The following is a 71,787-nucleotide window of genomic DNA, read 5'->3' as shown; positions in this document are numbered from 1 at the left end:
GCATGCCGGGGGCTCTGTGCAGGCTGCCGGGGCTCTGTGCGAGCTGCTGGGGCTCTTTGCGAGCTGCCGGGGGTCTGTGCGAGTTGCCGGGGGTCTGTGTGTGACTGCCGGGGGCTCTGTGCGGGCTGCCGGGGCTCTGTGTGGGTTGCCGGGGCTCTGTGCGGGCAGTCAGGGGGTCTGTGCGGACCTGCCGGGGGCTCTGTGTGGGCTGCTGGGGGTCTGTGCGTGCCTGCCGGGGCTCTGTGCGGGCTGCCGGGGGTCTGTGCGCACCTGCCAGGGGCTCTGTGTGGGCTGCAGGGGCTCTGTGCGGGCTGCTGGGGCTCTGTGTGGGCTGCCGGGTGTCTGTGTGTGCCTGCCAGGGCTCTGTGCGAGCTGCCAGAGCTCTGTGCAGGATGCCGGGGGTCTGTGCGGGATGCCGGGGCTCTGTGCGGGCTGCCTGGGCTCTGTGCGGACTGCGGGGCTCTATGCAGGCTGCCGGGGGCTCTTTGTGGCCTGCCGGGGCTCTCTGTGGGTTGCCAGGGCTCTGTGCGAGCTGCTGGGGGTCTGTGCGTGCCTGCCGGGGGCAGCCCGCACAGAGCCCCGGCAGCCCGCCCAGAGCCCCCGCAGCCCGCACAGAGCCCCTGCAGCCCACACAGAGCCACTGGCAGTAACACACAGAACCCCGGCAGCTCGCACAGAGCCCCAGCAGGCCCGCACAGAGCCCCGGCAGCCCGCACAGAGCCCCGGCAGCCCGCACAGAGCCCTCGGCAGGCACACACAGACCCCCGGCAGCCCGCACAGAGCCCCGGCAGCCCGCACAGAGCCCCTGGCAGGCATGCACAGACCCCCGGCAGCCCGCACAGAGCCCCGGCAGCCCACACAGTGTCCCGGCAGCCCGCACAGAGCCCCCAGCAGGCACGCACAGACCCCTGGCAGCATGCACAGACCCCCGGAAGCCAGCACAGACCCCCAGCAGCCCACACAGAGCCCCGGCAGCCCACACAGAGCCACGGCAGCCCGCACAGAGCCCCGGCAGCCCGCACAGAGCCCCGGCAGCCCATAGAGAGCCCTGGCAGCCTGCACAGACTCCTGGCAGCTCGCACAGAGCCGCGGCAGGCCCGCACAGACCCCCGGCAGCCTGCACAGAGCCCCGGCAGCTCGCACAGACCGCCAGCAGCCCACACAGAGCCCCAACAGCCCGCACAGAGCCCCTGGCAGGCATGCACAGACCCCCGGCAGCCCGCACAGAGCCCCGGCAGCCCACACAGTGTATCGGCAGCCCGCACAGAGCCCCCGGCAGGCACGCACAGACCCCCGGCAGCATGCACAGACCCCCAACAGCACGCACAGACCCCCGGCAGCCCGCACAGAGCCCCGGCAGCCCACAGAGAGCCCTTGCAGCTCGAACAGAGCCCCGGCAGCCCACACAGAGCCCCAGCAGCCCCAACAGAGCTCCTGCCAGGCATGCACAGACCCCCGGCAGCACGCACAGACCTCCGGCAGCACGCACAGACCCCCGGCAGCCCGCACAGAGCCCCGGCAGCCCGCACAGACCCCTGGCAGCTCACACAGAGCCCCGGCAGGCCCGCACAGATTCCCGGCAGCCCGCACAGAGCCCCGGCAGCTTGCACAGACCCCCGGCAGCCCGCACAGAGCCCCGGCAGCCCGCACAGAGCCCCTGGCAGGCATGCACAAACCCCCGGCAGCACGCACAGAGCCCCGGCAGCCCAAACAGTGTCGGGCAGCCCGCCCAGAGGCCCCGTCAGGCACGCACAGACCCACGGCAGCACACACAGAACCCCGGCAGCCCGCACAGAGCCCCAGCAGCCCACAGAGAGCCCTGGCAGCTCAAACAGAGCCCCGGCAGGCACGCACAGACCCCCGGTGCTCGCACAGAGCCCCAGTAGCCCGCACAGACCCTCGGCAGCTGGCACAGAGCCCCTGGAAGGCATGCACAGACCCCCGGCAGCACGCACAGACCCCTGTTATGATACGGTGGTCTAGGAGCAACATGGAACGAGCTCTAAAGGACATGGTAACTGTACTGACCGCAGTCCCTAAGCTCAACACAACACTAGAAGTAGCCGTGGAATGCTCCTAACTCTCCCTAGGCATCTTGTCACAGCCTAAGAGCTAACTACCCCTAAAGAAAGAAGCAGGAAAACTATCTTGCCTCAGAGAAAATCCCCAAAGGATAGATTAGCCCCCCACAAATAATGACTGTGAGTGGAGAGGGAAAAGACATACACAGAATGAAACCAGGATGAGCACAGGAGGCCAGTCTAGCTAAATAGATAGGACAGGATGGAATACTGTGCGGTCAGTATAAAACACTGCAAAAATCCACGCAGAGTTTACAAAAAAAAACTCCACACCTGACTAAAGGTGTGGAGGGCAAATCTGCCTCCCAGAGCTTCCAGCAAGACAGAATTAATTCACACTGATAAGCTGGACAAACATAGAAAGCACAGAACGGACAAGTCCACAATCTATGGACAGAAAAGAGCAAGCAAAAACTTAGCTTAGCTGAATTGGTCAGGATAGCAGGGAACTCCAAAGAGATGTGAATCCAACCAGGAACCATTTACAAGTGGCACTGGCTGAAGACAGAGCCAGACCTAAATAGCCGAGCAGAAGAGAAGATAAGTGGAGGCACCTGATGACAGCTAACTCCAAGGAGCAGCCATACCACTAGAAACCACAAGAGGGAGCCCAAGAGCAGAACTCACAAAAGTGCCACTTACAACCACCGGAGGGAGCCCAAGAGCGGAATTCACAACAGACCCCCAGCAGCCCGCACAGAGCCCTGGCAGCCCACAGAGAGCCCTGGCAGCCCGCACAGACCCCTGGCAGATCGCACAGAGCCCCACAGGCCCGCACAGATTCCCGGCAGCCTGCACAGAGCCCCGGCAGCTCGCACAGACCGCCAGCAGCCCACACAGAGCCCCAACAGCCCGCACAGAGCCCCTGGCAGGCATGCACAGACCCCCGGCAGCCCGCACAGAGCCCCGGCAGCCCACACAGTGTATCGGCAGCCCGCACAGAGCCCCCGGCAGGCACGCACAGACCCCCGGCAGCATGCACAGACCCCCAACAGCACGCACAGACCCCCGGCAGCCCGCACAGAGCCCCGGCAGCCCACAGAGAGCCCTTGCAGCTCGAACAGAGCCCCGGCAGCCCACACAGAGCCCCAGCAGCCCCAACAGAGCTCCTGCCAGGCATGCACAGACCCCCGGCAGCACGCACAGACCTCCGGCAGCACGCACAGACCCCCGGCAGCCCGCACAGACCCCTGGCAGCTCACACAGAGCCCCGGCAGGCCCGCACAGATTCCCGGCAGCCCGCACAGAGCCCCGGCAGCTTGCACAGACCCCCGGCAGCCCGCACAGAGCCCCGGCAGCCCGCACAGAGCCCCTGGCAGGCATGCACAAACCCCCGGCAGCACGCACAGAGCCCCGGCAGCCCAAACAGTGTCGGGCAGCCCGCCCAGAGGCCCCGTCAGGCACGCACAGACCCACGGCAGCACACACAGAACCCCGGCAGCCCGCACAGAGCCCCAGCAGCCCACAGAGAGCCCTGGCAGCTCAAACAGAGCCCCGGCAGGCACGCACAGACCCCCGGTGCTCGCACAGAGCCCCAGTAGCCCGCACAGACCCTCGGCAGCTGGCACAGAGCCCCTGGAAGGCATGCACAGACCCCCGGCAGCACGCACAGACCCCTGTTATGATACGGTGGTCTAGGAGCAACATGGAACGAGCTCTAAAGGACATGGTAACTGTACTGACCGCAGTCCCTAAGCTCAACACAACACTAGAAGTAGCCGTGGAATGCTCCTAACTCTCCCTAGGCATCTTGTCACAGCCTAAGAGCTAACTACCCCTAAAGAAAGAAGCAGGAAAACTATCTTGCCTCAGAGAAAATCCCCAAAGGATAGATTAGCCCCCCACAAATAATGACTGTGAGTGGAGAGGGAAAAGACATACACAGAATGAAACCAGGATGAGCACAGGAGGCCAGTCTAGCTAAATAGATAGGACAGGATGGAATACTGTGCGGTCAGTATAAAACACTGCAAAAATCCACGCAGAGTTTACAAAAAAAAACTCCACACCTGACTAAAGGTGTGGAGGGCAAATCTGCCTCCCAGAGCTTCCAGCAAGACAGAATTAATTCACACTGATAAGCTGGACAAACATAGAAAGCACAGAACGGACAAGTCCACAATCTATGGACAGAAAAGAGCAAGCAAAAACTTAGCTTAGCTGAATTGGTCAGGATAGCAGGGAACTCCAAAGAGATGTGAATCCAACCAGGAACCATTTACAAGTGGCACTGGCTGAAGACAGAGCCAGACCTAAATAGCCGAGCAGAAGAGAAGATAAGTGGAGGCACCTGATGACAGCTAACTCCAAGGAGCAGCCATACCACTAGAAACCACAAGAGGGAGCCCAAGAGCAGAACTCACAAAAGTGCCACTTACAACCACCGGAGGGAGCCCAAGAGCGGAATTCACAACAGACCCCCAGCAGCCCGCACAGAGCCCTGGCAGCCCACAGAGAGCCCTGGCAGCCCGCACAGACCCCTGGCAGATCGCACAGAGCCCCACAGGCCCGCACAGATTCCCGGCAGCCCACACAGAGCCCCGGCAGCTCGTACAGACCCCTGGCAGCCCGCACAGAGCCCCGGCAGCCCGCACAGAGCCCTGGCAGGCATGCACAGATCCCCGGCAGCCCGCACAGAGCCCCGGTAGCCCGCACAGAGCCCCGGCAGCTCGCACAGACCCCCGGCAGCCTGCACAGAGCTTCGGCAGCCTGCACAGGGCCCCTGGCAGGCACGCACAGACCCCGGCAGCCCGGACACAGCCCCGGCAGCCCGCATAAAGCCTGGGTAGCCCACACAGACCCCCTGGCAGTCACGCACAGAGCCCCGGCAGTCACGCACAGAGCCCCCGGCAGGCACGCACAGACCCCTGGCAGCCCGCACAGAGCCCCGGCAGCTCGCACAGAGCCCCAGCAGCCCACACAGACCCCAGGCAGCCCGCACAGAGCCCCGGCAGGCACACACAGACCCCCGGCAGCCCGCACAGAGCCCCGGCAGCTCGCACAGACCCCCAGCAGCCCGCACAGAGCCTCGGCAGCCCGTACAGAGCCCCCGCAGCCCGCACAGTGCCTCAGCAGCCCGCACAGAGCCCCGGCAGCTCGCACAGACCCCTGTCAGCTCGTACAGAGCCCCGGAAGCCCGCACAGACCCCCGGAGCTCACACAAAGCCCCGACAGCCCACACAGTGTCCCGGCAGCTTGCACAGAGCACCGGCAGACCGCAGAGCCCCCGTCAGGCACGCACAGACCCCCAGCAGCAGGCAGACCCCTGGCAGCATGTGCAGGCCCCCGGCAGCCCGCACAGAGGCCTGGCAGCCCACAGAGAGCCCTGGCAGCCCGCACAGACCCCCGGCAGTTCCCACAGAGCCCCAGCAGGCCCGCACAGACCCCCGGCAGCCCGCACAGAGCCCCGGCAGCTCGCCCAGACCCCCGGCAGCTCGCACAGAGCCCCGGCAGGCCCACACAGACCCCCGACAGCCCACACAGAGCCCCGGCAGCCCGCACAGAGCCCCGGTAGCCCGCACAGAGCCCCTGGCAGTCGCGCACATACCCCCGGCAGGTCGCACAGAGCCTCGGCAGCCCGCATAGAGCCCCGGCAGCCTGCACAGAGCCCCGGCAGCCTGCACAGAGCCCCTGGCAAGCACGCACAGACCCCCAACAGCCCGTACAAAGCTCCAGCAGCTCGCATAGAGCCCCGGCAGCCCGCTCAGAGCACCCGGCAGGCACGCACAGACCCCCAGCAGCCCGCACAGACCCCCGGCAGCCCGCACAGAGCCCTGGCAGCCCGCACAGAGCCCAGGCAGCCCGCACAGAACCCCGGCAGGCCGCCCAGAGCCCCCGGCAGTCACGCACAGACCCCCGGCAGCTCGCACAGAGCCCCAGCAGGCCTGCACAGAGCCCCGGCAGCCCGCACAGAGCCCCGGCAGCCCGCACAGAACCCTGGCAGGCCGCCCAGAGCCCCAGCAGCCCACACAGAGCCCCCGGCAGTCACGCACAGACCCCCGGCAGCTCGCACAGAGGCCCAGCAGGCCTGCACAGAGCCCCGGCAGCCCGCACAGAGCCCCAGCAGGCCTGCACAGAGCCCCGGCAGCCCGCACAGAGCCCCCGACAGGCACGCACAGACCCCCGGCAGGCCCACATAGAGCCCCAGCAGGCTCGCACAGAGCCCCGGCAGCCAGCACAGAGCACCAGCAGCCCGCACAGAGCCCCGGCAGCCCGCACAGAGCCCCGGCAGCCCGCACAGAGCCCCGGCAGCCCACACAGAGCCCCTGGCAGGCAAGCACAGACCCCTGGCAGCCCGCACAGAGCCCCAGCAGCCCGCACAGAGCCTCACAGCCCGCACAGAGGCCCCAGCAGTCACGCACAGACCCCGGCAGCCCGCACAGACCCCCCGTCAGCCCCTGGCAGTCACGCACATACCCCCGGCAGGTCGCACAGAGCCTCGGCATGGAGCATAGAGCACTGGCAGGCCCCAGAGCCCCAGCAGGCCTGCACAGAGCCCCAGCAGCCTGCAGAGAGCCCCCGCAGCCCACCCAGAGCCCACGGCAGTCATGCACAGACCCCGCCCGCACACACAGACACTTACAGTGTCCACCCACGCACTGCCCACACTCTTCCCCCCTCCGGAACAGGATGTAGAAGGACAGAAATGGCTTATTTACATTGCGATATTTGTTTCCCATTGACTTGCATTGGTATTGGGTATCAGTATCAGCGATATCCGATATTTTTTGGATATTGGCTGATCCAATCCGATACTTCTGGATATAGGAAGGTATCGCTCAACACTAGAAATGACTGACAGTCTACTCTCCTGGTCTCACTGCAGTGCTGAGCGTGATTACAACTAACACTTTTTCACAGGAAGTCAGTGTGGGGGGAAGGACAGTACAGCAAAGCTGTTTCTCATTACAAACAAATCTGTAAATCTCTTCTCAAAGTTATGTCAGCTTCAGAGCTGTGCCTGATTACATCTAATACTTCTTCATCTCATAGGTGGGTAACGTCAAAAAAAGGGATAGTGTTGTGAATTCTGTTGTCGGGCTCCCTCCTGTGGTCGTGAATGGTACTTCGGCGAGTTCTGTCTATGGGCTCCCTCTGGTGGCTATGAGTGAAGCTGCTGCTTCTGGAGGTTCCTTACACAGGTGACGTGGTTTATCCTTTGGTTGGCTGCTCTATTTAACTCCTCTCAGATCGTTACTCCATGCCAGCTGTCAATGTTTTTGCATTTGTTCAGTTCGCTCCTGGATCTCTCTGGTGACCTGCCTTCTCCTGCAGAAGCTAAGTTCCTGATAGTCATTATTTGTTCACTGTTTTCTTGTCCAGCTGGTTATCATGATTTTGTCTTGCTAGCTGGAAGCTCTGGGATGCAGAGTGGCCCCTTCGCACCGTGAGTCAGTGCGGAGGTCTTTTTTGCACACTCTGCGTGGTCTTTTGTAGGTTTTTGTGCTGATCGCAAAGTTACCTTTCCTATCCTCTGTCTATTTAGTAAGTCTGGCCTCCCTTTGCTGAAACCTGTTTCATTTCTGCGTTTGTGACTTTCATCTTGACTCATAGTCAATATATGTGGGGAGCTTCCTTTACCTTTGGGGAATTTCTCTGAGGCAAGGTAGGCTTTATTTTCCATCTCTAGGGCTAGATAGCTCTTAGGCTGTGACGAGGCGCCTAGGGTCTGGTCAGGAGCGCTCCACGGCTATTTCTAGTGTGTGTGATAGGATTAGGGCTTGCGGTCAGCAGAGTTCCCACATCCCAGAGCTCGTCCTGTATGTGGTTTAACTATCAGGTCATTCCGGGTGCTCCTAACCACCAGGTCATAACAGGATAGTTAGATGTTTGTCTCATTACAAATATCTGCAGCTTTCTTGCTGTCAGCTCAATTGCACATTGCGACCCCCACTGTAAGAAGAGAGATCCAGATGTGTTTGTAATGAGACACAGCTCTGCTGTACTGTCCCTCCCCCCACACTGACTGCAAGTGAAGAAGTGTTAGTTGTATTCACACACAGTTCTCCTGCATTTCCATATAGTGGGATTAGGAGGGTTGATCGTACTGACACATATCCTTCAAGTAAAACTTGTCAAGATGGCACTCCTCCCTTATTCTTTTGCAGCCCGGGACCCTCACACAATCTGGGACGCCATTCTGTCCTGTCGCAGACAACAGTTGCAGAAATGCTCATCTGTATGTGGCTGCCCACGTGTATGTACAAGAGACCAAAAAAAAGTAAAACACAGCTCTGAAGTTATCATAGCTAGTGTTAAAAGCGCTCTGTGTTAGGTGTCGAGTTCCTGCCTCTTGCCAGGGTGAATCTCGAACCATCTCCACTGCGGTCTCCCATTCTTCTCCAGCCACAGCGGAGCCTGCTCAGCAGAGACATCGGTCCCAGCGTCTAGCTCAGGCTGATACTGGACGACTGGTTACTGCTGCCTTTCCAGCTTCTGCCATTGTAGCCAGTAGTGGGCAGCAGCAAGCCGATGTGTTTGGGACTAAGTCCTGCTCTTCTCTTTCTGAGTATGCCCAGGGCAAGATCTCTCATTGGAGATCAAGGGTCACATGCTTAGATACTGCAGCAAATCCCATTGGTCCTTTAGGAAGATCATGAAGGTGTTATACTTCTGTGGCTGACTCCCATTGGTCCTTCTGGGAAGGTCCTGTTCTTGCTGCAGCTATGAAAGGTTTGCATGGCCGCATGGCCGCATGGCCTTACGCTAGTGTACATTTGGAATCGTGTGTGTGTTGATGAGTGCAAGTCATTCTTTAAAATCCCCTCCCTTGTGTATAACTTCGCAAAAGGTGGATGCTTGCTGTCTAGCGCCCGACTAAGCTGTCAACATAAAGACACACGATACAGCATCTATTACTGTAACCGCCAGTGCGGCGACATGCGCTTATAGAGCGATTTCCTATCCCAAGTCTGGGTGGTTAGTGGCGTCCGCCAAAGTGGCACAGCACGCACTCTTGTGCTTTAAGTTATATTTTCTGTTACTTTGACACCCCAGTTGCGGTGTCGAGCGCAAGTGGTCTGAACTCTAGTCCTGAGACTCCTTGCTTGCGCTCTTGGTGCGGTACCGCGGCCCTGTGACGCAACAGGGTTTGCTTCCTTCACACAGGGTGAAGTTAACCCGTGTGTGTATCCACATTGTGCCGTCATAGAGTCCGTCATTACTCAGCAGCAGGTTCCATCTCTGCACGGTGGACCCCGGTCTGCGAACGCACCTTATACCATCTCTCTCATAATTTGGTGCTTTCCGATAGCCCTAATACTCTGTGTAGCCAATATTGGACCCCTATAACAGGGTAATGGGATCACTTGATTGGCAATTTTTAAACAGGTATATAAGTCAAGGCCACCATACACATTAGACCTGGGAGTATTGGCAGTATGAGTCAACAATTTAATGTACATGGGGTCCTCCGGACTCTTCTCTGAACGATGATGTTGGGAGAAAGAAGGATCGGCAACTGGAATTCCAACAGAGACCCTTCTGCTTTCCAGAAGATAAGTCACTACCAGAGGAGTCCGTAGGAGGAGAGGAGAGTCTGGCAGACGTCCTGGAGAACACACAAGTTATAGGCCCAACCATGGATTGACCAATAACTATCTAATAGTGTATGGTGGCCGTTACAATGGTGACAGTTTGGTCTTCTCTATGACTATGGAAGAGGAGGACCCCACATCCTCCCCATAGAAGGATTGTAGAAATGTCTTACTTTTTATTGTGTGGTTAAATACGACAATTTAGGCCCTCAAGCTAGAAAATGTTGTGGTCCTCTACAATTTATTGAAAGAGATTGTTCACTAATTTTACATTGATCTTTAGGTTAGGTCATCATCAATGTAAAAGTGGTGGACAACCTCTTAATTTTCCTAAAAATCCTTTGTTCTTTTCTTAGTCTTCGTTTTACTACTTTAATATTTTGTATTAATTAGAAATTAGTAAAGCAGCTGGATGCGCATGGAAATTGTACGATTTCATTCGTCTCCATCTCATCCCAAACGTAGTTTATTTTGGGGGAAAAAAAGTATTAAAAAAAATTAAAAGTGAAGTTCCTCCGATCCGTTCCCACATTTATGGAAAGTATCTCAGGGCCCACTTGGTAAAAACCATCGCCGATCACAACAGGTCACAAAGTTCAGGGTAGAAAGTTTCAGGATTGACATAAAGTAAAAGCAAAGTTCTGTGCTCGCTGGAAACAGATACTAATTCCAGGCTTTGCTGATCTCCTTGGGGGACGGTTATTTCCTTCGGTATAAATCCAAACGTAATCATTGACTTTCACAAAACATTTCCCAAGACAAAGAAAAAAAAAAAGCTTCTTACAAAATCCTTTAAAAAAAAAAAAGAACAATAAAAAAATAACGAGAACCAGTAATTATCGTCTGTGACCGAGCTAAAAGAGACGGAGGAGGGACGGGAGGTGTGAACGAGGCGGGAACCCACGGGGAATAGCGGCACAGATGGTTCATCATTACATCAGCGGATATTCTAAGAGAGAAACCTGCCGGGAAATTCTGCCAGCGACAGAGCGGCGCAGAGGAAAAGTTCTGTACAAGTCCTGCAATAATGACTAAAATGAACAATAACCAGCGGCATGGAAAATAAGGCAAAAAAAAATACATATATCATTAAATTATATATGAAAAAGACCAAAAATAATAAAATATTAAAATCAACGATAAGCATAATTAAAAACAAAAATGCAAACAAAAAAAAAAACACCAAATATGAAAAGTATTCAAATTAAAAATGACAAGAATAAAACAATGCAGAACAAATGATTAAATATTATTAAGAAATAATAAAGTAGGAAAATGAATAATAACCAGCATCATTGAAAACAATAATGCAAAAAATTAAGTAAAATAATAGTAAAAGCATCCTAATACAGTAATGCAAAAAATAACAGAGCTAGCCAACAAAAATAATTACAATATTATAGTAAAATTAGCAATGGAAAGCATGAAATAATGTCATAATAATAATTATTATTATTATTATATTAGACAGCATTCTAAAATAGTATTGCAAAAGATAACAAAAAAACACAGAAATAGCAAACAAAAATAATTAAAATATATAGCAAAATTAGCAATGAAAAGCATAAAATAATGTCAGAATAATAATAATAATAATAATAATAATAATTATTATTATTATATAAGACAGCATCCTAAAATAGTATTGCAAAAGATAACAAAAAAAAACACAGAAATAGCAAACAAAAATAATTTAAATATATAGCAAAATTAGCAATGAAAAGCATAAAATAATGGAAAAAAATGAATAAATAATAATAATAATAATAATAATAATATTATAATAGACAGCATCCTAAGATAGTAATGCAAACGATAGCAAAAAAAAACACAGAAATAGAAAACAAAAATAATTAAAATATTATAGTAAAATTAGCAATGAAAAGCATAAAATAATGGAAAAAAAATGAATAAATAATAATAATATAATAGACAGCATCCTAAAATAGTAATGCAAAAGATAACAACAACAAAAAACAGAAATAGCAAGCAAAAATAATTAAAATATTATAGTAAAATAAAAAAAAATAATGAAAATAGTGTGGTAAAATGAATAATAAGTATCATTAAATAAATATTTTAAAAATATTAATAAAAATGGTAATGAAGCAAAATTAATAATAAACACAAAAAAGCACAAAACGTGGTAATACATTAATGTAAATGAAATATTACAATGAATAGCAACCTGCATCATAAAAAAGCAATGCAAAAAAAGAAAGCAAAAAAATTTAAATTTGTAAAATTAATAATGAACGGCATCATAAAATAATAATGCAAAAAAACACAGAAAAGTATTACCGTACATTGAATAATAACCAGCATTATAAAAAATGCCAAAAAAGTGATAATAAAAATAGTAACATTAATAAACTTAATAAAGACCAGCAGCATAAAAAGTAATATATTAATAAAAAATAAAATATTGCAATGAATAACCTGTAACATAAAAATAATGAATAAGAAGAATCAAAAAAAGTGGTACAATGAATAATGTACAGCATTATAAAAAAAAAATAAAAACGCAAAATAATAAAATAATAAAAATAATGAAGTATTAAAATGAATGACATGCAGCATAAAAAATCTCTATGGAAAAATGAATTATAAATATTAAAAAGTGTCATCATCATTACAACAGCATTACAGTAGTATTAATGATAATGCTACAATTATTTCATAGAAAAAAAACTAAAGAACAATAATGAACAAATGATAAAATGATAATGAAAATTACATATTACAAATTCTAATATCAAAACATTTAAAAATTATTTTAAAAAATTGAAAACTTAATTAAAAGATAAAAAATAGGTATTAATTTCTAAATAATAATTAAAAAAAATCGGGTGTAAAGCCACCATTTCTTCTCAGTGTCAGGGTGACTACATAGGGTGTAAATGATCCGCTCTGATGGTGAAGGGGTTAAAGTCTCTGCAGCTGAAGCAGGAAAAATAGAGAGTGCAGCGCTGCCGTCTTCAGGCTATTACCGGTACTGCACACGCACAAAAAAAATGGAAACAACACAGAGGATCATCCTGAGATATTGGATCCTTGAATATTTAAAGGCCTTCATTAGGTCCATGTGGTCAGACTCTACGTCCCCTTCTCCATGCGAGTGGCGGTGGTGTATCGTCCTCCCGGCCCCTCTCATCAGTTCCTGGATCACTTTGCCACCTGGCTTCCACACTTTCTCTCCTGTGACACCCCCACCCTTATCATGGGTGATTTCAACATCCCCATTGCCTCTCCCCTCTCCCCATCTGCTTCTCACCTTTTATCTCTATCCTCCTCTTTTGGCCTCTCGCAGCATACTAACTCTCCAACACATGAAGATGGAAACTCCCTTGACTTGGTCTTCTCCCGACTTTGCTCAGTGGATGACTTCACAAACTCCCCTCTCCCGCTCTCTGACCACAACCTTCTTTCATTCTCTATCAAGAACTGCCATCCCGCTCAGGTCACCCCCACTTTCCACACCTATAGAAACATACAGGCCATTAACACCCAGAAACTTATGATGAACTTGCAGTCCTCATTGGCCCCTATTTCCTCCATCTCATGTCCTGATTCTGCATTGAAGCATTACAATGAAACCCTGCAAAGTGCTCTGGATGAAGCTGCTCCTCCTATACATAAAACAACTCGGCACAGACGGCAACAACCGTGGCACACGCTGCAAACACGTTTCCTGCAGCGGTGCTCCAGGTGCGCAGAACGTCTGTGGAGAAAATCTAATCTACCCGAAGATTTCATCCATTATAAGTTCATGCTAAAGACATACAATTCTGCCCTTCACCTCTCCAAACAAACCTACTTCAACACCCTCATCACCTCCCTGTCCAATAACCCTAAACGTCTCTTTGACACGTTCCAGTCCCTACTCAACCCAAGAGAGCAGGCCCCAACCACGGATCTCCGTGCTGACGATCTGGCCAATTACTTCAAAGAAAAAATTGACCACATTCGACAGGAAATCATCTCCCAATCTCTTCATACCATGCACTGTCCTCCCTCCCCCACTGCATCTAGTTCACTCTCTGACTTTGAAGCAGTTACAGAAGAAGAAGTAAGCAGGCTCCTTGCATCTTCTCGCCCGACCACTTGCACCAGTGACCCCATTCCGTCACATCTCCTCCAGTCCCTTTCCCCGGCTATCACCTCTCACCTAACAAAAATATTCAACCTTTCCCTCACTTCCGGTATTTTTCCCTCCTCATTTAAGCATGCCATCATACAACCATTACTTAAAAAACCATCCCTCGATCAAAACTGTGCCGCTAATTATAGACCTGTCTCTAATCTTCCCTTCATCTCTAAACTCCTCGAACGCCTGGTCCACTCCCGTCTTACCCGCTATCTCTCAGATAACTCTCTTCTCGACCCTCTTCAATCTGGCTTCCGCTCTTTACACTCTACTGAAACTGCCCTCATTAAAGTCTCTAATGACCTACTAACAGCTAAATCTAATGGTCACTACTCCATGCTAATTCTCTTGGATCTCTCTGCAGCATTCGACACTGTGGATCATCAGCTCCTCCTCACTATGCTCCGCTCCATCGGCCTCAAGGACACCGTTCTCTCCTGGTTCTCCTCCTATCTCTCTGACCGATCCTTCACTGTATGTTTTGCTGGTTCCTCCTCCTCTCACCTTCCCCTTACTGTTGGGGTTCCTCAAGGATCAGTCCTAGGCCCCCTACTCTTCTCGTTGTATACTGCCCCTATTGGACAAACAATCAGTAGATTTGGTTTCCAGTACCATCTCTATGCTGACGACACCCAATTATACACTTCTGCTCCCGATATCACACCGACCTTTTTAGAAAACACCAGTGATTGTCTTACCGCTGTCTCTAACATCATGTCCTCCCTCTATCTGAAACTAAACCTGTCAAAAACTGAACTCCTCGTGTTCTCTCCCTCTACTAACCTACCTTTGCCTGACATTGCCATCTCCGTGTGCGGTTCCACCATTACTCCAAAGCAACATGCCCGCTGCCTTGGGGTCATCCTTGATTCTGACCTTTCATTCACCCCCTACATCCGATCACTGGCTCGCTCTTCTTACCTGCATCTCAAAAACATTTCTAGAATTCGCCCTTTTCTTAATTTCGACTCTGCAAAAACTCTGACTGTTTCACTTATTCATTCTCGTCTGGACTATTGTAACTCTCTACTAATCGGCCTCCCTCTTGCAAAACTCTCCCCGCTCCAATCTGTCCTGAATGCTGCAGCCAGGATCATATTCCTCACCAACCGTTACACCGATGCCTCTACCCTGTGCCAGTCATTACACTGGCTACCCATCCACTCCAGAATCCAGTACAAAACTACTACCCTCATCCACAAAGCACTCCATGGCTCAGCACCACCCTACATCTCCTCCCTGGTATCAGTCTACCACCCTACCCGTGCCCTCCGCTCCGCTAATGACCTCAGGTTAGCATCCTCAATAATCAGAACCTCCCACTCCCGTCTCCAAGACTTTACACGTGCTGCGCCGATTCTTTGGAATGCACTACCTAGGTTAATACGATTAATCCCCAATCCCCACAGTTTTAAGCGTGCCCTAAAAACTCATTTGTTCAGACTGGCCTACCGCCTCAATGCATTAACCTAACGATCCCTGTGTGGCCTATTTATAATAAAAAAAAAAAAAAAAAAAAAAAAGGTTCCTCGCATCATGTTCTCATACACTTTATGCAGTATTAGCCCTCTGTGTCTGTACTGCTACATACTTAGGCTGATAACTGGTTCATGCAGCTTTACATGAACACCTGAGCCTTACACTATAGCCGGTCCGAATAACTAAAGCAATTGTTACCATCCACCTCTCGTGTCTCCCCTTTTCCCCATAGTTTGTAGCTTGCGAGCAGGGCCCTCACTCCTCCTGGTATCTGTATTGAACTGTATTTCTGTTATGCTGTAATGTCTATTGTCTGTACAAGTCCCCTCTATAATTTGTAAAGCGCTGCGGAATATGTTGGCGCTATATAAATAAAATTATTATTATTATTAGCAATAGTTAGGACTCTTTCATGTGTCCTGATATTTCTGGTACCGGAAAAACCAGTGCTGGAGATATCCATGTCTGTGTGTGTAATACTTGTGGCATACGTGTTCCGCCCGAGTGCAGCATCAGCACCACAGGCACCGGCGCCAGGGAAGCAGTGGTACAGTTAGCGCTGTTCCCCGGCGCCGGGTGCTGAAGACGACTCTCATCAGTCTCCATACTCTGCCGCCGATCAGCGCGGGCAGGGGAGAATGATGAGAGTTATATTCAATTGATAACAATGAGAGGAGGCAGCGGCTGATGGGACTACTACTGCCATCAGCCTACACCTGCTGGCCCTAATAACAGTGAGAGCAGGCGGCAGCTGATGGCAGTATTCATCAGCCGATGCCTGCGCTACAAATAAATTAAAAACTGGCGTAGGTTCCTCTGTATTTTCTATAACCAGCCAGGCAAAACTCACAGCTGGAGGCAGCAACCCTCAGCTGTCAGCTTCAGCAAGGCTGGTTATCAAGAATAGAGGGGTCCCCACTCCGATTTTTTTAATTATTTAAATAATTTAAAAAAAACTGCGTGGGGTCCCGATTTTTGACAACCAGCCTTTCTAAAGCTGACAGCTGGGGGCTGTTATTCTCAGGCTGGTAAGGGGCCGTGATGTTACCGCTGGTCACTGAGGCTGCGCTTGCAGCAGCTCATTCATCAGTGGTTCTCAGCCTGCACTGTCGCATCTTGGCACTGTCCAGGTTGAAAACTGTTTATCCCCAAGAAATGGATTACGGTGTGGGACAGAAAGACGGACCGGGGAGGGATATTGTTTTTTTTTAATTTTTGTTTATTACAGGAGACAAGGGCTTCAGTGGAATTAGGTGTTAGATGAGTATAACTGTGTTTGTTATTTTTAAATAAAAATGGAAAACTGCGTTTTGTTTTATTTGTAAAAAAAAGACATTATTCTGGCTGTCTTTATTTGCCATATAACGATAGGATTAGTAATGGATATATGTCTCATAGACGCCTCTCCATTACTAAGCCGTGGGATTGATGTCACCGGACGATACAGAGGTGACATCAACCCCACAAATATGAACCCCACTTGCCACCGCTACAGGACAAGTGGGAAGAGCCAAGCAAAGTGCCCAAATTGGCATCTCTAATAGATGTGCCTTTTCTGGGCTGCTATTTTTAGGCTGGGGGGATCAATATCCATGGCCCCTTATACCAACCTGAGAATACCAGCCCCCAGCTGTCTGCTTTAGCAAGGCTGGTTGTAAAAAATGAGGAGGACCCCATGCCGTTTTTAAATTATTTATTTAAATAATTAAAAATACGGCATGGGGACCCCTCTATTCTTGATAACCAGCCTTGCAGAAGCTGCCTGCTGTCACTGTTATCACTTGAATATAACTCTCATCATTCTCCGCTGCTTGTGCTGATCGCTGGCATAGCAGGGGACAATGAGAGCCGCGTTCAGCACCCTGTGCCGGGGAACAGCGCTAACAGTACCGCTGCTTCCCTGGCACTGATGCGTGTCACATTGATGACACACGGATGACATCCGTGTGTCATCCGTGTGCAAGACATTTTGTGGCCCGTGTTGCTGGCAAAAAAACGGACGTCAATGTATTTTGCCCTCGGACACACAGTCACTTGACTGGGTCTAGGTGTGTAAGTGTCTCTGGTACAGGTGAAAACGGTCACCACAAGTACCTGAGACACGGATGTGTGAAAAAGGCCTAACACTGAGCACAGGAACTAAGGGAGACTCCTGCAGAGAAGCTCACGTTACCCACAGGGACATTACCGGATTACATCCCATTAGGGAGTACTCCCCCCTCCTGGCATTTTTCAGGTTTTGCTACCTCACAATCTTTTTTTTTTGAGGGTTTGCATGAGCTCATGTATAGAACATGCCGACAACTCTGAAGATTTGTTTTTTTCTTTTTATTGTGAGGTAAACCACAAATTGAAGAAAATATCTGAATACTTCAGAGTACATAACTATTCACCCCCCCTAAAGTCAGTACTTTGTGGAGCCTCCTTTTGTGGCGATTACAGCTGCCAGTCCCTTCTATGAGCTTGCCACATGTCGCCACTGGGATTTTTGGCCATTCCTCAAGGCAAAACTGCTCCAGCTCCTTCTAGTTAGAGGTTTCCTCTGGTTTACAGCAATCTTCCCGTCTGACCACAGATTCTCCATTGGATTACGGTCTGGGCTTTGACTAGGTCACTGCAAAACATTTACACATTTGCCCTTAAACCACTCGAGTGTCGATTTAGCAGTATGGAAGGTGAAGCTCCGTCAGTCTCAAATCACTGACAAACAGGTTTTGCTCAAGAATATCCCTGTATTTTTCACCATCCATCTTCCCAATTGATTCAGACTATTTCTCTGTCCCTGCTGTCAAAAAACATCTCCACAGTATAATGCCGCCACCACCATGTTTCACTGTGGGGATGGAGTTATAGGGGTGATGAGCTGTGTCGCTTTGGCGTCAGACATAACATTTATCTTGGTGACTAAAGAGAACAATTTTTGTCTCATCTGACCACAGCAACTTCCTCCGTACATTTGGGGCGTCTCCCACGTCTTTTTCTGTGTAAGTAAAAGCTTTTTTTCTGCCCACTCTTCCATAAAGGCCACCTCTATGGAATGTACGGCTTATTGTGGTCGTGTGGACAGATACTCCAGTCTCTGGGAACTCTGCAGCTCCTTTAGGGTTACCTTTGGCCTCTGTACTGCCTCCCTAATTAATGTCCTCCTTGCCCGGGCTGAGAGTTTTGGTGGGCGCCCTCTCTTGGCAGGTTTGTTGTGGTACCATGTTCTTTCCATTTGATGATAATGGATGTGATGGTGCTCCTGGGGATCATCAGAGATTGGGATTTTTTTTTATAACCCAACCCTGACTTTGTTCCTGACTTGTTTGGAGATCTACTTGGTCTTCATGGGGTTGTTTGGAGATCTCTTTGGTCTTCATGGTGTTGTTTGGAAATCTCCTTGGTCTTCACGGTGTTGTTAGATCTCCTTGCTCTTTACGGTGTTGTTTGGAGATCTCCTTGGTCTTCATGGTGTTGTCTGAAAATCTTGCTCTTCATGGTGTTGTTTGGAGATCTCCTTGATCTTCATGGTGTTGTTTGGAGATCTCTTTGGTCTTCATGGTGTTGTTTGAAGATCTCCTTGGTCTTCGTGGTGTTGTTTGGAGATCTCCTTGGTCTTCGTGGTGTTGTTTGGAGATCACCTTGGTCTTCCTGGTGTTGTTTAGAGATCTCCTTGGTCTTCGTAGTGTTGTTTGGAGATCACCTTGGTCTTCCTGGTGTTGTTTGGAGATCTCCTTGGTCTTCGTGGTGTTGTTTGGAGATCTCCTTGGTCTTCATGGTGTTTGGAGAGCTCCTTGGTCTTTCTGGTGTTGTTTGGAGATCTCCTTGGTCTTCATGGTGTTGTTTGGAGATCTCCTTGGTCTTCATGGTGTTGTTTGGAAATCTCCTTGGTCTTCACGGTCTTGTTAGATCTCCTTGCTCTTCACAGTGTTGTTTGGATATCTCCTTGGTCTTCATGGTGCTGTTTGGAGATCTCCTTGCTCTTAATGGTGTTGTTTGGAGATCTCCTTGGTCTTCATGGTGTTGTTAGATCTCCTTGGTCTTCACGGTGTTGTTAGATCTCCTTGGTCTTCATGGTGTTGTTTGGAGATCTCCTTGGTCTTCATGGTGCTGTTTGGAGATCTCCTTGGTCTTCACGGTGTTGTTAGATCTCCTTACTCTTCACGGTGTTGTTTGGAGATTTCCTTGGTCTTCATGGTGATGTTTGGAGATCTCCTTGCTCTTAATGTTGTTGTATGGAGATCTCCTTGGTTTCATGGTGTTGTTTAGTGATCTCCTTGCTCTTCACAGTGTTGTTTGGAGATCTCCTTGGTCTTCATGGTGCTGTTTGGAGATCTCCTTGCTCTTAATGGTGTTGTATGGAGATCTCCTTGGTTTCATGGTGTTGTTTAGTGATCTCCTTGGTCTTTGTGGTGTTGTTTGGAGATCTCCTTGGTCTTCATGGTGTTGTTAGATCTCCTTGGTCTTCACGGTGTTGTTAGATCTCCTTGCTCTTCACGGTGTTGTTTGGAGATCTCCTTGGTCTTCATGGTGTTGTTTGGAGATCTCCTTGGTCTTCATGGTGCTGTTTGGAGATCTCCTTGGTCTTCACGGTGTTGTTAGATCTCCTTACTCTTCACGGTGTTGTTTGGAGATTTCCTTGGTCTTCATGGTGATGTTTGGAGATCTCCTTGCTCTTAATGTTGTTGTATGGAGATCTCCTTGGTTTCATGGTGTTGTTTAGTGATCTCCTTGGACTTCGTGGTGCTATTTGGAGATTTCCTTGGTCTTCGTGGTGGTGTTTGGAGATCTCCTTGGTCTTCGTGGTGTTTGATTACGGGTGCCTCCTGTTAATGGTGTTGCAGCCTCTGTGGCCTTTCAGAAAAAGTAAAGTGCATAAACCGACCATGTGACATTAGACTACACACAGGGATACGTCCTGTCACTAAGCATGGGACTTATTAAGGAATTACAAAAGGTGTGAATACATATGCAAATGGAAATTTTTAGTTATTTGATCCCATAAATGTAATTTATTTCTATATATTTCTCCCTCTGATGTACCAGACACAAGTCGGATTACAAAATATTTACACACAGGTTGTAATGTAACAAAACAGGTAAAAGGCCAAGGGTGTGAATACTTTTGCAAGCCACTTTACATGTAGGTGGGAGAAACAGTGAAAGAGTAGATTACCATCCCCCGCCACATACATGGTGTTCATTGATTCTAACCTACTAAATGTAACATTATTTAAAGGGATCATCCAGGATTATCAGCAAACTCTGCAGTCGCTGTGAAAAAAACAATACACAAAAAACTGAATTTCGTTTTATTTTTTACAATTTTCACCCAACTTGGAATTATTCTTCCCCAATTTCAGCACATTATATGGTAAAAGAGAACTCATCCCGCAAAAAAAAGCCTTCATACAACCGTGGGATTAAAAAAAATACAAGATGCCGCACCTGGAAGAAGGGGAAGGTAAGATATAAAAGAACCAAGACATGAAAACTGTCCTCGGTATGAAGGGTTAAACGTCACTCATAATATTCCTCACCATGGAAAATGTCTCCGGATTGGTATATGGACGTATTTAGGCTTTCCATCCTAGTTCTCAAATCGTGAGTGACAGCCGCCCCCAGCCCCAGTGACAGACGCCCCCCGGCCTCAGTCCCATCACTGCAGCACAGGGGTCTCTGCTGTCTGATTGTTTTATCGGCAATTTACAGAACGGCCACCAGGTGGCAGCATTGTACCAGGTAAGAGCGAAGCGCCGGAATAACGAGCTGAGAATAGAGCGGGACACAGGCTGCTCCGGCCACTGCGCAGGCGCTAGACTTAGCTGAGGCAATTGCTCGTCACACAATCCCCTACATTTCCTTACAGGCGGCCACATGTTCCGCGGAATGTAATTATAATTACTTTTTACTGTTATTATTTATTTTTTTATATATAGAAAATCTATATACAAAGCAACCACGAGGTGTCAGTGTTGTGCCGCGGACGGCGGAGCCTGCGCTGAACGGCCCCGCATCCTCCGGCTGTGGGCTCACTGGGAATTGTAGTACTACAATAGGTCACAATGGCAGAGGGGCTGAGCTGGAGGAGGGAGAGGAGCAGCTGCTGCATCACACGGGGAGAGCATCGCGGCATGTTACTCTAGTCACACCCAAAGCTGCGCCTCCGGTAATAATAAAAGCCCCCTGGTGCTGCCCCCAGGTAATAATATCCCGGCATGCCGTGCGGCTCTGCAAGATCACTATCCCCCCACCCCAAACATGATAAGGGGGGTCCCAGTGGCAAGACGTGTCCTCACTGCAGCTCTGAATGTGACTGGAGGATCAGGCTGGTAGTGTAGAAGGCGGTGGTTGCAGCTCTGGATGTGACTGGAGGATTAGGCTGGTAATGTGGAAGGTTGTGGGTGCAGCTCTAGATGCGACTGGAGTATAAGGCTGGTAATGTGGAAGGCTGTAGGTGCAGCTCTGGATGTGACTGGAGGATCAGGCTGGTAGTGTGGAAGGCTGTGGGTGCAGCTCTGGATGTGACTGGAGGACCAGACTGGTAGTGTGGAAGGCTGTAGGTGCAGCTCTGTATGTGACTGGAGGATAAAGCTGGTAGTGTGGAAGGCTGTGGGTGCAGCTCTGGATGTGACTGGAGGAATAAGGCTGGTAGTGTGGAAGGCTGTAGGTGCAGCTCTGTATGTGACTGGAGGATAAGGCTGGTAGTGTGGAAGGCTGTGGGTGCAGCTCTGCATGTGACTAGAGGAATAAGGCTAGTAGGGTGGAAAGCTGTGGGTGCAGCTCTGGATGTGACTGGAGCATAAGGCTGGTAGTGTGGAAAACTGGATGCAGCTCTGGGTGTGACTGGAGGATCAGGCTGGTAGTGTGGAAGGCTGTGGGTGCAGCTGTGGATGTGACTGGAGGATCAGGCTGGTAGTGTGGAAGGCTGTGGGTGCAGCTGTGGATGTGACTGGAGGATAAGGCTGGTAGTGTGGAAGGCTGTGGGTGCAGCTCTGGATGTGACTGGAGGATAAGGCTGGTAGTGTGGAAGGCTGAATGCAGCTCTGGGTGTGACTGGAGGATAAGGCTGGTAGTGTGGAAGGCTGAATGCAGCTCTGGATGTGACTGGAGGATCAGGCTGGTAGTGTGGAAGGCTGTGGGTGCAGCTCTGTATGTGACTGGAGGATAAGGCTGGTAGGGTGTAAGGCTGAATGCAGCTCTGTATGTGACTGGAGGATCAGGCTGGTAGTGTGGAAGGCTGTGGGTGCAGCTCTGATTGTGACTGAAGGATCAGGCTGGTAGTGTGGAAGGCTGTGGGTGCAGCTCTGGATGTGACTAGAGGGATCAGGCTGGTAGTGTGGAAGGCTGTGGATGCAGCTCTGGGTGTGACTGGAGAATAAGGCTGGTAGTGTGGAAGGCTGTAGGTGCAGCTCTGGATGTGACTGGAGGATAAGGCTGGTAGTGTGGAAGGCTGTAGGTGCAGCTCTGTATGTGACTGGAGGCATAAGGCTGTGGGTGCAGCTCTGGATGTGACTAGAGAGATAAGGCTGGTAGTGTGGAAGGCTGAATGCAGCTCTGGATGTGACTGGAGGATCAGGCTGGTAGTGTGGAAGGCTGTGGGTGCAGCTCTGTATGTGACTGGAGGATAAGGCTGGTAGTGTGGAAGGCTGTGGGTGCAGCTCTGGATGTGACTGGAGGATAAGGCTGGTAGTGTGGAAGGCTGAATGCAGCTCTGGGTGTGACTAGAGGATAAGGCTGGTAGTGTGGAAGGCTGAATGCAGCTCTGGATGTGACTGGAGGATCAGGCTGGTAGTGTGGAAGGCTGTGGGTGCAGCTCTGGATGTGACTGGAGGATCAGGCTGGTAGTGTGGAAGGCTGTGGGTGCAGCTCTGGATGTGACTGGAGGATCAGGCTGGTAGTGTGGAAGGCTGTGGGTGCAGCTCTGGATGTGACTAGAGAGATAAGGCTGGTAGTGTGGAAGGCTGTGGGTGCAGCTCTGGATGTGACTGGAGGATCAGGCTGGTAGTGTGGAAGGCTGTGGGTGCAGCTCTGGATGTGACTGGAGGATCAGGCTGGTAGTGTGGAAGGCTGTGGGTGCAGCTCTGGATGTGACTAGAGAGATAAGGCTGGTAGTGTGGAAGGCTGTGGGTGCAGCTCTGTATGTGACTGGAGGATAAGGCTGGTAGTGTGGAAGGCTGTGGGTGCAGCTCTGGATGTGACTGGAGGATAAGGCTGGTAGTGTGGAAGGCTGAATGCAGCTCTGGGTGTGACTGGAGGATAAGGCTGGTAGTGTGGAAGGCTGAATGCAGCTCTGGGTGTGACTAGAGGATAAGGCTGGTAGTGTGGAAGGCTGAATGCAGCTCTGGATGTGACTGGAGGATCAGGCTGGTAGTGTGGAAGGCTGTGGGTGCAGCTCTGGATGTGACTGGAGGATCAGGCTGGTAGTGTGGAAGGCTGTGGGTGCAGCTCTGGATGTGACTGGAGGATCAGGCTGGTAGTGTGGAAGGCTGTGGGTGCAGCTCTGGATGTGACTAGAGAGATAAGGCTGGTAGTGTGGAAGGCTGTGGGTGCAGCTCTGGATGTGACTGGAGGATCAGGCTGGTAGTGTGGAAGGCTGTGGGTGCAGCTCTGGATGTGACTGGAGGATCAGGCTGGTAGTGTGGAAGGCTGTGGGTGCAGCTCTGCATGTGACTGGAGGATCAGGCTGGTAATGTGGAAGGCTGTGGGTGCAGCTTTGGATGTGACTAGAGGGATAAGGCTGGTAATGTGGAATGTTGTGGGTGGAGCTCTCGATGTGACTGGAGAATAATGGCGGTAATGTGGAAGGCTGTGGGTGCAGCTTTGGATGTGACTAGAGGGATAAGGCTGGTAATGTGGAATGTTGTGGGTGGAGCTCTGGATGTGACTGGAGAATCAGGCTGGTAATGTGGAAGGATGTAGGTGCAGCTCTGGATGTGAGGAGGGAGCGCAGCAACTGCTGCATCACACTCTGAGAACTTTTCAAAATGTTACTTTAGTCACACCCAAAGCTGCACTTCCAATCTTCAGTAAGGCAGTACCTCCGCCCCCTGGTAATAACATTCCAGCATTCCATGTGGCCCAGCGAGATCTTTACTACAAAAACATGAGGAAAAGAGGAGTCACAGCGGCAAGACGTGTCCTCACTGCAGCTCTGGATGTGACTGGAGTATAAGGCTCCTAATATGTTAGGCTGTGGGTGCAGCTTTGGATGCAACTTGAGAATAAGAGTGGAAGCGGAAAGCTGTGGGTGCAGCTCCGAGTGTGATTGGAGGATAAGACATGCACAGGACGCCATGTGCCTGGTAACAGCAGACTTTATTGTTTAGGTGCTGCCCCCACAATCGGTGCCGCGCGTCCGTGGCTCCGGTGGTGTCTACTGATCCGGGAAGTGATCCCTTTAATGAGGGGTGTCGCCATGTCTCCGTACACTGGAGAATTTCATCCCTTTAACGCGGACGTTGTCCCATTGTGCATGCGCAGGTCTGCACACAGGAGTGTCCGGGCATTATGTGACGGTGAGCGCAGCCGCTCCGCTCTCGGGGTTCAGGTTGATCAGTTGGTTCGTGGCCTGCGCGAGCTCAGAGATGGAGACGCGGCCCCGCTGCCGGATGAACTGCGCCACCGCCGCCAGCTCCTCCGTGGTGATGTAGATGAACTTCCCTCTGTCGTCTATCACACCTGCGGGAGAGAAGGATGCGGTCACCCGAGATCGTACAGCACGCAGCTACTCTGGTCACAGCCAGAGCTGCATCCTCACCTGTAATAGAGCCGTCAGCCAGTAGGTCCTGTATCCTGCTGATGGCATCCTGTGAGTGAGAGAGGAGAGGTGAGTGAGAGAAGAGGAGGAGGAGAGGTAGGCGAGCGAGCAGAGGAGGATAAGTAGCTGAGCAGAGGAGAGATAGGCGGGCGAGCGAGAGCAGAAGAGGAGGAGAGGTAGGAGAGCGAGAGCAGAGAACAGATAGGCGAGCGAGAGCAGATAAGGAGGAGAGGTAGACGAGCGAGAGCAGAGAAGGAGAGGTAGGCAAGCGAGAGCAGAGGAGAGATAGGCGAGCGAGAGCAGAGAAGGAGAGGTAGGCGAGAGCAGAGAACAGATAGGCGAGCGAGAGCAGAGAACAGATAGGCGAGCGAGAGCAGATAAGGAGGAGAGGTAGACGAGCGAGAGCAGAGAAGGAGAGGTAGGCGAGAGCAGAGAAGGAGGAGAGGTAGACGAGCGAGAGCAGAGAAGGAGAGGTAGGCGAGAGCAGAGAAGGAGGAGAGGTAGACGAGCGAGAGCAGAGAAGGAGAGGTAGGCGAGCGAGAGCAGAGAAGGAGAGGTAGGCGAGTGAGAGCAGAGAACAGATAGGCGAGCGAGAGCAGAGAAGGAGGAGAGGTAGACGAGCGAGAGCAGAGGAGAAAGAGGTAGGTGATCGAGTGAAAGCAGAGAAGGTCAAACTATCTAGCAATGAGTACCCAGTGGACGTTCCAATTCTCTGCTGTTGTCAGTGAGTGACAGCAGTGCCTGAGGGGTTAATCTGCTTGCTTCAGCCTCTGCGGTCAGTGGCAGGTGCTGGCTGTACAGCACTGCAAGAACCTGCTCAGTAAGGAGGGAGATCAGGTCTTTACACTGGCCCGAGAGCATCATGGGTATATACGCCTTATATATACACGTCACTGACCTTGACAAGGTTACAGGGAGCTGCATAAAACAAAAAACCTGACCAGCGCCTCCATATAGTGTGAATCCAGTACAAAACTACTACCCTCATCCACAAAGCACTCCATGGCTCAGCACCACCCTACATCTCCTCTCTGGTCTCAGTCTACCACCCTACCCGTGCCCTCCGCTCCGCTGATGACCTCAGGTTAGCATCCTCAATAATCAGAACCTCCCACTCCCGTCTCCAAGACTTTACACGTGCTGCGCCGATTCTTTGGAATGCACTACCTAGGATAATACGATTAATCCCCAATCCCCACAGTTTTAAGCGTGCCCTAAAAACTCATTTGTTCAGACTGGCCTACCGCCTCAATGCATTAACCTAACGATCCCTGTGTGGCCTATATTAAAAAAAAAAAAAAAAAAAAAAAAAAAATTAATTAACTGGTTCATGCAGCTTTACATGAACACCCAAGCCTTACACTATGGCTGGTCCGAATAACTATAGCAATTGTTACCATCCACCTCTCGTGTCTCCCCTTTTCCTCATAGTTTGTAAGCTTGCGAGCAGGGCCCTCACTCCTCTTGGTATCTGTTTTGAACTGTATTTCTGTTATGCTGTAATGTCTATTGTATGTACAAGTCCCCTCTATAATTTGTAAAGCGCTGCGGAATATGTTGGCGCTATATAAATAAAAATTATTATTATTATTATTATTAATAGGTGCACGCTGCAATGACTGCATAACTAGCAAAGAAGGACGCAACAGCACTCTAGAGACCAATATGTAGGCAAACACAAAATCTAACATATAGTAATTGCTGAATAAACTGTACCTGTGCCGCCTGGAGCCGCTGGTCCGGTTTTCTGCAGTTTACTATTGGAGGTCCTTTCTGACTCCAGCCATCAGCCCAAGGGTGTTTATAATGAGCTCACTTAAATGTGCTGGTTTGTAGCCCAGGAGAGGCGTGTTTACAATGATAGGACCCATCAGAGAAGTGTCACCTTGTCGCGGTTGATGGGCTCACATGAATTGGCCAATTTATGACCTAAGAACCTTCATTTTTGTAAGTACTTTTTTTTAAAAAAAGTTAAAAAAATTTTGGTACAGTTTATTCAGCAATTATGTTATGTGTTTGCACACATATTGGTCTCTATAGGGTGCTGCTTCGTCCTTCTTTTTTGGAGGTTACAGAGAGCATCGTCAAGCACTGTGATCATAGAGGGGGACAAAATCACTGACCTGAGCACGGAGTCCAAAATGTGCCCCCAGATCTTCCAGAATTACCACTTTTGAAACCTGAAAGGGAAAAAAAAATAAAAAAATCGGATGTGGATTCACTACCTGGGATCCATGTAAAGGGGGCTAGGTGTCTCGGTAGAGTGAGAAGCCCCTCAGCTTCCTCGTACATTGTCACCACCCCAGGCAGATGTGTTTGGCGCCATACTGGAGGACACTGGTGCAGTGACGAGCAGGACAGGCAGGATACAGCGGTGGGGAACGGCAGAGATGGCGAGTTCTCGTAATTATATGTGGATCAAATCACAATGGAAAACATGGAACAATCCGGGAGATGGTGGACGTGACGTTCTGGGCAGCCGAGCTGGAGGACTGGACTTCATGGGCTGCAGAATCTGTACTGGAACAGTCCATGGAATTCAGTTCTCAGGGCTCGGAGCTGCCATCGATCATCTCCATCTTCAGAGCTGAGAGCAATGAAAAGAGACGGGAAACTCACACTGAAATTAAATAAGATTGGTTAAAGATTCTTTAATCATTAGGATGCCGGAATCCAAGACCCCGGACATCCCCTGCCGGAACCCAAGACCTGGTCATCCCCTGCCGAAACCCAAGACCCTGGTCATCCTTTGCCGGAACCCAAGACCCTGGTCATCCTTTGCCGGAACCCAAGATCTTGGTCATCCCCTGCCGGAACCCAAAACCCTGGTCATCCCCTGCCAGAACCCAAGACCTTGGTCATCCCCTGCCGGAACCCAAGACCATGGTTATCCCCTGCCGGAACCCAAGACCTGGTCATCCCCTGCCGAAACCCAAGAACCTGGTCATCCCTTGCTGGAACCCAAGATCTTGGTCATCCCCTGTCAGAACCCAAGACCATGGTTATCCCCTGCCAGAACCGAAGACCTTGGTCAACCTCTGCCAGAACAAAAAAGACCCCGTCATCCCTTGCCGGAACCCCAGATGCTGGTCATCCCTTGCTGGAACCCAAGATCCTGGTCATCCCTTGCCGGAACCCAAGACCTTGGTCATCCCCTGCTGGAACCCAAGACCTTGGTCATCCTCTGCCGAAGACGCTGGTCATCCCTTGCCGGAACCCAAGACGCTGGACATCCCTTGCTGGAACCCAAGACCTTGGTCATCCACTGCTGGAACCCAAGACCTTGGTCATCCTTTGCCGGAACAAAAAAGACGCTGGTCATCCCTTGCCGAAACCCAAGACCTTGGTCATCCCCTGCCGGAACCCAAGACCTTGGTCATCCCCTGCCAGAACACCAGACCTTGGTCATCCCTCGCCGGAACCCAAGACCCTAGTCACCCCTTATCGGAACCCAAGACCATGGTTATCCCCTGCCGGAACCCAACACCATGGTTATCCCCTGCAGGAACAAAAAAGACCATGTTCATCCCCAAGGATGCGGCATCTCCAGCCTTGGCGACATCCTGTGCAGGCAGCGATGACTGATAATGGCGCAAGTGAAGTTAAGGGGAGCGCCAAAACCAGAGGTCAGATAGGCTGATGACGCAGCCTATCCGCAGGGACATCGGTGTGAATTGTAAGATGGCATCTCCATCTTCTTGACTTCAGACCAGTAATATACAAATCGGTATAATACAAACTTCCCTTGGACTAGGAACCACTGCAATAAAAAGCACCAGTGCAGCAGTGGGTGGTAGTGGGATGCGAAACCCCTGCCAGGGGGCCTGTCAAAGATATAATTCTCACAGCCAGCAGCTTGGGAGCTTACTGTAAAAACTCACTTCCTAAAGCCGCCACTAGGAGGAGCGCAGGAACTTACTGTAATTTTCTCTTCCTAAAGCTGCCACTAGAGGGAGCGCAGGAGCTTACTGTAATAACGCTCACTTCCTAAAGCCGCCACTAGGAGGAGCGCAGGAACTTACTGTAATAATTCTCTGTTCCTAAAGCGGCCACCAGAGGGAGCGCAGGTGCTTACTACACTGCTAAAAAAAATAAAGACATCCTAGACATCACTGAATGAAATATTCCAGTTGTAAATCTTTATTCATTACACAGTGGAATGTGTTGAGAACAATAAAACAAATAAATATCCCATGGAGGTCTGGATTTGGAATGATACTCAAAATCAAAGTGGAAAAGCAAATTGCAGGCTGATCCAACTTCAGTGGAAATGCCTCATGACAAGGAAAAGATGCTCAGTAGTGTGTGTGGCCTCCACGTGCCTGTATGATCTCCCTACAACTCCCGGCATGCTCCTGATGAGGCGGCGGATGGTCTCCTGAGGGATCTCCTCCCAGACCTGGACTAACACATCCGCCAACTCCTGGACAGTCTGTGGTGCAATGTGACGTTGGTGGATGGAGCGAGACATGATGTCCCAGATGTGTTCAATCGGATTCAGGTCTGGGGAACGGGCGGGCCAGTCCATAGCTTCCATGCCCGTATGGACCCGTAGAAGCGCCGTAGCGCGAAACGGCCGTCGTCCGGTCTCTCTCCACTCCCGCTCCCTCTCACTTCCCTGCTGATGCCGCTTAATGTCCTGTAAAGCTGTCGTCGCTGAATAAAGGACACACTTTTTCATGAAGGTCGTGGGTGAGTGCTGCATTCTTTTTTCTTTATATGTCATGCTTCCATGCCTTCATCTTGCAGGAACTGCTGACACACTCCAGCCACATGAGGTCTGGCATTGTCCTGCATTAGGAGGAACCCAGGGCCCAGCGCACCAGCATATGATCTCACAAGGGGTCTGAGGATCTCATCTCGGTACCTAATGGCAGTCAGGCTACCTCTGGCGAGCACATGGAGGGCTGTGCGACCCTCCAAAAAAATGCCACCCCACACCATTACTGACCCACTGCCAAACCGGTCATGCTGAAGGATGTTGCAGGCAGCAGATCGTTCTCCACGGCGTCTCCAGACTCTGTCACGTCTGTCACATGTGCTCAGTGTGAACCTGCTTTCATCTGTGAAGAGCACAGGGCGCCAGTGGCGATTTTGCCAATCCTGGTGTTCTGTGGCAAATCCCAAGTGTCCTGCACGGTGATGGGCTGTGAGCACAACCCCCATCTGTGGACGTCGGGCCCTCAGACCATCCTCATGGAGTCAGTTTCTAACCATTTATACAGACACATGCACATTTGTGGCCTGCTGGACGTCATTTTGCAGGGCTCTGGCAGTGCTCCTCCTGTTCCTCCTTGCACAAAGGCTGAGGTAGCGGTCCTGCTGCTGGGTTGTTGGCCCCCTCCATGTCTCCTGGTGTACTGGCCTGTCTCCTGGTAGCGCCTCCAGCCTCTGGACACTACACTGACAGACACAGCAAAGCTTCTTGCCACAGCTCGCATTGATGTGCCATCCTGGATGAGCTGCACTACCTGAGCCACTTGTGTGGGTTGTAGAGTCCTTATCATGCTACCACGAGTGTGAAAATACAACCGACATTCAAAAGTGACCAAAACATCAGCCAGAAAGCATTGGTACTGAGATGTGGTCTGTGGTCCCCACCTGCAGAACCGCTCCTTTATTGAGGGTGTCTTGATAATTGCCAATGATTTCCATGTTGTCTATTCCATTTGCACAACAGCATGTGAAATTGATTGTCAATCAGTGTTGCTTCATAAGTGGACAGATTGATATCACAGGAGTTTGATTTACTTGGAGTTATAGTCTGTTGTTTAAGTGTTCCCTTTATTTTTTTTCAGCAGTGTAGAATAATTCTCTCTTCCTAAAGCCGCCACTAGAGGGAGCGCAGGCGCTTGCTGCATACTGCTTATCCACTGTGCTCCATCACTACGACGCATGCAGTTGGCTCCCTCTAGTGGTGGCTGCAGGTCGTCTTATGCAGCAGAGCTGCGATCACCATCATGATGTCAAGAAATCACAAGAGAATATACGAATACAGCCGAGTGCACATAAAGGAGCACAGAAATCTACAGGGCGAGGCCCCGGGGACACAACGTAACGCGGAGGCCCGACACTTGGGGTGTAATCCCTTACCTTAATGTAGTTAATGAACTCTGTGAGAAAACTGCGGGTCTGGAAGAAAAGAGGAAAAGAAAAAAAAAAAGTTTCAGTAACTCAGGACGACGGTAAATCTCTGTCCCATGGGCACGATCCTCAGAGGGGCGATTCCCTGAATTTACTGCAGTTTTCAGAGTTTAACGTTTCCAAGTTTGGGGTAAGAAAAAGCACAAAAGTGTCGGCCCGACCATCGGCCTTCATGTCCCCAGCAAGGCAGGGGTTAACCAGACTCCTCAGCTCTGCTGCTGCAGGTGCGGTCAAATCCGAGACCTCCATCAGTGACCCCCCAACGCCCCCGCGAGGGTCTCGCCTGCCCCAGGGCGAAGTCTGCGGGGCCAACGAGGAGCCAAAAACCGCACCAAGACCCCGATCAGATCTGTGCATGTATGTATGTATTTATGTGTGTGTACACACAGTGACATGGAAAAGTTTGTGCACCCCTGGTCAAAATTACTGTTATTGTGAACAGTTAAGCAAGGTGAAGATGAAATGATCTAAAAGGCCTAAAGTTACAGATGACACATTTCCTTTGTATTTTAGGCACAAAAAAAAAAACCATTAATAATTTACATTTAAAAAAAAAAGATTTTTTTTTGCTTTCAGGGACATTTTTCTTCTATGACCAAATTCACCTAAAAGTCACCCCCGATGTCAACTTTAGAGGTAATGAAGAAGATGGAAAATTCCTCTGACGTCACAGGAGAATGAATGGCCTCCTCCCCATAGGGAAAGTCTGAATCAAGACGGTGAGAAGAGGCCAGAAATGCTCCGCACCGACCACATACCATTAACCCCTGGAAAAAGACAACCAGTTTTATTTTTACAGTTTTGTTTTTTCCCTCCCATTTTTTTTCCAAGATTCTTAACTTTTCTATTTTTCTTCCCTGCCCGCACTGCTGCACGACGGCTCGTTTTGTTGTAGTTTTGAATGACAACATTAATTTTACTTTATAATGATGAATAAAGAGCAGAGAGGCTGCAGACCCTCAACTGTGTCGACGCCAAGGCTACAGAATCTCCACGGAGCGAGCTGCGAGGCTACACTGAGTATCGGGGCTACAGAATCTCCACGGAGCGAGCATCGGGGCTACAGAATCTCCACGGAGCGAGCGGTGAGGCTACAGAATCTCCACGGAGCGAGCAGTGAGGCTACAGAATCTCCACGGAGCGAGCAGTGAGGCTACAGAATCTTCACGGAGCGAGCGGTGAGGCTACAGAATCTCCACGGAGTGAGCATCGGGGCTACAGAATCTCCACAGAGCGAGAGGTGAAGCTACAGAATCTCCACGGAGCGAGCGGTGAGGCTACAGAATCTCCACAGAGCAAGCGGTGAGGCTACAGAATCTCCATGAAGTGAGCATCAGGGCTACAGAATCTCCACAGAGCGAGAGGTGAAGCTACAGAATCTCCACAGAGCGAGAGGTGAAGCTACAGAATCTCCACAGAGCGAGCGGTGAGGCTACAGAATCTCCATGAAGTGAGCATCAGGGCTACAGAATCTCCACGGAGCGAGCGGTGAGGCTACAGAATCTCCACGGAGTGAGCATCGGGGCTACAGAATCTCCACGGAGCGAGCTGCGAGGCTACACTGAGTATCGGGGCTACAGAATCTCCACGGAGCGAGCATCGGGGCTACAGAATCTCCACGGAGCGAGCGGTGAGGCTACAGAATCTCCACGGAGCGAGCAGTGAGGCTACAGAATCTTCACGGAGCGAGCGGTGAGGCTACAGAATCTCCACGGAGTGAGCATCGGGGCTACAGAATCTCCACGGAGCGAGCTGCGAGGCTACACTGAGTATCGGGGCTACAGAATCTCCACGGAGCAAGCATGGGGGCTACAGAATCTCCACGGAGCGAGCATCGGGGCTACAGAATCTCCACGGAGCGAGCAGTGAGGCTACAGAATCTCCACGGAGCGAGCAGTGAGGCTACAGAATCTTCACGGAGCGAGCGGTGAGGCTACAGAATCTCCACGGAGTGAGCATCGGGGCTACAGAATCTCCACAGAGCGAGAGGTGAAGCTACAGAATCTCCACGGAGCGAGCGGTGAGGCTACAGAATCTCCACAGAGCGAGCGGTGAGGCTACAGAATCTCCATGAAGTGAGCATCAGGGCTACAGAATCTCCACGGAGCGAGCGGTGAGGCTACAGAATCTCCACGGAGCGAGCATCGGGGCTACAGAATCTCCACGGAGCGAGCGGTGATCCACGGAGCGAGCGGTGAGGCTACAGAATCTCCACGGAGCGAGCATCGGGGCTACAGAATCTCCACAGAGCGAGCATCGGGGCTACAGAATCTCCACGGAGCGAGCGGTGAGGCTACAGAATCTCCACGGAGCGAGCATCGGGGCTACAGAATCTCCACGGAGCGAGCGGTGAGGCTACAGAATCTCCACAGAGCGAGCGGTGAGGCTACAGAATCTCCACGGAGCGAGCGGTGAGGCTACAGAATCTCCACGGAGCGAGCGGTGAGGCTACAGAATCTCCACGGAGCGAGCATCGGGGCTACAGAATCTCCACGGAGCGAGCATCGGGGCTACAGAATCTCCACGAAGCGAGCATCGGGGCTACAGAATCTCCACGGAGCGAGCATCGGGGCTACAGAATCTCCACGGAGCGAGCATCGGGGCTACAGAATCTCCACGAAGCGAGCATCGGGGCTACAGAATCTCCACGAAGCGAGCATCGGGGCTACAGAATCTCCACGGAGCGAGCATCGGGGCTACAGAATCTCCACGGAGCGAGCATCGGGGCTACAGAATCTCCACGGAGCGAGCGGAGAGGCTACAGAATCTCCACAGAGCGAGCATCGGGGCTACAGAATCTCCACAGAGCGAGCGGTGAGGCTACAGAATCTCCACGGAGCGAGCGGTGAGGCTACAGAATCTCCACGGAGAGAGCGGTGAGGCTACAGAATCTCCACGGAGAGAGCGGTGAGGCTACAGAATCTCCACGGAGCGAGCGGTGAGGCTACAGAATCTCCACGGAGCGAGCTGTGAGGCTACAGAATCTCCACGGAGTGAGCATCGGGGCTACAGAATCTCCACAGAGTGAGCATCGGGGCTACAAAATCTCCACGAAGCGAGCATCGGGGCTACAGAATCTCCACGGAGCGAGCGGTGAGGCTACAGAATCTCCACGGAGCGAGCGGTGAGGCTACAGAATCTCCACGGAGCGAGCGGTGAGGCTACAGAATCTCCACGGAGCGAGCGGTGAGGCTACAGAATCTCCACGGAGCGAGCGGTGAGGCTACAGAATCTCCACGGAGCGAGCAGTGAGGCTACAGAATCTCCACGGAGTGAGCATCGGGGCTACAGAATCTCCACGGAGTGAGTATCGGGGCTACAGAATCTCCACGGAGCGAGCGGTGAGGCTACAGAATCTCCACGGAGCGAGCGGTGAGGCTACAGAATCTCCACGGAGCGAGTATCGGGGCTACAGAATCTCCACGGAGCGAGCGGTGAGGCTACAGAATCTCCACGGAGCGAGCATCGGGGCTACAGAATCTCCACGGAGCGAGCATCGGGGCTACAGAATCTCCACGAAGCGAGCATCGGGGCTACAGAATCTCCACGGAGCGAGCATCGGGGCTACAGAATCTCCACGAAGCGAGCATCGGGGCTACAGAATCTCCACGAAGTGAGCATCGGGGCTACAGAATCTCCACGGAGCGAGCGGTGAGGCTACAGAATCTCCACGGAGTGAGCATCGGGGCTACAGAATCTCCACGGAGTGAGTATCGGGGCTACAGAATCTCCACGGAGCGAGCGGTGAGGCTACAGAATCTCCACGGTGCGAGCGGTGAGGCTACAGAATCTCCACGGAGCGAGCATCAGGGCTACAGAATCTCCACGGAGCGAGCGGTGAGGCTACAGAATCTCCACGGAGCGAACATCTGGGCTACAGAATCTCCACTGTGCGAGCAGCGAGACTACAGATTTTTAGGGTGACTTTTTGGCATGCATCCCCTGCAAAACCCGAAATGTAAGCAAAATGCACAAAATTGTTTTTTTTTTTTTTTTTAATGTCTGTTCAAATAACTCACGGAAGCTGCATTTATCAGCGACGCTAAGAAAGAGATTGGATATTTTTACTGTGTGTAAAGATGCAAAAAAGAACAAAAAAAAAAAGTTTCTGAGCTTTTTCTGTCCCTTAGGGTATTGTGCACACAACATCTTCTCCAGGTGGATTTTAGCTGGAATGAGCGCATCATGGAGGTTCCCATATTACTTTTCTATTACTCTTCTCCTTCTCAAAAAATGCCGCATTTTACCGCTCTTGTTTGGGATTTTACCGCTCGTTTGGAATTTTACAGCTCTTGTTTGGGGTTTTTCTTCATGCAGCAGAAATTGACTTGCACTTTTTTTTTTTTTTTTACTGCAACGTGTCAATTTCTTTCGCATTAAATGTCTTATTTGTGGATTTTCCCCATAGACCTGAATGAGATGAAGAAAATCGTCAGATCCAAAACCTACAAGTGTCATCAGTGCGTTTCCGCAGCACAAACACATGGAATCCGCACACGACTTTAGCAAAGCAGCCAACTAACCGGGCGTTTCCGAAGCAAAGTAGTTTTATTAAAAAAAAATAAAAAACACAACGTACCAAAAAGAGAGACAAAAGCGAGTAATAAAAACATACCCCAAAAAAAAGTGTGTGTGTTCGGGAGCGAGCTGTAAAATCACTGCTGTTTAGCCCTTTACATGCCAGGTGCCATGCTGCCCGCGGCGTCCATTTTGGCCCCCATTGGCCCTCCTATGAGTCATCATTGCAGCCTACCATCCTGAGATTTCCAATTTGTGCACGCCCTCCCCAAAAAATAGAATAAAAAAAGTGATCAAAATGTCACAAGAATACCTAAATGGAACCAGTACAACCACCCGCTCGTCACACGAAAAACAATCCATCACTCGGCTCCATCGGCGGGAAAATTAAAAAGAAATTAAAAAAAAGTTTTGAGTGTCAAATAAAAATAGTGACACAAACCAATTTTTTTTCTTCTTTTGCCGCATACTATATGACCAAACCAAAAAAAGAACAATGGTGTTTTTTGTTTGTGTTTTTTCCACCATTTTATGCCATATGGAATTTTTGTTCCCAATTTTCCAGTATATTATAAAAAAAAAAAAAAAGTCCCGACTGCAGATGGAACTGAAAAATTATAAAAAACAAAACAAAAAGGCTACACGTAGAAAAACGGAGGAAAAGAATCCTCAAAAGAAAAAATAGAAGGTTAAGAGTGAGGTGCCGTCAAACGGATTTGTCATTCATGGCAGTAGAGGGGTTACACCGTGGTACGTGGCGGCTGCCAGGATCGTCCTGAAAGTATGACGCCGCTCACAGGAGATCCCAGAATGGATTTTATCTATTTTGCATACACACACAAAAAAAAAACAATAATTGCCGCAGCTCAGAATATCGTACAGTAAATTGAAAAGGAAAAAAAAAATCTTTAAAAAAAAAAAAGTTTCCAAAATCAGATTTTAGTTATTTTCCCAAGGAAATAAAAAAACAATAAAATAACCCGATGGGTGAAAGAACTATCTGTTGTCTGCATAGAATGGAAAAGCGCATCTTCTTGAAGAAATAAAGATAAAATGTGCCGGAAACAGATTCTGGATTACCAGATATGCCAGATTACCAGAGGAGGCAGAGAAGGCATCTGACGGTATAATAAAGTCCATTCGTGCACCCGAACCCTTATATTCTAGCAGATCAGACATTCCGCCTCTATCTAGGACTCTTACGGTCGGCCCGTTTCGCGCCTGCCATGTATTACCTGCTCCTCGTCCATGGTCTCAGCCTCCCCTTCCTCCTCCACCACGAAGCTCTCCTTCAGCCTCAGGTACTCCTCGTGCTCGCGCTTCTCCTGCTCCTCTTTGGCTTTCTTCTTCTCTTCCTCCTATAGAGAATAGACAGCGGTGAGAGGAGAGACATCACGTCAGCGAGCAGAGCCAGCGAGAGGAGGAAGCAGCACTGCACAGGGATTATATACTGCAGATTACCACAGTCACAGCCCACGTATAATGCACACAGATTACCATAGTCCCCCCCCCCCACATACAGTGCATGGGAAATTATTCACACCCCGTGAACTTTTCCACATTACACTCACAAACGTAAGTTTTATTTTATTGGGATTTTATGTGATATCAACACAAGGTCGAAAGTATTTGACATGTAAAGGAAATGATACAGGGTTTTCTAATTATATTAAATATATAAATCTGAACATTGTGCTGTGCATTTGTATTGAGCCCCCCTATAGTGTGATACCCCTAAATAAAATCCCAAGTGACCAGTCGCCTCCAGAAGTCCCATAATCCGTAAATTGCGTCCACAGCTGTTCTGTGAAGGCCTCAGAGGTCTGAGAACATCAGAGATCAAACAGCATCACGTAGACCAAGGAACCCACCAGACAGGTCAGGGATAAAGTTGTGGAGAAGAGTAAAGCAGGGTTAGGTTATAAAAAAAATCTCACTGAACACTGTTCAATCCATCATCCAAAACGGAAGGAATATGGCACAACTGCAAACCTACAAAGACATGGCCGTCCACCTAAACCGACATTCCAAGCAAGTGAGCACTAATTGGAGAAGCAGCTGAGAGGCCTATGGTCACTGCAGAGCTGAAGATCCACAGCCCAGGTGGGAGAATCTGTCCATGGGACAGCTAATGCTCATATGCTCCACAAATCCGGCTTTTATGGAAAAGTGACAAGACATTTTTGAAAGCCAAAAAAAGTCATATTTGCACTTTGCTATAAGCCATGTAGGAGACACTGCAAGCATCTGCAAGAAGAGGCTCTGGTCAGATGAGACCAAAGGGGAACTTTGGGGGCTAAATACAAAATGTGGCAGAAAATAAACACTGCACATCACCCTGAAAACACCATCCCCACCGTCACACATGGTGGTGGCAGCATCATGGTGAGGATTTTCTTCAGCAGGGGCAGGGAAGCTGGTCAGAGTTGATGGGAAGATGGATGAAGCTAAACACAGAGCAAAACCTGGAGGAAAACCTGTTAGAGGCTGCAAAAGACTTGGGACTGGGCCGAAGGTTCACTTTCCAGCAGGACAACAAACCTAAACATCCTACCAGAGTTACAATGGAGGGTTTAGGTCAGACGCAGTCACTGTTCAGACCGAAATCCCAGAGAATCTGTGACATGACGGGAAAATTACTGATCACAGACGTCTCCATCCAATCTCACTGAGTGAGGGGGCAAAATGTCACCTCTAGGGGTGGCAAAGCTGGAGAGACAGACCCCAAAAGACTACAGCAACAGGGGGTCCTACAAAGTGCTGACTCGGGGTGAACACAAAAGCACCTCACAATATTAATATTTATATTATTAAAATATATATATATAGCAAACCCCGTATCATTTCCTTTACACGTCACACATACTTGTTACTTTGTGTTGGAGTCACATAAAACCCCAATAAAATACATTTAGTCTGTGGGTGTAATGTGAAAAAGTGTGGAAAACACTTCACAGGGAAGATATACTTTGTCAAGGCCCTGTACATTGCACAACTACCACACACTTTACACTAGGCCTCAATTATTAAAGTGTTGCCCATAGCAACCAACCAGAGCTCAGCTTTCATTTTCCAGACAGCTCTGGTAAAATGAAAGCTGCTCTGTGATTGGTTGCTAAGGATAACAAAAGACAGTTATTCTTTTACAAGGTTCTACATGAGAACATGTCAGGTCCCAGAAAGCTCTAAACCGCCATGTTAACCCCTCACATCCCTCTTACAGGGAGACACTGGGCACTTGATTACAACGGCTTCCATTTGTTTTTTTTTGTTTTTTTTGTATTTTATATAGTTTTTTTGTATTAATAATATGAATAAAAAAAGCAAATAAAAATAGAAAAAGAAAAAAAAAAAAAAAAATCAATGATCGGGACCTAACAGAAAATGGATGGCACTATGTACCTCGCCCCCAAACTAAGGGATAACATGGATTCAAACCTGGGGTTCCTTAGCTTTGCTGAGGAGGATCACGTCATCTAAATAAGGCCTACCATGACAAAATATCTACCCCCTAAAAAAAAAATAAAAAAAAAATCTTTAAAAAAATTAGTTTAAAAAAAGTTTATATTTAATTTTTAGTTATATTTAAAGAATTAATTTTTTTTTATTACCTTTTTCAAGTAAAAACAGAGGGGAATACTTTTTTTTTTGGTTAACCGTTTTATTTCTATTTAGAGAATTTATCATTTTCGGGATGAAGATAATGATTTATCAAGTAAAATCAATGGTGACCTCCCCCAGGTGATGGGGGTCTTAAAAGTTTCGTATTCTGGAGTAAATTTTTTGATATTATTATAATACATGAAAAATGCCAAATTATAAAAAATAGAAAAAAATAAATAAAATCAGTGATGAGAGAAAAAAAAAAAAAAGAGCAACGCAGTCCTGTTACCGCACGCACAGGAAGAAAGGGCCGCGCCGATCTCAACAGACTTCTGATCTTTATTCGAGGCGAACTGTTCTGCAATGAAAAGGAAGCGATCTCTCGGTGATAAAGTGTCAGTTGGTAAACCATTTCCTCACCAGAAAAACTCCACGGGGCGAAAGGGAATTCCCCCGCAAAGAGGGCGCCGTGCCACAGCGAAAAAAGGCAGAAAGCAAACACCCTACAGCCCAGACTGGATGTAAAAGTCGCTTCATGTAAAAATATTGTATTGGAAAAAATAAAAAAACAAAATAATTAAAAAAAATATATATAATATATATATATATATATATATATATATATATATATATATATATATACCGTATATATATATATATATATATATATATATATATATATATATATATATATATATATATATATATATATATACACACACACATATATATATATACACACACACGTGTGTAAATGTATATATACCGTGTATATCTATAGATAGATAGATATACATATCTCTCTCTCTCTCATATATATATATATATATATATATATATATATATATATATATATATATATATATATATATATATATATATATATATATATATATATATAGACACACACATCACATGTGTGAATTAAATAAAAGAATGGTAGGTGAAATACAGTAATGGTGCAACCTGCAAATCAAATACTTGATGCAAATGGATTTTTCGGAACTTGGCCTTTAAATTAGTATTAGGGAGCGCAGGATTTTATTTGTGTGTTACAATTTTTACTTTTTTCATTTTCAGTTGACATTGCTAGAGGAGGGTGTTTTTTTTATTAAATAATCTTTTTTTTTTCTTTTTTAAGAGCACCATTTGGAGAGTACATCTACCTTTATGAACTGATTAACTCCTTCAGAATTTTTTTTTTTTTTTTTTAAATACGCAGTTACTTCCCTTCTATACTATAAGTAGATCTATTAAATTACTTTATTTTTAATTATTTGTTTTATTTAAATTTAATTTATTTTAATTTTTTTTTTTTTTTACACATTTTGCACAGTTATAGAACATCTTTACTAGCTTTATTATCTGCCAGGATTTTTTTTTTTTTTTTTTTTACAATGGGGGTACGTGTTTTTTTTTTTTTTTTGAACAATGGTACAAAACTTTCTTTTTTTAATAGAAAATTATGTTTTCTAATAGCGTTTTTAGGGCAATTCAGCTAAAGGTTATGGAGAAAAAACAAAAACAACTTTTTTTTAACCCAAATGCCTGTCCTTTCTTTAAAGCATCTCCTGATGGAAAAGGCTCCAAAACTAAACACCGTCCAAAAGCTGCAAACAAAAAAAAAACTCTTATGATGGAAAAATAAAAATCTTTTCAAACCAAAAAAAAAACTCCTCCTATAGCTCCTCAAGGGCAAGAGCTAAAGCCCCATCTATCATAATCTCTCACAAATATATCTAAGCTTTCTCCTGTGCTGCGCCAAAAGGCCTGGAATGCTTTACATAGGGCATTCAGCAGAAAGCTAACTTGCCAAAAAGTGTTATTATCCGGCAATTTGTCAGACCTTTCTCCAGTATATAACAAATGCAAAAAAAAATAAATAAATAAATTGAAATCCAAGACCCAGTAATGTGCGCTCCTCTAGTGCAGCTTCAAAACTAAACTTAAAAAAAAAAAAGGCCAAAATGCTACAACTGTATAAAATAAATGCAACCTGACAAAATGTAAATTAGCAGAGTAAAGAAAAAAAAAAAAAAAGAAAAAAAAAAGAAAATCGTAATTAGATAAGAGATGTGACACCGTGCGATCACACTGCAGAATCTGCACAGAAAGGTCAGAATCAGCCCCCAATGTCTGTGTAGGAGGACAGACTGCACTCACATTTTCCTGTCTCTGGTGAAATAAGGGTGGCGCTCGAGACCCCCCCCCCCCCCCTCAAAAAAAAAAAAAAAAAAAAAATAATTATATATATATATATATATATATATATATATATATATATATATATATATATATATATATATAATACCACAGAATATTTAACAAATAACGAAGACACTTAGAAAATATAGAAAGAATATAAATCCTCAACCAAGAAAAATGTAAACTGTGCAAAGCCGCACCGAAGGAATGAGAACAATCTGCTGTTAAGAAGAAAAAAATATATATATAATAATTTTTATATATATTTCCTCAAAACAAGAAAAAGGACACTTAACCGTCTCACGACGGGGTAATTTGACCATTTTGGTGTTTTCGTTTTCTATTATTTTTTTGGCCATTCGAGTGCTTTTTTTCTTCTTTTTAACAGGACGAGGTGTTCATTCATTTTAGCAAACACCAGAAAATATAGACAAAAAAAAAAAAATCCAAGTGGAGTAAATTACAAAAAAATTAAAATTAAAAAAAAAATTAAAAAAAACAATGGAATTCCACTTTATTTTTTCTTGGGGGTTTACTTTCACCTGGTAATATATATTCTTCAGGTCAGCACCAGTACTACAATACCTACAGTACAGAGCAAAAGTTTGGACACACCTTCTCATTTAAAGATTTTTCTGTATTTTCATGACTACGAAAATTGTAAATTCACACTGAAGGCATCAAAACTATGAATTAACACATGTGGAATTATATACTTAACAAAAAAGTGTGAAACAACTGAAATTATGTCTTATATTCTAGGTTCTTCAAAGTAGCCACCTTTTGCTTTGATGACTGTTTTGCACACTCTTGGCATTCTCTTGATGAGAACTATTAACTATGTGGTAATTCATAGTTTTGATGCCTTCGGTGTGAATGTACAATTTTCATAGCCATGAAAATACAGAAAAATCTTTAAATGAGAAGGTGTGTCCAAACTTTTGGGTCGTACTGTATGTGTCCCCTAGAGATCTAGAGATGTTTTATGATCCTGAGGGTTATAAATTATATAAAAAAAAAATTATATTAAATGACTGCGTCAGTGACGAGAGGCATAATGTGGGCGGCTGGTCACTAGGGGGTTAATGACGGACGGACGGACGGACGGACCTGCTTCTCTTCCTCCTCCCGCAGCCGCTCCTCGTCCTTGCGTCTCTCCTCTTCTCGCTTCATTTCCTGTTTTTTGCGTTCTTCTCTTTCGGCTTCTTCTGCCTTAAAAAATAAATAAAAACAAACAAAAAGGTAAATAAAACATTTCCACCAATCACAAGGGGATAATCTGCACTCACTGGTGTCAGACGTCCAATCATGTCACAGGAAATCTGCGCGGTCTCCAGTCACATCTAAAGCTGCACAGTTCATACAAATTCATTGCTCTGACCTGCCAGAAAGTAAGTGTGGGTGTTTCATTCAGCACAGCGCTAACTATTACTTTTGAACACAGCTCTGGCCAGCACTAGAGCAGAAATAAGCGCAGCTCTGGCCAGGACAAGAGCGGAAATAAGCGCAGCTCTGACCAAGACTAGAGCAGAAATAAGCGCAGCTCTGGCCAGGACTAGAGCAGAAATAAGCGCAGCTCTGGCCAGGACAAGAGCGGAAATAAGCGCAGCTCTGACCAAGACTAGAGCAGAAATAAGCGCAGCTCTGGCCAGGACTAGAGCAGAAATAAGCGCAGCTCTGACCAAGACTAGAGCAGAAATAAGCGCAGCTCTGGCCAGGACTAGAGCAGAAATAAGCGCAGCTCTGGCCAGGACTAGAGCAGAAATAAGCGCAGCTCTGGCCAGGACTAGAGTAGAAATAAGCGCAGCTCTGACCAAGACTAGAGCGGAAATAAGCGCAGCTCTGGCCAGGACTAGAGTAGAAATAAGCGCAGCTCTGACCAAGACTAGAGCAGAAATAAGCGCAGCTCTGGCCAGGACTAGAGCAGAAATAAGCGCAGCTCTGGCCAGGACAAGAGCGGAAATAAGCGCAGCTCTGGCCAGGACTAGAGCAGAAATAAGCGCAGCTCTGGCCAGGACTAGAGCAGAAATAAGCGCAGCTCTGGCCAGGACAAGAGCGGAAATAAGCGCAGCTCTGGCCAGGACTAGAGCAGAAATAAGCGCAGCTCTGGCCAGGACTAGAGCAGAAATAAGGGCAGCTCTGACCAGGACAAGAGCGGAAATAAGCGCAGCTCTGACCAGGACTAGAGCAGAAATAAGCGCAGCTCTGGCCAGGACTAGAGCAGAAATAAGCGCAGCTCTGGCCAGGACTAGAGCAGAAATAAGCGCAGCTCTGGCCAGGACTAGAGTAGAAATAAGCGCAGCTCTGACCAAGACTAGAGCGGAAATAAGCGCAGCTCTGGCCAGGACTAGAGTAGAAATAAGGGCAGTTCTGGCCAGGACTAGAGCGGAAATAAGCGCAGCTCAGGCCAGAGCTACGGCAGAAATAAGTGCAGCTCTGGCCAGGACTAGAGCGGAAATAAGCGCAGCTCTGGCCAGGACTAGGGCAGAAATAAGGGCAGCTCTGGCCAGGACTAGAGCAGAAATAAGCGCAGCTCTGGCCAGGACTAGGGCAGAAATAAGCGCAGCTCTGACCAGGACTAGAGCAGAAATAAGCGCAGCTCTGACCAAGACTAGAGCAGAAATAAGCGCAGCTCTGACCAAGACTAGAGCAGAAATAAGCGCAGCTCTGGCCAGGACTAGAGCGGAAATAAGCGCAGCTCTGGCCAGGACTAGAGTAGAAATAAGGGCAGTTCTGGCCAGGACTAGAGCGGAAATAAGCGCAGCTCAGGCCAGAGCTACGGCAGAAATAAGTGCAGCTCTGGCCAGGACTAGAGCGGAAATAAGCGCAGCTCTGGCCAGGACTAGAGCAGAAATAAGCGCAGCTCTGACCAGGACTAGAGCAGAAATAAGCGCAGCTCTGGCCAGGACTAGGGCAGAAATAAGCGCAGCTCTGACCAAGACTAGAGCAGAAATAAGCGCAGCTCTGGCCAGGACTAGAGCGGAAATAAGCGCAGCTCTGACCAGGACTAGAGCAGAAATAAGCGCAGCTCTGACCAGTAGAAATAAGGGCAGCTCTGGCCAGGACTAGAGCAGAAATAAGCGCAGCTCTGACCAAGACTAGAGCAGAAATAAGCGCAGCTCTGGCCAGGACTAGAGCGGAAATAAGCGCAGCTCTGACCAGTAGAAATAAGGGCAGCTCTGGCCAGGACTAGGGCAGAAATAAGCGCAGCTCTGGCCACGACTAGAGCAGAAATAAGAGCAGTTCTGACCAGGACTAGAGCAGAAATAAGGGCAGCTCTGGCCAGGACTAGGGTAGAAATAAGCGCAGCTCTGGCCAGGACTAGGGCAGAAATAAGCGCAGCTCTGGCCAGGACTAGAGCAGAAATAAGGGCAGCTCTGGCCAGGACTAGAGCGGAAATAAGCGCAGCTCTGGCCAGGACTAGGGTAGAAATAAGGGCAGCTCTGGCCAGGACTAGGGTAGAAATAAGGGCAGCTCTGGCCAGGACTAGGGTAGAAATAAGGGCAGCTCTGACCAGGACTAGGGCAGAAATAAGGGCAGCTCTGACCAGGACTAGAGCAGAAATAAGGGCAGCTCTGGCCAGGACTAGGGCAGAAATAAGGGCAGCTCTGACCAGGACTAGAGCAGAAATAAGGGCAGCTCTGGCCAGGACTAGAGCAGAAATAAGGGCAGCTCTGGCCAGGACTAGGGTAGAAATAAGGGCAGCTCTGGCCAGGACTAGGGTAGAAATAAGGGCAGCTCTGACCAGGACTAGAGCAGAAATAAGGGCAGCTCTGACCAGGACTAGGGCAGAAATAAGGGCAGCTCTGGCCAGGACTAGGGTAGAAATAAGGGCAGCTCTGGCCAGGACTAGGGTAGAAATAAGGGCAGCTCTGGCCAGGACTAGGGTAGAAATAAGCGCAGCTCTGGCCAGGACTAGGGCAGAAATAAGCGCAGCTCTGGCCAGGACTAGAGCAGAAATAAGGGCAGCTCTGGCCAGGACTAGAGCGGAAATAAGCGCAGCTCAGGCCAGGACTAGAGCAGAAATAAGCACAGCTCTGGCCAGGACTAGGGCAGAAATAAGGGCAGCTCTGGCCAGGACTAGGGCAGAAATAAGGGCAGCTCTGACCAGGACTAGGGCAGAAATAAGGGCAGCTCTGACCAGGACTAGAGCAGAAATAAGGGCAGCTCTGGCCAGGACTAGGGCAGAAATAAGGGCAGCTCTGACCAGGACTAGAGCAGAAATAAGGGCAGCTCTGGCCAGGACTAGGGTAGAAATAAGGGCAGCTCTGGCCAGGACTAGGGTAGAAATAAGGGCAGCTCTGGCCAGGACTAGGGTAGAAATAAGGGCAGCTCTGGCCAGGACTAGAGTAGAAATAAAGGCAGCTCTGGCCAGGACTAGAGTAGAAATAAAGGCAGCTCTGGCCAGGACTAGAGCAGAAATAAGGGCAGCTCTGGCCAGGACTAGAGCAGAAATAAAGGCAGCTCTGGCCAGGACTAGAGTAGAAATAAAGGCAGCTCTGGCCAGGACTAGGGCAGAAATAAGGGCAGCTCTGACCAGGACTAGAGCAGAAATAAGGGCAGCTCTGGCCAGGACTAGGGCAGAAATAAGGGCAGCTCTGGCCAGGTCTAGGGTAGAAATAAGGGCAGCTCTGGCCAGGACTAGGGTAGAAATAAGGGCAGCTCTGGACAGGACTAGAGCAGAAATAAGGGCAGCTCTGACCAGGACTAGGGTACAAATAAGGGCAGCTCTGGCCAGGGCTAGAGTAGAAATAAGGGCAGCTCTGGCCAGGACTAGAGCAGAAATAAGGGCAGCTCTGGCCAGGTCTAGGGTAGAAATAAGGGCAGCTCTGGCCAGGACTAGGGTAGAAATAAGCGCAGCTCTGGCCAGGACTAGGGCAGAAATAAGGGCAGCTCTGGCCAGGACTAGGGTACAAATAAGGGCAGCTCTGGCCAGGGCTAGAGTAGAAATAAGGGCAGCTCTGGCCAGGACTAGAGCAGAAATAAGGGCAGCTCTGGCCAGGTCTAGGGTAGAAATAAGGGCAGCTCTGGCCAGGACTAGGGTAGAAATAAGCGCAGCTCTGGCCAGGACTAGGGTAAAAATAAGCGCAGCTCTGGCCAGGACTAGGGCAGAAATAAGGGCAGCTCTGGCCAGGGCTAGAGCAGAAATAAGGGCAGTTCTGGCCAGGACTAGGGCAGAAATAAGGGCAGCTCTGGCCAGGACTAGAGCAGAAATAAGGGCAGCTCTGGCCAGGACTAGGGCAGAAATAAGGGCAGCTCTGGCCAGGGCTAGAGTAGAAATAAGGGCAGCTCTGGCCAGGACTAGAGTAGAAATAAGCTCAGCTCTGGCCAGGACTAGGGTACAAATAAGGGCAGCTCTGGCCAGGGCTAGAGTAGAAATAAGCGCAGCTCTGGCCAGGACTAGAGTAGAAATAAGCTCAGCTCTGGCCAGGACTAGGGTACAAATAAGGGCAGCTCTGGCCAGGACTAAGGTACAAATAAGGGCAGCTCTGGCCAGGTCTAGAGTAGAAATAAGCGCAGCTCTGGCCAGGGCTAGAGTAGAAATAAGCTCAGCTCTGGCCAGGACTAGGGTACAAATAAGGGCAGCTCTGGCCAGGACTAGAGCAGAAATAAGAGCAGCTCTGGCCAGGACTAGGGTAAAAATAAGGGCAGTTCTGGCCAGGTCTAGGGTAGAAATAAGGGCAGCTCTGGCCAGGACTAGGGTAGAAATAAGGGCAGCTCTGGCCAGGACTAGGGTAGAAATAAGGGTAGCTCTGGCCAGGGCTAGAGTAGAAATAAGGGCATCTCTGGCCAGGACTAGGGCAGAAATAAGGGCAGCTCTGGCCAGGACTAGGGTACAAATAAGGGCAGCTCTGGCCAGGACTAGGGCAGAAATAAGGGCAGCTCTGACCAGGACTAGAGCAGAAATAAGGGCAGCTCTGGCCAGGACTAGGGCAGAAATAAGGGCAGCTCTGGCCAGGTCTAGGGTAGAAATAAGGGCAGCTCTGGCCAGGACTAGGGTAGAAATAAGGGCAGCTCTGGACAGGACTAGAGCAGAAATAAGGGCAGCTCTGACCAGGACTAGGGTACAAATAAGGGCAGCTCTGGCCAGGGCTAGAGTAGAAATAAGGGCAGCTCTGGCCAGGACTAGAGCAGAAATAAGGGCAGCTCTGGCCAGGTCTAGGGTAGAAATAAGGGCAGCTCTGGCCAGGACTAGGGTAGAAATAAGCGCAGCTCTGGCCAGGACTAGGGCAGAAATAAGGGCAGCTCTGGCCAGGACTAGGGTACAAATAAGGGCAGCTCTGGCCAGGGCTAGAGTAGAAATAAGGGCAGCTCTGGCCAGGACTAGAGCAGAAATAAGGGCAGCTCTGGCCAGGTCTAGGGTAGAAATAAGGGCAGCTCTGGCCAGGACTAGGGTAGAAATAAGCGCAGCTCTGGCCAGGACTAGGGTAAAAATAAGCGCAGCTCTGGCCAGGACTAGGGCAGAAATAAGGGCAGCTCTGGCCAGGGCTAGAGCAGAAATAAGGGCAGTTCTGGCCAGGACTAGGGCAGAAATAAGGGCAGCTCTGGCCAGGACTAGAGCAGAAATAAGGGCAGCTCTGGCCAGGACTAGGGCAGAAATAAGGGCAGCTCTGGCCAGGGCTAGAGTAGAAATAAGGGCAGCTCTGGCCAGGACTAGAGTAGAAATAAGCTCAGCTCTGGCCAGGACTAGGGTACAAATAAGGGCAGCTCTGGCCAGGGCTAGAGTAGAAATAAGCGCAGCTCTGGCCAGGACTAGAGTAGAAATAAGCTCAGCTCTGGCCAGGACTAGGGTACAAATAAGGGCAGCTCTGGCCAGGACTAAGGTACAAATAAGGGCAGCTCTGGCCAGGTCTAGAGTAGAAATAAGCGCAGCTCTGGCCAGGGCTAGAGTAGAAATAAGCTCAGCTCTGGCCAGGACTAGGGTACAAATAAGGGCAGCTCTGGCCAGGACTAGAGCAGAAATAAGAGCAGCTCTGGCCAGGACTAGGGTAAAAATAAGGGCAGTTCTGGCCAGGTCTAGGGTAGAAATAAGGGCAGCTCTGGCCAGGACTAGGGTAGAAATAAGGGCAGCTCTGGCCAGGACTAGGGTAGAAATAAGGGTAGCTCTGGCCAGGGCTAGAGTAGAAATAAGGGCATCTCTGGCCAGGACTAGGGCAGAAATAAGGGCAGCTCTGGCCAGGACTAGGGTAGAAATAAGGGCAGCTCTGGCCAGGACTAAGGTACAAATAAGGGCAGCTCTGGCCAGGACTAGAGCAGAAATAAGCGCAGCTCTGACCAGGACTAGAGCAGAAATAAGCGCAGCTCTGGCCAGGACTAGGGTAAAAATAAGGGCAGTTCTGGCCAGGTCTAGGGTAGAAATAAGGGCAGCTCTGGCCAGGACTAGGGTAGAAATAAGGGCAGCTCTGGCCAGGTCTAGGGTAGAAATAAGGGCAGTTCTGGCCAGGACTAGGGTAGAAATAAGGGCAGCTCTGGCCAGGGCTAGAGTAGAAATAAGGGCATCTCTGGCCAGGACTAGGGCAGAAATAAGCGCAGCTCTGGCCAGGACTAGAGCAGAAATAAGCGCAGCTCTGGCCAGGACTAGAGCAGAAATAAGAGCAGTTCTGGACAGGACTAGGGCAGAAATAAGGGCAGCTCAGGCCAGGACTAGAGCAGAAATAAGGGCAGCTCAGGCCAGGACTAGGGTAGAAATAAGGGCAGCTCTGGACAGGACTAGGGCAGAAATAAGGGCAGCTCTGGCCAGGACTAGGGCAGAAATAAGGGCAGCTCTGGCCAGGACTAGGGTAGAAATAAGGGCAGCTCTGGCCAGGTCTAGGGTAGAAATAAGGGCAGCTCTGGCCAGGACTAGGGCAGAAATAAGGGCAGCTCAGGCCAGGTCTAGGGTAGAAATAAGGGCAGCTCTGGCCAGGACTAGGGTAGAAATAAGGGCAGCTCTGGACAGGACTAGGGCAGAAATAAGGGCAGCTCTGGCCAGGACTAGGGCAGAAATAAGTGCAGTTCTGGCCAGGACTAGAGCAAAAATAAGGGCAGCTCTGGCTAGGGTAGAAAAAAGGGCAGCTCTGGCCAGGGCTAGGGCAGAAATAAGCGCAGCTCTGGTCAGGACTAGAGAATAAGAAGACGGATCGGTGCTGCTAGTGTGTGAAACTCAGATAATACCAATACTGATACACTGTAACGAAGCGCAGGCTGTCAGCAGGAATGAGTGAGTATTATCCTGTGGGTGGAACGGTCTCCATTCAGTGACGTAAAGCAGAGCTCCCATCACCGCCCGCCATCATCCTCCAGCACTGACCTCACGCTGAGCTCCCATCATCCTCCAGCACTGACCTCGCGCTGAGCTCCCATCATCCTCCAGCACTGACCTCGCGCTGAGCTCCCATCATCCTCCAGCACTGACCTCGCGCTGAGCTCCCATCATCCTCCAGCACTGACCTCGCGCTGAGCTCCCATCACCGCCCGCCATCATCCTCCAGCACTGACCTCGCGCTGAGCTCCCATCATCCTCCAGCACTGACCCCGCGCTGAGCTCCCATCATCCTCCAGCACTGACCTCACGCTGAGCTCCCATCATCCTCCAGCACTGACCTCGCGCTGAGGTCCCATCATCCTCCAGCACTGACCTCGCGCTGAGCTCCCATCATCCTCCAGCACTGACCTCGCGCTGAGCTCCCATCATCCTCCAGCACTGACCTCGCGCTGAGCTCCCATCATCCTCCAGCACTGACCTCGCGCTGAGCTCCCATCACCGCCCGCCATCATCCTCCAGCACTGACCTCGCGCTGAGCTCCCATCATCCTCCAGCACTGACCCCGCGCTGAGCTCCCATCATCCTCCAGCACTGACCTCACGCTGAGCTCCCATCATCCTCCAGCACTGACCTCGCGCTGAGCTCCCATCATCCTCCAGCACTGACCTCGCGCTGAGCTCCCATCATCCTCCAGCACTGACCTCGCGCTGAGCTCCCATCATCCTCCAGCACTGACCTCGCGCTGAGCTCCCATCACCGCCCGCCATCATCCTCCAGCACTGACCTCGCGCTGAGCTCCCATCATCCTCCAGCACTGACCCCGCGCTGAGCTCCCATCATCCTCCAGCACTGACCTCGCGCTGAGCTCCCATCATCCTCCAGCACTGACCTCGCGCTGAGCTCCCATCATCCTCCAGCACTGACCTCGCGCTGAGCTCCCATCATCCTCCAGCACTGACCTCACGCTGAGCTCCCATCATCCTCCAGCACTGACCCCGCACTGAGCTCCCATCATCCTCCAGCACTGACCTCGCGCTGAGCTCCCATCATCCTCCAGCACTGACCTCACGCTGAGCTCCCATCATCCTCCAGAACTGACCTCGCGCAGAGCTCCCATCATCCTCCAGCACTGACCTCGCGCTGAGCTCCCATCATCCTCCAGCACTGACCTCGCGCTGAGCTCCCATCATCCTCCAGAACTGACCTCGCGCTGAGCTCCCATCATCCTCCAGCACTGACCTCGCGCTGAGCTCCCATCATCCTCCAGAACTGACCTCGCGCTGAGCTCCCATCATCCTCCAGCACTGACCTCACGCTGAGCTCCCATCATCCTCCAGAACTGACCTCGCGCTGAGCTCCCATCATCCTCCAGCACTGACCTCGCGCTGAGCTCCCATCATCCTCCAGCACTGACCTCGCACTGAGCTCCCATCATCCTCCAGCACTGACCTCGCGCTGAGTTCCCATCATCCTCCAGCACTGACCCCGCACTGAGCTCCCATCATCCTCCAGCACTGACCTCGCGCTCAGCTCCCATCATCCTCCAGCACTGACCTCGCGCTGAGCTCCCATCATCCTCCAGCACTGACCTCGCGCTGAGCTCCCATCATCCTCCAGCACTGACCTCGCGCTGAGCTCCCATCATCCTCCAGCACTGACCTCACGCTGAGCTCCCATCATCCTCCAGCACTGACCTCGCGCTGAGCTCCCATCATCCTCCAGAACTGACCTCGCGCTGAGCTCCCATCATCCTCCAGCACTGACCTCACGCTGAGCTCCCATCATCCTCCAGAACTGACCTCGCGCTGAGCTCCCATCATCCTCCAGCACTGACCTCGCGCTGAGCTCCCATCATCCTCCAGCACTGACCTCGCACTGAGCTCCCATCATCCTCCAGCACTGACCTCGCGCTGAGTTCCCATCATCCTCCAGCACTGACCCCGCACTGAGCTCCCATCATCCTCCAGCACTGACCTCGCGCTCAGGTCCCATCATCCTCCAGCACTGACCTCACGCTGAGCTCCCATCATCCTCCAGCACTGACCTCGCGCTGAGCTCCCATCATCCTCCAGCACTGACCTCACGCTGAGCTCCCATCATCCTCCAGCACTGACCTCGCGCTGAGCTCCCATCATCCTCCAGCACTGACCTCGCGCTGAGCTCCCATCATCCTCCAGCACTGACCTCACGCTGAGCTCCCATCATCCTCCAGCACTGACCCCGCGCTGAGCTCCCATCATCCTCCAGCACTGACCTCGCGCTGAGCTCCCATCATCCTCCAGCACTGACCTCGCGCTGAGCTCCCATCATCCTCCAGAACTGACCTCGCGCTGAGCTCCCATCATCCTCCAGCACTGACCTCACGCTGAGCTCCCATCATCCTCCAGCACTGACCTCGCGCTGAGCTCCCATCATCCTCCTGCACTGACCTCGCGCTGAGCTCCCATCATCCTCCAGCACTGAGCTCCCATCATCCTCCAGCACTGACCTCGCGCTGAGCTCCCATCATCCTCCAGCACTGACCCCGCGCTGAGCTCCCATCATCCTCCAGCACTGACCTCGTGCTGAGCTCCCATCATCCTCCAGCACTGACCTCGCGCTGAGCTCCCATCATCCTCCAGCACTGACCTCGTGCTGAGCTCCCATCATCCTCCAGCACTGACCTCACGCTGAGCTCCCATCATCCTCCAGCACTGACCCCGCGCTGAGCTCCCATCATCCTCCAGCACTGACCCCGCGCTGAGCTCCCATCATCCTCCAGAACTGACCTCGCGCTGAGCTCCCATCATCCTCCAGCACTGACCTCGCGCTGAGCTCCCATCATCCTCCAGCACTGACCTCGTGCTGAGCTCCCATCATCCTCCAGCACTGACCTCGCGCTGAGCTCCCATCATCCTCCAGCACTGACCTCGCGCTGAGCTCCCATCATCCTCCAGCACTGACCTCGCGCTGAGCTCCCATCATCCTCCAGCACTGACCCCCTGCTGAGCTCCCATCATCCTCCAGCACTGACCCCGCGCTGAGCTCCCATCATCCTCCAGAACTGACCTCGCGCTGAGCTCCCATCATCCTCCAGCACTGACCTCGCGCTGAGCTCCCATCATCCTCCAGCACTGACCTCGCGCTGAGCTCCCATCATCCTCCAGCACTGACCTCGCGCTGAGCTCCCATCATCCTCCAGCACTGACTCCGTGCTGAGCTCCCATCATCCTCCAGCACTGACCCCGCGCTGAGCTCTCATCATCCTCCAGCACTGACCTCCCATCATCCTCCAGCACTGACTCTGTGCTGAGCTCCCATCATCCTCCAGCACTGACCCCGCGCTGAGCTCCCATCATCCTCCAGCACTGACTCCGTGCTGAGCTCCCATCATCCTCCAGCACTGACCCCGCGCTGAGCTCCCATCATCCTCCAGCACTGACCTCGCGCTGAGCTCCCATCATCCTCCAGCACTGACCTCGCGCTGAGCTCCCATCATCCTCCAGCACTGACCTCGCGCTGAGCTCCCATCATCCTCCAGCACTGACCTCGCGCTGAGCTCCCATCATCCTCCAGCACTGACCTCGCGCTGAGCTCCCATCATCCTCCAGCACTGACCTCGCGCTGAGCTCCCATCATCCTCCAGCACTGACCTCGCGCTGAGCTCCCATCATCCTCCAGCACTGACCCAGCGCTGAGCTCCCATCATCCTCCTGCACTGACCCCGCGCTGAGCTCCCATCATCCTCCAGCACTGACCACGCGCTGAGCTCCCATCATCGTCCAGCACTGACCTCGCGCTGAGCTCCCATCATCCTCCAGCACTGACCCCGCGCTGAGCTCCCATCATCCTCCAGCACTAACCCCGCGCTGAGCTCCCATCATCGTCCAGCACTGACCTCGCTCTGAGCTCCCATCATCCTCCAGCACTGACCCCGCGCTGAGCTCCCATCATCCTCAAGCACTGACCACGCGCTGAGCTCCCATCATCCTCCAGCACTGACCTCGCGCTGAGCTCCCATCATCAACCAGCACTGACCTCGCGCTGAGCTCCCATCATCCTCCAGCACTGACCTCGCGCTGACCTCCCATCATCCTCCAGCACTGACCTCGCACTGAGCTCCCATCATCCTCCAGCACTGAGCTCCCATCATCCTCCAGCACTGACCTCGCGCTGAGCTCCCATCATCCTCCAGCACTGACCTCGCGCTAAGCTCCCATCATCCTCCAGCACTGAGCTCCCATCATCCTCCAGCACTGACCTCGTGCTGAGCTCCCATCATCCTCCAGCACTGACCTCGCGCTGAGCTCCCATCATCCTCCAGCACTGACCTCGCGCTGAGCTCCCATCATCCTCCAGCACTGAGCTCCCATCATCCTCCAGCACTGACCTCGCGCTGAGCTCACATCATCCTCCAGCACTGACCTCGCGCTGAGCTCCCATCATCCTCCAGCACTGACCTCGCGCTGAGCTCCCATCATCCTCCAGCACTGAGCTCCCATCATCCTCCAGCACTGACCTCGCGCTGAGCTCCCATCATCCTCCAGCACTGACCCCGCGCTGAGCTCCCATCATCCTCCAGCACTGACCCCGCGCTGAGCTCCCATCATCCTCCAGCACTGACCCCGCGCTGAGCTCCCATCATCCTCCAGCACTGACCTCGCTCTGAGCTCCCATCATCCTCCAGCACTGACCCCGCGCTGAGCTCCCATCATCCTCAAGCACTGACCACGCGCTGAGCTCCCATCATCCTCCAGCACTGACCTCGCGCTGAGCTCCCATCATCCTCCAGCACTGACCTCGCGCTGAGCTCCCATCATCATCCAGCACTGACCTCGCGCTGAGCTCCCATCATCCTCCAGCACTGACCTCACGCTGAGCTCCCATCATCCTCCAGCACTGACCTCGCGCTGAGCTCCCATCATACTCCAGAACTGGCCTCGCGCTGAGCTCCCATCATCCTCCAGCACTGACCTCGCGCTGAGCTCCCATCACCCTCCAGCACTGACCTCGTGCTGAGCTCCCATCATCCTCCAGAATTGACCTCGCGCTGAGCTCCCATCATCCTCCAGCACTGACCCAGCGCTGAGCTCCCATCATCCTCCAGCACTGACCCCGCGCTGAGCTCCCATCATCCTCCAGCACTGAGCTCCCATCATCCTCCAGCACTGACCTCGCGCTGAGCTCCCATCATCCTCCAGCACTGACCCCGCGCTGAGCTCCCATCATCCTCCAGCACTGAGCTCCCATCATCCTCCAGCACTGACCTCGCGCTGAGCTCCCATCATCCTCCAGGACTGACCCCGCGCTGAGCTCCCATCATCCTCCAGCACTGAGCTCCCATCATCCTCCAGCACTGACCTCGCGCTGAGCTCCCATCATCCTCCAGCACTGACCCTGCGCTGAGCTCCCATCATCCTCCAGCACTGACCTCACGCTGAGCTCCCATCATCCTCCAGCACTGACCTCGTGCTGAGCTCCCATCATCCTCCAGCACTGACCTCGTGCTGAGCTCCCATCATCCTCCAGCACTGACCTCGTGCTGAGCTCCCATCATCCTCCAGCACTGACCTCGCGCTGAGCTCCCATCATCCTCCAGCACTGACCCCGCGCTGAGCTCCCATCATCCTCCAGCACTGATCTCGCGCTGAGCTCCCATCATCCTCCAGCACTGACCTCGCGCTGAGCTCCCATCATCCTCCAGCACTGACCCCGCGCTGAGCTCCCATCATCCTCCAGCACTGATCTCGCGCTGAGCTCCCATCATCCTCCAGCACTGACCTCGCGCTGAGCTCCCATCATCCTCCAGCACTGACCTCGCGCTGAGCTCCCATCATCCTCCAGCACTGACCTCGCGCTGAGCTCCCATCATCCTCCAGAACTGACCTCGCGCTGAGCTCCCATCATCCTCCAGCACTGACCTCGCGCTGAGCTCCCATCATCCTCCAGCACTGACCTCGCGCTGAGCTCCCATCATCCTCCAGCACTGACCTCGCGCTGAGCTCCCATCATCCTCCAGCACTGACCTCGCGCTGAGCTCCCATCATCCTCCAGCACTGACCCCCTGCTGAGCTCCCATCATCCTCCAGCACTGACCCCGCGCTGAGCTCCCATCATCCTCCAGAACTGACCTCGCGCTGAGCTCCCATCATCCTCCAGCACTGACCTCGCGCTGAGCTCCCATCATCCTCCAGCACTGACCTCGCGCTGAGCTCCCATCATCCTCCAGCACTGACCTCGCGCTGAGCTCCCATCATCCTCCAGCACTGACTCCGTGCTGAGCTCCCATCATCCTCCAGCACTGACCCCGCGCTGAGCTCCCATCATCCTCCAGCACTGACCTCCCATCATCCTCCAGCACTGACTCTGTGCTGAGCTCCCATCATCCTCCAGCACTGACCCCGCGCTGAGCTCCCATCATCCTCCAGCACTGACTCCGTGCTGAGCTCCCATCATCCTCCAGCACTGACCCCGCGCTGAGCTCCCATCATCCTCCAGCACTGACCTCGCGCTGAGCTCCCATCATCCTCCAGCACTGACCTCGCGCTGAGCTCCCATCATCCTCCAGCACTGACCTCGCGCTGAGCTCCCATCATCCTCCAGCACTGACCTCGCGCTGAGCTCCCATCATCCTCCAGCACTGACCTCGCGCTGAGCTCCCATCATCCTCCAGCACTGACCTCGCGCTGAGCTCCCATCACCGTCCGCCATCATCCTCCAGCACTGACCTCGCGCTGAGCTCCCATCATCCTCCAGCACTGACCCAGCGCTGAGCTCCCATCATCCTCCTGCACTGACCCCGTGCTGAGCTCCCATCATCCTCCAGCACTGACCACGCGCTGAGCTCCCATCATCGTCCAGCACTGACCTCGCGCTGAGCTCCCATCATCCTCCAGCACTGACCCCGCGCTGAGCTCCCATCATCCTCCAGCACTGACCCCGCGCTGAGCTCCCATCATCCTCCAGCACTGACCTCGCTCTGAGCTCCCATCATCCTCCAGCACTGACCCCGCGCTGAGCTCCCATCATCCTCAAGCACTGACCACGCGCTGAGCTCCCATCATCCTCCAGCACTGACCTCGCGCTGAGCTCCCATCATCAACCAGCACTGACCTCGCGCTGAGCTCCCATCATCCTCCAGCACTGACCTCGCGCTGAGCTCCCATCATCCTCCAGCACTGACCTCGCGCTGAGCTCCCATCATCCTCCAGCACTGAGCTCCCATCATCCTCCAGCACTGACCTCGCGCTGAGCTCCCATCATCCTCCAGCACTGACCTCGCGCTGAGCTCCCATCATCCTCCAGCACTGAGCTCCCATCATCCTCCAGCACTGACCTCGTGCTGAGCTCCCATCATCCTCCAGCACTGACCTCGCGCTGAGCTCCCATCATCCTCCAGCACTGACCTCGCGCTGAGCTCCCATCATCCTCCAGCACTGAGCTCCCATCATCCTCCAGCACTGACCTCGCGCTGAGCTCACATCATCCTCCAGCACTGACCTCGCGCTGAGCTCCCATCATCCTCCAGCACTGACCTCGCGCTGAGCTCCCATCATCCTCCAGCACTGAGCTCCCATCATCCTCCAGCACTGACCTCGCGCTGAGCTCCCATCATCCTCCAGCACTGACCCCGCGCTGAGCTCCCATCATCCTCCAGCACTGACCCCGCGCTGAGCTCCCATCATCCTCCAGCACTGACCCCGCGCTGAGCTCCCATCATCCTCCAGCACTGACCTCGCTCTGAGCTCCCATCATCCTCCAGCACTGACCCCGCGCTGAGCTCCCATCATCCTCAAGCACTGACCACGCGCTGAGCTCCCATCATCCTCCAGCACTGACCTCGCGCTGAGCTCCCATCATCCTCCAGCACTGACCTCGCGCTGAGCTCCCATCATCATCCAGCACTGACCTCGCGCTGAGCTCCCATCATCCTCCAGCACTGACCTCACGCTGAGCTCCCATCATCCTCCAGCACTGACCTCGCGCTGAGCTCCCATCATACTCCAGAACTGGCCTCGCGCTGAGCTCCCATCATCCTCCAGCACTGACCTCGCGCTGAGCTCCCATCATCCTCCAGCACTGACCTCGTGCTGAGCTCCCATCATCCTCCAGAATTGACCTTGCGCTGAGCTCCCATCATCCTCCAGCACTGACCTCGCGCTGAGCTCCCATCATCCTCCAGCACTGACCTCGCGCTGAGCTCCCATCATCCTCCAGCACTGACCTCGCGCTGAGCTCCCATCACCGTCCGCCATCATCCTCCAGCACTGACCCAGCGCTGAGCTCCCATCATCCTCCAGCACTGACCCCGCGCTGAGCTCCCATCATCCTCCAGCACTGAGCTCCCATCATCCTCCAGCACTGACCTCGCGCTGAGCTCCCATCATCCTCCAGCACTGACCCCGCGCTAAGCTCCCATCATCCTCCAGCACTGAGCTCCCATCATCCTCCAGCACTGACCTCGCGCTGAGCTCCCATCATCCTCCAGCACTGACCCCGCGCTGAGCTCCCATCATCCTCCAGCACTGACCTCGCGCTGAGCTCCCATCATCCTCCAGCACTGACCCCGCGCTGAGCTCCCATCATCCTCCAGCACTGACCTCGCGCTGAGCTCCCATCATCCTCCAGCACTGACCTCACGCTGAGCTCCCATCATCCTCCAGCACTGACCTCGTGCTGAGCTCCCATCATCCTCCAGCACTGACCTCGTGCTGAGCTCCCATCATCCTCCAGCACTGACCTCGTGCTGAGCTCCCATCATCCTCCAGCACTGACCTCGCGCTGAGCTCCCATCATCCTCCAGCACTGACCCCGCGCTGAGCTCCCATCATCCTCCAGCACTGATCTCGCGCTGAGCTCCCATCATCCTCCAGCACTGACCTCGCGCTGAGCTCCCATCATCCTCCAGCACTGACCCCGCGCTGAGCTCCCATCATCCTCCAGTACTGACCTCGCGCTGAGCTCCCATCATCCTCCAGCACTGACCTCGCGCTGAGCTCCCATCATCCTCCAGCACTGACCTCGCGCTGAGCTCCCATCATCCTCCAGAACTGACCTCGCGCTGAGCTCCCATCATCCTCCAGCACTGACCTCGCGCTGAGCTCCCATCATCCTCCAGCACTGACCTCGCGCTGAGCTCCCATCATCCTCCAGCACTGACCCCGCGCTGAGCTCCCATCATCCTCCAGCACTGAGCTCCCATCATCCTCCAGCACTGACCTCGCGCTGAGCTCCCATCATCCTCCAGCACTGACCCCGCGCTGAGCTCCCATCATCCTCCAGCACTGACCTCACGCTGAGCTCCCATCATCCTCCAGCACTGACTCCGTGCTGAGCTCCCATCATCCTCCAGCACTGACCTCGTGCTGAGCTCCCATCATCCTCCAGCACTGACCTCGCGATGAGCTCCCATCATCCTCCAGCACTGACCTCGCGCTGAGCTCCCATCATCCTCCAGCACTGACCTCGCGCTGAGCTCCCATCATCCTCCAGCACTGACCTCGCGCTGAGCTCCCATCATCCTCCAGCACTGACCTCGCGCTGAGCTCCCATCATCCTCCAGCACTGACCTCGCGCTGAGCTCCCATCATCCTCCAGCACTGACCTCGCGCTGAGCTCCCATCATCCTCCAGCACTGACCCCGCGCTGAGCTCCCATCATCCTCCAGTACTGACCTCGCGCTGAGCTCCCATCATCCTCCAGCACTGAGCTCCCATCATCCTCCAGCACTGACCTCGCGCTGAGCTCCCATCATCCTCCAGCACTGACCCCGCACTGAGCTCCCATCATCCTCCAGCACTGACCTCGCGCTGAGCTCCCATCATCCTCCAGCACTGACCTCGCGCTGAGCTCCCATCATCCTCCAGCACTGACCTCGCGCTGAGCTCCCATCATCCTCCAGCACTGACCTCCCATCATCCTCCAGCACTGACCTCGCGCTGAGCTCCCATCATCCTCCAGCACTGACTCCGTGCTGAGCTCCCATCATCCTCCAGCACTGACCTCGTGCTGAGCTCCCATCATCCTCCAGCACTGACCTCGCGCTGAGCTCCCATCATCCTCCAGCACTGACCTCGCGCTGAGCTCCCATCATCCTCCAGCACTGACCTCGCGCTGAGCTCCCATCATCCTCCAGCACTGACCTCCCATCATCCTCCAGCACTGACCTCGCGCTGAGCTCCCATCATCCTCCAGCACTGACTCCGTGCTGAGCTCCCATCATCCTCCAGCACTGACCTCGTGCTGAGCTCCCATCATCCTCCAGCACTGACCTCGCGCTGAGCTCCCATCATCCTCCAGCACTGACCTCGCGCTGAGCTCCCATCATCCTCCAGCACTGACCTCGCGCTGAGCTCCCATCATCCTCCAGCACTGACCTCGCGCTGAGCTCCCATCATCCTCCAGCACTGACCTCGCGCTGAGCTCCCATCATCCTCCAGCACTGACCCCGCGCTGAGCTCCCATCATCCTCCAGCACTGACCTCGCGCTGAGCTCCCATCATCCTCCAGCACTGACCCCGCGCTGAGCTCCCATCATCCTCCAGCACTGACCTCACGCTGAGCTCCCATTATCCTCCAGCACTGACTCCGTGCTGAGCTCCCATCATCCTCCAGCACTGACCCCGCGCTGAGCTCCCATCATCCTCCAGCACTGACCTCGTGCTGAGCTCCCATCATCCTCCAGCACTGACCTCGTGCTGAGCTCCCATCATCCTCCAGCACTGACCTCGTGCTGAGCTCCCATCATCCTCCAGCACTGACCTCGCGCTGAGCTCCCATCATCCTCCAGCACTGACCCCGCGCTGAGCTCCCATCATCCTCCAGCACTGAGCTCCCATCATCCTCCAGCACTGACCTCGCGCTGAGCTCCCATCATCCTCCAGCACTGACCTCGCGCTGAGCTCCCATCATCCTCCAGCACTGACCTCGCGCTGAGCTCCCATCATCCTCCAGCACTGACCTCGCGCTGAGCTCCCATCATCCTCCAGCACTGACCTCGCGCTGAGCTCCCATCATCCTCCAGCACTGACCTCGCGCTGAGCTCCCATCATCCTCCAGCACTGACCCCGCGCTGAGCTCCCATCATCCTCCAGCACTGACCTCGCGCTGAGCTCCCATCATCCTCCAGCACTGACCCCGCGCTGAGCTCCCATCATCCTCCAGAACTGACCTCGCGCTGAGCTCCCATCATCCTCCAGCACTGACCCCGCGCTGAGCTCCCATCATCCTCCAGCACTGAGCTCCCATCATCCTCCAGCACTGACCTCGCGCTGAGCTCCCATCATCCTCCAGCACTGACCCCGCGCTGAGCTCCCATCATCCTCCAGCACTGACCTCGTGCTGAGCTCCCATCATCCTCCAGCACTGACCTCGTGCTGAGCTCCCATCATCCTCCAGCACTGACCTCGCGCTGAGCTCCCATCATCCTCCAGCACTGACCCCGCGCTGAGCTCCCATCATCCTCCAGCACTGAGCTCCCATCATCCTCCAGCACTGACCTCGCGCTGAGCTCCCATCATCCTCCAGCACTGACCCCGCGCTGAGCTCCCATCATCCTCCAGCACGGACCTCGCGCTGAGCTCCCATCATCCTCCAGCACTGACCTCGCGCTGAGCTCCCATCATCCTCCAGCACTGACCTCGCGCTGAGCTCCCATCATCCTCCAGCACTGACCTCGCGCTGAGCTCCCATCATCCTCCAGCACTGACCTCGCGCTGAGCTCCCATCATCCTCCAGAACTGACCTCGCGCTGAGCTCCCATCATCCTCCAGCACTGACCTCGCGCTGAGCTCCCATCATCCTCCAGCACTGACCTCGCGCTGAGCTCCCATCATCCTCCAGCACTGACCTCGCGCTGAGCTCCCATCATCCTCCAGAACTGACCTCGCGCTGAGCTCCCATCATCCTCCAGCACTGACCTCGCGCTGAGCTCCCATCATCCTCCAGCACTGACCTCGCGCTGAGCTCCCATCATCCTCCAGCACTGACCTCGCGCTGAGCTCCCATCATCCTCAAGCACTGACCTCGCGCTGAGCTCCCATCATCCTCCAGAACTGACCTCGCGCTGAGCTCCCATCATCCTCCAGCACTGACCTCGCGCTGAGCTCCCATCATCCTCCAGCACTGACCTCGCGCTGAGCTCCCATCATCCTCCAGCACGGACCTCGCGCTGAGCTCCCATCATCCTCCAGCACTGACCTCGCGCTGAGCTCCCATCATCCTCCAGCACTGACCTCGCGCTGAGCTCCCATCATCCTCCAGCACTGACCTCGCGCTGAGCTCCCATCATCCTCCAGCACTGACCTCGCGCTGAGCTCCCATCATCCTCCAGAACTGACCTCGCGCTGAGCTCCCATCATCCTCCAGCACTGACCTCGCGCTGAGCTCCCATCATCCTCCAGCACTGACCTCGCGCTGAGCTCCCATCATCCTCCAGCACTGACCTCGCGCTGAGCTCCCATCATCCTCCAGCACTGACCTCGCGCTGAGCTTTCCTCGCCTGCTTCTCCTCCAGTTTCTTCTGTTTCTTGGCTCCGATCTTCCCCGAGGTTTGCGCGGCTGGAGACGACTCCTCATCATCGGCCTCATCTTCTGCAGCGACTGGAAACAGCAAAGAAAAAAAATACATAAATGTGAGACTCGCTGCTCAGATGCCAGAAGTGCAAATCAGCGCGGCACCAAAGGGGGAAGTGTCCGGCTGCTGCAGCGGAAGATGGGCTGCACAGTACTGTCAGCTGCTGCGGGGGCTGCGACTGTGCTCCGGCTCAGAGGTAACTGCAGTTCAGTATGCAGCAGGACCCCTGACAGGCGAGGGGCCCGACAGAGGGCGAGGGGGCCCGACAGAGGGCGAGGGGGCCCGACAGAGGGCGAGGGGGCCCGACAGAGGGCGAGGGGGCCCGACAGAGGGCGAGGGGGCCCGACAGAGGGCGAGGGGGCCCGACAGAGGGCGAGGGGGCCCGACAGAGGGCGAGGGGGCCCGACAGAGGGCGAGGGGGCCCGACAGAGGGCGAGGGGGCCCGACAGAGGGCGAGGGGGCCCGACAGAGGGCGAGGGGCCTGGACGAGCCGCTGATCCGACACAGTTTTGGACAAGGTTAACACGGAATTAGTAAATCTGCCCCCGATAAGTTCGGCAGGAGAACGGTCGTCTACAGAACAATCCCTCTCAGATTGAAGCCATGATGGTTCTCAGTGAGTCCAGGGATTCTGAAAAGTTACAGACCAACCATATACCATAGATCTCTCCATATACCCCTCTATGGTCCATATACCCCTCTAGGTCCGTGAGCTCTAAAAGAAAACTCAGGGGGCGGCCTTTATGGCATTGGTGCATATATATATATATATATATATATATATATATATATATATATATATATATACACAGACACAAAATGATCAATAACAGGATTATTATTTTTATCTTGATATTTTTTTTATTTTTAATACTTCCCTTTTCAGTCCCCCTGTGACGGTTTTGTAGTATATACTGCGGAAGGCGGCAAAATTACCGCTCACGTGCGAAGGCAGCCGATACGCTGGGCTTTATAGAGGCGCCATCACAACCAATCGGCATCCTGCAATCCCGCAGGATCGCAGTGGCACTTACAGCGGGGGCGGTCGGGCCCAGTCCGGCGGTTACCTTCTCGCTCCTCCTCCATGCGCTGCGCCCGTCTCTGCGCCTGCATGCTGCGGTTCATCCTCCTCCTCGGCATCCCATCCGCCCGCTGCTCTGGCACAGGCCGCGGCCTCCCTGCTGCTGCCGTCGCTGCCACCACCACATTCTGCTCGTGCTCCTGGTCGGCTGAAAAGAAAAAATCAAGTAAAATAATCAATAAACGTCACCTGAAAACCCACCGGATGTCAAGGAGGAGCAAAAATATTAGGGCGGGGGTGATCCGCGCCAAAGGAGGGAAAAGCCTCAGAAACACGGCGGGAACGTCCCAGAAAGCAAAACAAAAGATTTTTATTTTTTTGTGGGTTGATGCAATATTTGGCATTATTAGGGTCCTCAAATTGGGGGCAGAACTGTCGTGTGGGGGGGTGAGGGCGGATTTTTTATTTTTACATTTATATTTTCTTTGACTTTCAAAACACAAAAAAAATGTATTTGTGATGCAGTATAACAAAACCAAAAAAAAAAAAAAAAAAAAATCCGCCATTGTTTTTCAGGTTTTACGGAGCGGTGTGGTAAAAGCATATATATACACACACACACATACAGTATATTTATTTTTTTCATTATTTTTTTACCATTTTATGGTATTTTTCTTCAGACTACCTCTCACCTCCTATTTTTAATTTTTTTTTTTTCATTTTTTTTTTAATTATTACTCTTCCCGCCCTTCTAGTTTATTGTTCTTTTTTTTACTATTTTATCTTTTTTGTCTAATATTTAAAGAAATTAAAAAAACATTTTTTATTTATATTTTATTTTGTATTTATATTTATTTTCTTTAAAAACATCTGAACTTTGTAAAAAAAAATGTATTTTGTGTTGTCATTTTCTTACGAATAGTCTTGTAGATTTATTGACGACATTTTTCTGCAGTTTATTCTATTTATCCTGCCGTAGGTTGTGACCAATAAATGAGAACTCCAGCATTTACATTTTATTTTTATTTATTTTTTTCACAATGTTTTCATTTTATGACTTTGAGCAGAATTTTGACACCAAATATTCTTTTTTTTTTTTTTTTTCTTTATTTTGATCTGGTGAAGAGTTTGTGACTGAAAATTCTTCACTTCATTTTTGGGATTTTTTTTTGTATAATTTTTTTTATTTTTATTAACCCTTCTAGGACTAAAAACCAACCTGTGATGATTTATAGGGAGAATCCATAGAAGCCCGGCCTGATATAAGTGCCCATATGGCGGCACAGTGGGGGAGGGGGGCAAGCAGCGGACCCCTGGACGCCATGGAAACCGATTGGCATCTGTCAGTCAAGTCCCCACTCCTATACAGGTCAGACGCCGCCCCAGAGGCTAACACTTCTCACAGCTGAGCCTTCGCTACAATTGTATGCGGAAATATCAGTCACCTGACACAAATCACCCCACTATAAAGCCATAAATGACTTCCCAGAAAGAGCCGTACACTGGGAGCACGCTGCCACGATCACTGACTGCAGCGGTACAACTTAAAGGCGCAGTCACCTCCCTTCCTGAAACCACGTTTGGAGCCGCCCAATATAATTGTCCACATCCCCAGAGCCGGGATATAACGCGGGGTGACCCCGGGGAGCCGCTCACCTCGCTCTGTCTGCCCCCTAATCCGGGTGATAAAGAAGAGCAGGACCGCCAGCAGCGCCGCGGCGACCACGTACAGCGCAGCGTCCATCACTGCACACGTCACTGCCCCAAGCCCCGCCCACACACAGGCCGGCAACACAACGCGTGGACGCAACCACTTGTTTTCAAACAGAGGGGACGATTTGTCACAACTATGTTTAGAGCGTTCAGCTTCCACAAGTTTACAATAAAATAAGCTGTAAATAAAATACATTTGGCGTTCGTTGCAGATAGCAGCTCTAGGAGGCGGAATCTGTGAAATATCCCCCCCCCCCACAAAGTAGTAATGGTCGCTCCCACTCTCAATCTTATGGTACACAGGCGTCCGTGTAGAATAGAGTGAGGCAGGCGGGAGAACTGACGTGTGATGTTTGTGTGTGGTTGTAGCGCGCTCTGTTTTCCAGGCTCCTGGTTGTGAGATTGTCCGTGTGCAGAAAGGAAAAAGTGAGGAAAAAAAAGAAGGACGGAAAAAAGATGGCGGGAAGCGACACACAGCGTGACGTGTCCGGGGCCTCACTGTGCACCGAGCTTTCATCCATTAGAGCTGTGGGTGGTGATTTGTGGTGTGGGGGGGAGTGTAAAGACAAATATTAATAATTCATATATTGTTATTTTATTTCTATTAATAGTACTATTATTATTTTTTATTGTATTGTTATTTTATTACTTTTATAATATTGTTAGTATTTTATTATTACATTACTTTATATTATTTTTATTATTTTATTACTATTAAATTATTGTTAGTATATTTTTATTATTATTTTTATTATGTTGTTAGTTTATTACTATTATATTGTTATTTTATTACTATTATACGGCAGAGAAATCTAGGTATAGTACAATGCCAAAGATTTCACTTCTTACATTACATGAGTGATATCTATTGTACATTAGCTCAGAAACCGGACAGTATAGTCCTCTATACAGAATAATGAGCCCCATATATTGCTCCATCTACTATATAATTGTCTAAGGGTCACCTCCGTCTGTCTGTCTGTCACGGATATTCATTGGTCGCGGCCTCTGTCTGTCATGGAAATCCAAGTCGCTGATTGGTCGTGGCAAAACAGCCACGACCAATCAGCGACGGGCACAGTCCGGAAGAAAATGGCCGCTCCTTACTCCCCGCAGTCAGTGCCGGCGCCCGCATACTCCCCTCCACTCACCGCTCACACAGGGTTAATGCCGGCGGGAACAGACCGCGTTATGCCGTGGGTAACGCACTCCGTAACCGCTGCTATTAACCCTGTGTGACCCTAACTTTTTAGTATTGATGCTGCCTATGCGGCACCAATAGTAAAAAAATGTAACCGAGAGAGGTAAGTATCGCAAGTGTCGGGGCCTAGAGCAGGGGGCCGGCACCAGGGCCGGCATCAGCACCCGGCACAGCGGGCAAATGCCGGGGCCCTGGGGAGAGGGGGGGGCCCACTCATGCTGTCATAGATACAGCTGGGAGAGCAGAGCAGGAGATAACATGCTCTCTCCCCCCACAAAGTCACACTGGCTGCGTTCTCTTAACCCCTATGTGCCAGCTCTGCCACAAGCATCTTCTCACTCAGTGAGTGCAGCCAGGCAGGCACACATAGGGGTTAACAGAAGGCAGCCAGTGTGACATTGTGGGCGGAGAGAGCACGTTCTCTGCTCTCCCCCCTGGGTGGCTGCAGACAGTGCTGAAGTTTATCAGGCAGATTCCAGAGCTCCTACCAGTGACTGAGTGAGTGCTATGGTATCCAGCAGTGGTTGCAGTTGTGGCTCAGTCTGCTGCTGTCTGTCTCCGCTGCCTAAAAATGTGGGTGATGTCTGGAGGAGCAGCTGGTGGGGTGCAGCCTGTAGCCGCCCAGCTCACCCAGAATACATGCATGCTGCACCAAACCTGCACCAGTGGGGTAGTAAGAAGCTTAACCCCTTCCCATCTGTATGAAGGTTATTGCTGAACCTTAAAGATAACAATCCGACCCGCATAAATGGGGTTAACCAGATGCCAGGAGGAAGGGGAGCTGCTGCCATGGATAAAACTGAGCTGTGGGCTGTAGGTTGGGGCCCCGTGGCCCCAGGCTGGTTACTGGAGGGACTCTGCCCAGTGCTGGCATGTGGGTGATTTCTGCTCCGGAGTCTCAGCTTCTCTCCTCCACATCACACTGTGCAGTCACAGCAACATTGGTTGTCTCTGTCCAGGTCCCAGCAGCTGCCACTGCTCCCACCAAGGACATGGCATCACTCAACCCTTCCCCTGCAGCCACCGGCAACAAATCCACATTATTCCTTGATTAAATCAGGTTCCAACCCAATAGAGGAGCAGACATTTCCTGCTGCCATTAGGGTCCGGGAGGGGGTGACATTGGCTGCCCTGCTACTCTGTAGTGGGGGGTGACAAGTGTAACATGGGGTAACGATGAAGGAGAAATGCACAGGATAATAGTGAGCGCGACAGAGGGCAGTGTATGGTATGGAGCAGTCAGGGGGTGGCTGCAGGATCCCCCCATACTGTACATGACTGCTCAGGACAGGGAGGTGTTTAATGAGCTTCTAATGACGGGGCACTAATTGGGTCATTAGGGTTTGTGGAAAGGATTCAGCATCAGGTCCTTCATTAATGCCCGAGCCGCCTGTTACTTTGTAGCACAGATCTGTTGGGGCCACAAAACCAAACATCGTTGTTTATGTAGAAAAGTCTTTGTTTCATAGAAAAACTCAAAACAGAAAAGCACCTCTCCTGTATATATACACTGCACAGTCAGCACCTTTCCTCCTGTATATATACACTGCACAGCACCTCTCCTGTATATATACACTGCTCAGCACCTTTCCTCCTGTATATATACACTGCACAGCACCTCTCCTGTATATATACACTGCACAGAGCCTTTCCTCCTGTATATATACACTGCAGAATCTACAATAGCTGTCACTCATGTAAGAAGTGAAATCTGGCATTGTACTATACATTTCTCTGCCGTATCTGTGCATCATAAATCGGGGTATGTGTTAAAGGGGGGGGGGCCCACTGAGACTCTTTCGCCCGGGGCCCTCGAAAACCTGGAGCCGGCCCTGGCCGGCACTATAGCACGCCAGTGTCCCCGACGGCGAGTTGGCCCCCTGTCTGCTCAGGGCCCCGGCACTTGCCCGGGTGCTGACGCCGGCCCTGCCCTCTTAGCTGCTCAACCCTGTTCCCCCAAAACCAGCTTCTCCACCATGGCAGAAGATCAGCTCTCCACCCTCCTGTCAAGATCACACTTGCACGCTTGACCCGTTCCCGTCCCACCTCATCCCTAACCTTGCCACAGTCTTCATCCCAACCCTAACACATGTCTTCAACCTCTCACTCACAACAGGTGTCTTCCCCTCATCCTTCAAGAATGCCAAGATCACACCCATCCTCAAAAAGCCCTCGCTCCACCCATCCTCTGTGTCTAGCTATCGCCCGATATCTCTTCTCCCTCATGCCTCCAAATTGCTGGAGCAACACGTCCATCTTGAACTGTCCTCCCACCTCTCCTCCTGCTCCCTCTTTGACCGGTTACAATCTGGCTTCCGACCCCATCACTCAACTGAAACTGCCCTAACTAAAGTCACCAATGACCTACTAACCGCCAGGAGCAAGTGACACTACTCTGTCCTCCTTCTCCTGGACCTGTCTTCTGCTTTTGACATTGTGGACCACTCCCTCTCTTCTGGATTCGGGACCGCATTCCCGGTCCTCCTGCGTCCTCTTGGGGGATAAAGCGGACCGGTGAGCCCATCCTGGAGGCCTCCCTGAGCTCTCCGGCATCTCCCCCTCCTGTGCGCGCTGTTCGGCGACCCGGAAGTGACGTGGTGCTCTACTTCCGGGTCGGCGCTCCTGCATAGGAGCGATATCCTGTCCAGCGTTATGGACTACCGAACGGCGTGTGAGGCACGCTGCACCCTCGCACGCCTGCCTAGGACCGCGGAGGTGGAGGGGCGGCTAATTACCACGCGCTGGTGCAGTCTTATTTTCTATATAAGCTGCGAAGACGTCTCAGGTAAGCCTGCTGTAAGCATGGATTCGTCTTGCCATGCAGCTGCAGAGCCCAGCGCTCCTCAAGCCCTAGTAAGTGCGGCAGAGATGGGTCCCGTTTAAAGGTAGTTTTAAGTATACCTTCTTACACCGCTTCCTCTCTCATTTCAGGGAGTCAAGCCTGGCCCTAGAACCGTTACTAAACGCAAATGCGCTACCTGTAATGTGAAAATGCCCTTAAATTGGGAGAAAAGGTTGTGCCAACCTTGTACGGATAAAGTAGTCCGGGCGGAACACCCTTCTTTAATTGAAGAAATTCGCTCCCTGGTTAGACAAGAGGTCCAAACCTCTTTGGCCACACTCGCCCCCCCTCCAACACCACCACCGTCCTCACCTGGTCCATCACTTCCCAAAAAGAGGTAAATCCAGGAATATTCCGGGTCAGAGTCTGAAGGGTCTTATACGTCATCTTCAGTCAAATGGGAAGATGTGTTACCCCATAAATCTGCGGAAATTAGAAAATATCTTTTCTTCTCTGAATACATTGAGGAATTGGTGTCTGCAGTGAGGAACACCATGGGGCTAAAAGAGGAATCAGTTCCTCAGTCTATACAAGACAAATTATTCGGCATACATACCGAAAAACAACCTGGGTTTCCCGTACATAAAAGTATCATAGACATGATCAATAATGAGTGGGAACTGCCTGAGAAACGGCTAACTACTCCTTCAGACTTTAAACATCGGTTTCCTCTAGATGAGGATTCAATCAAATGGAACATCCCCAAAATAGATGTTCAGGTGGCTAGAGTGGCTAAGAAGACGGCACTGCCGTTCGAGGATTCTTCCCAGTTAAAGGACCCCTTAGATAGGAAGATTGAGAGCCTTCTCAAAAAATCCTGGGAAACTTCTACCTCGGCCCTCAGATTCAACATTGCATCCACCTGCGTGGCCCGCTCTCTCTTCCGCTGGATAGAAGAGCTAGAAAACCACATCTCTCAGGGTACCCCGAGAGAAGAAGTGTTGGACTCTTTGCCTATTTTACATAGAGCAACTGGGTTCCTTGCAGACGCCTCACTGGAATCCATCCGTGTGGCCGCCAGATCTTTAGTCCAGACAAATTCAGCCAGAAGAGCTCTCTGGCTAAAAATGTGGCGCGGAGACGTCACTTCAAAGATAAAACTTTGTTCCATTCCCTCTAAGGGTGACTATGTGTTTGGGCCCTCATTAGATGACATCCTGGAAAAAGCCACGGACAGATAGAAAACTCTTCCTGAACAAAGACCTCCCAGGAAGCGGTTTTTTCGACCCTCCCAGCCCCAGCCCTCCCAGGGTAAAGGAAAAGGGAAAACTGGGAGGTGGAGTTATGCCAAGGGGAAACCTAAAAACATCCTTATTCCCCAACAAACACAACAAGAAAAACAATGACTCCGATCCTGTGGGGGGGGAGGCTTTCGAACTTCGTTCACAGTTGGCAGAATATCTCCAACAGCCCTTGGGTAGTGAGTGTCATCCAACAGGGTCTTCTGATAGAGTTCGATGCGCCTCCTCCCAGGATCTTAAGAGTCACCTCCCCGTCATCTCGGGAGACTCAAAAACTGATGATGGCAGGAATACAGGACTTGCTAGACTCGAGAGCTATTTCCGTGGTCCCGGTAAACGAGCAAGGGAAAGGACACTATTCCCGTATCTTCATGGTAAAAAAGCCTTCCGGGCAATCTCGGATTATAATAAATCTAAAAGCTCTCAACAAATACATAACTTACCGCAAATTCAAAATGGAGTTAGTAAAGACAGCCATCCCTCTGATAGCTCCTCATTCCTATATGGCAACAATAGACCTCAAGGATGCCTATTTCCATATTCCAATACATCCTCGCCACAGGAAATACCTAAGATTTGCGGTCCAATTCAATCAAAAAATCCTACATTTCCAATACAATGTTCTCCCCTTCAGGATCTCCTCGGCCCCAAGGGTTTTCTCCAGAGTCATGGCGGAAGCTGTAGCTCACATCAGGAACCAAGACGTCGCTATAGTGCCGTACTTGGACGGCCTTTTAATAATTGGTCCTTCCGCCGAAATTCTCAGTCAGAGAATTTCCAAAACTCTGAATATCTTACAGCTTTTTGGTTGGATACCCAATCTAAGCAAGTCTCAACTATAACCATCATCAAAGGTGATAAAATTCCTCGGAGTCCTTTTGGACTCGGGAAATCAAAAATCTTTCCTACCAGAGGAACACCAGAGGAACCTGATATCCAAGGTCCTAGACTTCAAGAAACAACGGTCTCCGACTCTGCGGACTGCAATGTCTCTTCTGGGGTTGATGACGGCCTGTATACAATCAGTCCAGTGGGCTCAAAGCCACTCCAGAGTACTGCAGGCACACATCCTAGGAAACTGGAATGGAAATCCAAATTTCCTGAACAGAAGATTGTACACTCCAGGGAAGGTAAAAGCCTCGTTAACCTGGTGGGCGATCCAAAAAAACCTGCTAAAAGGAGTAGACTGGATACACGATCCGCTGGTGACGGTGACAACAGATGCCAGTCAAAGAGGTTGGGGAGCAGTTGTCTCGCAAATCCCATTCCAGGGTCTCTGGAATTGGAAAGAAAGCTCCAGGTCCTCCAACTTCAGAGAATTGATGGCAGTGGAGAGGGCCCTTCTGGCCACCAGCAGTCTCATCATAAATCAACATGTCAGAGTCTACTCAGACAATATGACGACTGTAGCGCATCTAAAACACCAGGGGAGTCCAAAGTTCAATCAATTGAAAACAATATCAAACATAATTTTTTGCTGGGCAGAGAAACATCTCCTCTCTCTATCAGCAATACAC

General features: G+C 51.3%; 1 protein-coding gene across 3 annotated transcripts; it reads right to left on the bottom strand.

Moving 5' to 3' along the window:
* Positions 1-24,523: 24,523 nt before the first annotated feature.
* On the bottom strand, positions 24,524-65,045 carry DDRGK1 (DDRGK domain containing 1). Of its 3 annotated transcripts, none has more exons than XM_069745164.1 (9): positions 64,930-65,045; positions 63,287-63,481; positions 62,157-62,278; positions 42,565-42,666; positions 36,882-37,004; positions 31,078-31,116; positions 27,108-27,164; positions 24,985-25,033; positions 24,524-24,905 (listed from the first exon to the last, which is right to left on the bottom strand). In XM_069745164.1, the coding sequence occupies exons 1-9, from the start codon at positions 65,015-65,017 to the stop codon at positions 24,733-24,735; spliced, it is 948 nt and encodes a 315-aa protein (XP_069601265.1). In that variant the 5' UTR covers positions 65,018-65,045; the 3' UTR covers positions 24,524-24,732. The 3 variants fall into 3 exon arrangements, with proteins under 3 accessions (XP_069601265.1, XP_069601266.1, XP_069601267.1); XM_069745165.1 differs by having other exon boundaries at positions 63,320-63,481; XM_069745166.1 differs by lacking the exon at positions 31,078-31,116.
* Between the last annotated feature and the right edge of the window lie 6,742 nt (positions 65,046-71,787).

Source organism: Ranitomeya imitator, chromosome 1 (genome assembly GCF_032444005.1).
Source record: "Ranitomeya imitator isolate aRanImi1 chromosome 1, aRanImi1.pri, whole genome shotgun sequence".
NCBI classification, from domain to species: domain Eukaryota; kingdom Metazoa; phylum Chordata; class Amphibia; order Anura; family Dendrobatidae; genus Ranitomeya; species Ranitomeya imitator.
The sequence above is the reverse complement of the archived record's forward strand: the minus strand, read 5'-3'. Positions and strand labels throughout refer to the sequence as shown.

Bases quoted from the DNA above. Each gene is read 5' to 3' on its own strand.
- DDRGK1 (XM_069745164.1), bottom strand. From the start codon at position 65,017: ATGGACGCTGCGCTGTACGTGGTCGCCGCGGCGCTGCTGGCGGTCCTG. The intron at 27,165-31,077 runs GTAAGGGATTAC...TTTCCCTTTCAG, and splicing joins AGTTCATTAACTACATTAAG to GTTTCAAAAGTGGTAATTCT. The intron at 24,906-24,984 runs GTGAGGATGCAG...TCTCTCCCGCAG, and splicing joins GGCTGACGGCTCTATTACAG to GTGTGATAGACGACAGAGGG.